Source organism: Aphidius gifuensis, linkage group LG1 (assembly GCF_014905175.1).
Source record: "Aphidius gifuensis isolate YNYX2018 linkage group LG1, ASM1490517v1, whole genome shotgun sequence".
In the NCBI taxonomy this organism is placed as follows: Eukaryota; Metazoa; Arthropoda; class Insecta; order Hymenoptera; family Braconidae; genus Aphidius; species Aphidius gifuensis.
This window is the reverse complement of record NC_057788.1, coordinates 15,385,873-15,457,961: the sequence shown is the minus strand read 5'-3', so window position 1 is coordinate 15,457,961 and position 72,089 is coordinate 15,385,873. Positions and strand designations below refer to the sequence as shown.

General features: G+C 28.7%; 3 protein-coding genes across 3 annotated transcripts; 2 read left to right on the top strand and 1 right to left on the bottom strand.

The window, feature by feature from the left end:
• The first annotated feature begins 18,718 nt into the window (after positions 1-18,718).
• LOC122857633 (ciliogenesis-associated TTC17-interacting protein-like) lies at positions 18,719-24,418 on the top strand. The gene is made up of 6 exons (XM_044159934.1): positions 18,719-18,866; positions 21,670-21,777; positions 21,893-21,945; positions 23,228-23,291; positions 23,378-23,596; positions 24,414-24,418. Exons 1-6 carry the CDS (start codon positions 18,719-18,721, stop codon positions 24,416-24,418), a joined length of 597 nt encoding a protein of 198 aa, XP_044015869.1.
• A 9,896-nt stretch (positions 24,419-34,314) lies between these two features.
• LOC122849236 lies at positions 34,315-35,127 on the bottom strand. Its single transcript, XM_044147916.1, has 2 exons — positions 34,938-35,127; positions 34,315-34,836 (listed from the first exon to the last, which is right to left on the bottom strand). The coding sequence occupies exon 2, from the start codon at positions 34,825-34,827 to the stop codon at positions 34,486-34,488; it is 342 nt and encodes a 113-aa protein (XP_044003851.1). The 5' UTR covers positions 34,828-34,836; positions 34,938-35,127; the 3' UTR covers positions 34,315-34,485.
• An 18,762-nt stretch (positions 35,128-53,889) lies between these two features.
• On the top strand, positions 53,890-59,863 carry LOC122849263 (cardioacceleratory peptide receptor). Its single transcript, XM_044147941.1, has 6 exons — positions 53,890-54,380; positions 55,488-55,623; positions 58,798-58,995; positions 59,094-59,188; positions 59,296-59,548; positions 59,679-59,863. Exons 1-6 carry the CDS (start codon positions 54,132-54,134, stop codon positions 59,861-59,863), a joined length of 1,116 nt encoding a protein of 371 aa, XP_044003876.1. The 5' UTR covers positions 53,890-54,131.
• The last annotated feature ends 12,226 nt before the right edge of the window (positions 59,864-72,089 follow it).

Below are 72,089 nucleotides of genomic sequence, written 5' to 3'. Positions count from 1 at the left end.
TTTTTTCAAGTTCTACAATCTGCACTTTTTCCAATAAACATTCTAAATCACCATAAATTATAAACGGTACCGTTAATTGATGTTTATAACTTTTAAATTGTAAAATATTATTTTTTGCAGTCGGTAATCTCATTGCACTTTTACATTTTTCACTGCAAAGTTTTTCATGATTATCCCGTGATTTTTGAGATTGAAAGTGACATAAAAAGCGATCACAAATTTTTTTTTTCCCATTATGTTTAGAAATTTGTGAACTCACTAATCTCGATAAGTTTTTGATCCATGCAAAATGATATTGTGACAAATTTTTTCGTGAATTGACATCATTAACAACATCATCATCACCATCATCATCTTCTGCTTCTACTTCTCTTTCAACCATTAAAAGATGAATCGTTTCATGCTCAGATTCATTTTTGCTTATATAATATGGTACAACCCTTTCTTTTCTACGTTCTTTATTTTTTTTCTTATTATCATTATCACTTTTGTCATCATCATCATCATCATCATCATCATCATCATCATCATCATCATCATCATCATCATCATCATCATCATCATCATCATCATCATCATCATCATCATCATCATCATCATCTATACCATAAATATTAATTTTCAACTTATTTTGTTTTTCAAAAACTTTGATTTTTTCCCATGTTATCGAGAAAGTTATTCCACTAGAATTTATTTTATCAAGATGTTTCATATAATGACTCACACACTCACCATTTTTTGGCACTTTGTATAAACATGCTAAAACTGACCATACGAAACAAAAATTATCAGAAATTTCGACGTTTACAACTGAGTGAGTTTTCAGTATCCATGATGGCATTTCAACGAAAGATGAATTACCACCTTGCAGTGGTATGTAATCAATTAATTGGATTTCAAGATGAAGAATTTCAAGCAGTTTCCAACCAGATCCATTTAATTCAGCTTCCTCAACATCTTCTATAAAATGTTCAAAATTTTCTTTGGTTTAGATCTGATGATTGTAAAACCTCAAAACTGCCTTCACTGAAATATTTTGTTTCAACTTCTACACTATTATTCGATGGTTTTTCGATTTCATAGTTCAAAGCTAATACAGTATTGATTTTGAGTGCATTTTTATCTTGTAAAAGAAGAGCTAACTGACTAATTAACATTTCTTTAGCATCAGAAAGAAAGTCTTTCACATCTTTATGTTTTAATTATAATTAATTATAATGCTTGTCTTCATCCTGTTTCTGAATACATTTTCTAAATCTTGCCATTCAATGTATTTTTCAGTAGAAGCGTTTGATACATCAACTGTTGAAGATGCACCTGCACCTCGTACTTGCAAACTTTGTAATGTGAATAAATAAATTGTCAATATTCCCACTGTTGCCTGAGTGTATTTTTTCTGAGCACCTGAAAGACTTGCACATGATTTATTATAATTTGCAATATTTCTGCGTAATGAAATAATCGTAGAATCAATTTGATCGTGATTCGGAACCTCATGTAAACGTTCAACTATTTTTCGATAATCCTCTCGACGTTGTCTGCATTGAGCGTTTGAATCCATTTTATTTGAATTTATTTTATTTCAATATTTGTTTGGTTAACCTAAAAATCAAAAAAATATTAATGTAGAATAATTGCAAGCGAAAATCTATGGATAATTGACTTGAAAATTTCAAAAAAAAATTCAAAAATTGCAAAGATAATGATGAATTAGCAAAAAAAAAAAAAATTTTTTTTTGAGGTTATTTTTTTTAGAAAAAATATTAACCTTGTGTAGATTGATAGCTAGTGAAAATCTAAGGATAATTGACTTAAAACTTTTGAAAATTATTCAAAAATTGATAAAATAATAATGGATTACCAAAAAAAAATGTTTTTTTGAGGTTATTTTTTATAGAAAAATATTAACCTAGTGCAAAAAATATTTATGTAGATTGATAGCTAGTAAAAATCTAAAGATAGTTTATTGAGAAATTTTATAAAATATTTAAGGATTATAAAAATACTTATTGGTTATTGAATTGAGGTTAAGACTCACCTGATATTTTTATATGACTATATTGTCTTGGCAGCAGATCACAATGAAATGTGTTGAAAGAATGAGTTAGATGGACTGATATTTATTTAGATTTATCCCCACTTTTTGATGATCACTAGCGACATCATCACACTAGCGCTACTATTTCATTTTATTGACTACTAGCGACTTCATCACATTTTTTATTAACTACTAGCGACACATACAAAATGAATGAAACCAAAAAAAAGTTTAGAAAATATATAGCTAAGACAAAATAATACTAACCAATAAAAAAGCAATAAAAAATTTCATATGAAAAATATCAAAAAAAAAACAAAAAATATTTCAAATCAAATAAATCAAAAAAAACGAATCAATATAAAAATAATAATTACAAGAGATAAAAAAATCTAAGGATGAGGATGGGATTGATAAAAAACATCGAAAATAAAATATATATTTTAAACAATTCAATCAATTTATTTTAAATGAAAAATGAAATCTTTCGTCCACATTGGACTTCCACAAATCCTACCTCTTTTCGAAACTTCACGTGGAATGTAGCGTCAATTGTAGTAGTCGACATTCTTCAACCGCCGATTCATCTCCTCCGGTTCGAGAATAACCGTATCAGCATCATCATCGTCATCATCCTCGAGTTCCATGTCAAGCTGTTGTTGCTCTAAATTAAAAAAATTAAAAATTAATGAAAAATCTAAAAACTTTAATTTATAAAATTAAAAAAATTTATTTAGAACTAAAAATAAATTTATAAAAATTCAGAATGTATAAAAATCTAAAAACATTAATTTATAAAAATTAAAAAATTTATTAATTGTAAAAAAATTAAAAATTGATAAAAAAAAAAAATATATAAAAATCGAAAAATTAATTTCATAAAAATTTATAAAAAATTAAAAATTATAAAAATTTATAAAAAAAAATCAAAAATTAATCAATAAAAATTTATAAAAATCTAAAAATTAATTACAAGAATTAAAACTTCATAAAAATACCTTCAGGTAGCATGATTTCTTCAACATCATAAATATCTGTATGCGTATCCTTAACTAGATACAGCTCTTCTTCGTCAGACACCTGCATTTCTCCGGAGCCTCCAGGAAATGCTATACGAAAATCTAAAAAATAAATTTATAAAAGATAATAATAATAAATAAAAAAATTTATGATAATTAAAAAAATTTATAATACTCGAAAAATTTATAATAATAATTAAAAAATTTGCAAAAAAAATCAGAAAAATGAATTTATAAAAATAAAAATTTATAGAAAATCTAAAAAATTTATAAAAATTAAAATTTATAATAAATTAAAAATCGAGTGATAAAAAATTATAAAATTTATGAAAAATTAAAAAAAAATCTAAAAGCTTATAAAATTAAAAAATTTATAGAAAAAAACCTAAAATTTTATGAAATTTAAAATTTATAATAAATTATAAATTGAAAAATTTATTTATAAAAATTTATAAAAGCTATAAAATTGATTAATAAAAAATTAAAAGTTTATAAAAAAAAATTATAAATAATACCTTCAGGTACCACGATGTCTTCTACTTAATAAAGATCATCATGAGTGTCTCTGACCAAGTACAACTCCTGTTTAGCAGACTCCTGTACTCCTCTGGAACCTCCAGGAGTTGAGATGATTGCAGTGGCGGTTCCCTCTGAAAAAAAAAATAAAAACAAGAATTAATAAATTGATAAAAAAAAGTTAACAAAATTTTATGAAAAGAAAAAAAGATTACCGGGATATGATGGCCCCAGGACTGCTTGCTCACCTTCAGAAGTCGATACGGCTGCAGTAACGGTTTCCTCTGAAAAAAATAAAAACAAAAAATTAATAAATAAATTAATAAAAAATAAAATAATAAAATATAGAAAAAAGTAATCAAAATAAATAAGAAAAAATTACCTTGGTTAGTAGGAAGAAGGTCGGTGGCTTCTCCGGATGACTCTTGGTCCAGCTTATCTTGCTCTAACCTGGACATGGCAGCTGTCTCATCATCACCTGTATCTGTAAAAAAAAAAAAAAATGAATAAAATAATTGAAAATAAAAATATAAAAATAAAAAATATAAAAAAATTACCTTCGTTAGCGGCAACAGGGACGGTGGCTTCTCTGGATGACCACTGCTCCAGCTCCACTTGCTCTAACCTGGACATGGCATGGTATCGGACCCACAAATCCCGTTCTAGGAGTCTTCTCCAAAGACCTACACGCTGAAAATATAAAAATAAAAATAATATAATAATTATTCAAAGAAATACAATAAATTAGAATGAAATACAATAAAATTAATAATCAAAACAAAAAAAAGGATTGATGAGAACACGTGCTTGCGTGATGCAATTAGAAAATCGTGGGAAATTCGGAAAACATAGAGCGCTGACAAAACGAAACTGCAGCGCCCCACTGAAGATATCATATGATAAAAACGGGAAAAACATTACCTACTTTTTGTGGGAATTTTGAAAATATTATTATGAAAGTTATTAAATTATTAAATTATTATTATTATTGTTATTGATGAAAAATAATAATAATAAAAAAACATTATTTAAAAGTTAGTTAAATTTATGAACAATAAAATAAATGAAAAATAATAACAATAGATACCTTTGCGAAATGTAATATGCCATCTTGCAAAAAAACCAATATGACGTTGTATGAAAAATGGGACCCCGGGAACTTCAAAAATTTAAAAATTTAAAATGGCGTCTTACGAAAAACCAATATGGCGTCTTATAAAAAATCGGACCCCCCATGGCGATTTGACCTAATTAATCAGTTGGAGGACCCCCTGTGGCGATTTGACTTAATTAATTAATCGACCTAATTAATTAATTCAAGGACCCCCTGCTGCGATTTGACCCACTTGATTAATTCGCGGATCCCCTGGGGTGAGGCCTCGCCTGATCTCTTGCTGATGCATTAATGGCCGTTGCTTGTTTGCCAATCATTGGCCAATCTTTGGCTGATACGTTAATGGCCGTTGCTTGGATGCCATCATTGGCCAAGCTTTTGAATCCTTAAATGGCCAACACATGGTTGCCATCACTGGCCAAGCTTTGGCTGACTCTCGGGCGGCCAAGAGTTGGTCTTTTGTTGATTTGATTTAAATCAGAAATTTATTTATAAGTTTTCCTATAGCCGCCGTAATGCTTCAGAATATCGCACAAGAAGACCCGAGTTCAAGTCCAGGTAAAATCAAATCTTGATAGTGTTTAATGATAATTTCTTCAATTGATTATTAATAGTTTGTTTAATAAAAGCTCGATTGTTAAATAAATAAATTTTTTTATAAATAAACGTTTTTTTTTTTTTTTTTAATGGAATTAATAAATGGGCCATACTTGGTTTACTCTTGGGGAACATCATTGGGCCAGTCATGGCAGCCGATATTGAATTACCGTAACGCTCCAGGCTTGGCGCATTAATGGCCCATTAATGGCAAGCCAATAATGGCTGATGGTTGGTCTACTCTTGGCTTACCCTTGGTATATCAATGGGCCATCAATGGGCCATTAATGGGGAATTTATTGGCCCAATATTCGGAAAATTGAATTGGCCATTCATTGGCGTATACATTGGCTCTCGTTTGGCCAATCATGGGCCATTTATAGGGCCAATCTTGGCAAACATTATTGGACCATTAATGGCAGCTGATATTAAATTACCGTAACGCTCCAGGCTTGGCCCATTAAAGGCCCATGAATGTTTGCCGATTATTGGCCACAGTTCGCCAAGCATCGGTCGATGCTTGGCCATGTTGTGTTTTCCTACACGGGTATCAGCCAAGGCCAGCAACGAGGATTTCTCACCATCCTCCTCAAAATCACCGGGGGGAGCCATGTTGGTTATCTCGAAAGCTAACAACCGTGGGAGTCACGAGAACAAATACAGGAGCCTAACTCAGTCTTAGAAATAATAGAGGGGCGTGGTCCACTTAATCGGATTATGAAATACGCAACCAAACCTGAGGAAACTATCGTGAACCAAGTTACATACGCCTATATTACATTGTGACTATACTATAGTAAAATACCTACCAGTAGTATACATAGGAGAGTTCTGGACCAGCCCCCTGCTGTGCCCCCCCTACCCCCGAAGAACCCCCGACCCCCCACTGTGATTCGCCGGTGATTTCGCGGAATGCGCGAGGGCCCACCCCAGGGATCCGCGAATTAATTAATTAATTAGAGCACCGTCACCATGGGGGTCCCGATTTAATTTCGTAAGATTACATAATGGATTTTTATTATTATTATTTTTATTATCATTATATTATTATTATTATTATTATTATTATTTATTTATTTATTTTAATTATTTATTTATTTATTTATTTATTTTTTCATAGGAGGCCATCTTGAATTTTTTAATTTTTGAATTTTTAAATGCCCGCGGGATATGTCGGTAAAATAGTTCTTATTATAGAGAAAAAAAAATATTTTCCCCAACTGGGATTTGAACTCGGACCCTTGGCATGAGAGTTTACACGCTATCCTCTGAAACAAACATGAGATTATGCTATATCCTATCGGTAAAAGAATATTCCTTCATATATTATACAATGACGAACTAAATTGCCTTCGATAGCTCAGTTGGTAGAAGCAATGGACTGTAATTAGTTTGATTAAAATATGAGAGATATCCAGAGGTCGCTGGTTCGAATCCGGCTCGAAGGAATATTTTTTTTTTTTTTCTATTTTATATTGATATATAAAAAAATTGTTGATGAAATTAAAAAAAATTTGTCTTGATGATGGTTCGAACTGAGGACCAATCATTTTATAGGTTGGAACCTTAGCTCTTTTTTTTTTTTTTTTTTCTAAACAAATTTTATTTATTGATCAATACGTGTTACATTATATTATTACATTATAAATTCTTACAAAGACTGTTTTATTTTGTTACATATATACTTATATCTACTGTTCTTAATAAGAAATCGTAGGTTTTTTTGTTTTTATTTTATTTTTGCTTTTGTTATTTGTTGTGATTGAGTGTTGTACTTTTGTGTTGTTTTATTATAGCAGAATATATATTAAAAAAACTGCATTTATTGAGCCTATTTCAAAGTTATAATTATATAGTTAAAATTCGAAAACAAAAACACCTAAAACTAGTTTTATTAGTTAGTTAATAGTGTGATATTTTAAAGAGCCTGTTGGCAATTATGTTATTATTATAATTATATATTCAGTCTATTTGGTCATTTTGTAGCCACTCGTAGTACCTTTCGTCTTGTAGGAATTTATTATTTTTGTCTGACGTCGGTATTGTCGTGTCAAATACTAGTGTTGGGTCGTTGGATTGTAAGTTTGGTCTTCAGTTAATTGCTCGTGGGTTGTGTCCTCTTTTTGTGTGGTATATTATCGGTACGTTATTTTTGTCTTGTATGTAACCGTTTTTGTCCAAGTAAACAAATGTTTCATGGGGGATGTATCCAGTTGTGATTGCTGTCTCGTGGGACTCGTTTTTGTCTTCGTATAGTGAATATATAAATTTGTTAACTTTGTGTGTCATTGATCTTACTGTATGGTCTCTGATTAGCTTTAGTGTAAATACGTCGAATCGTGGGATGTCTGCTGTATTGAATAGTATTGAGTTGTTATAGTAGTTAGTATAGTCTGATTGTGGTGTTCTGAATAATCCTGTACACTGTCTGAGACACTTTCTCTCAAACACCCTGATTTTTTCCATTGCATGTCCCTCTATGTTGAACCAAATTGGGCATGCATAAGCAAGTATCGGTCTGATAAAAGCCATGTAGCAGATCACTTTGAACCTAGCGCTCAGGTGTCTATTTCTAAACAGGTCTGAGCACAGTCTGTAAGCCCTGGCAGCCTTAATCAGCTGGAGCTTGGCGTGTGTCTTGAAAGCCAGTGTTTCGTCCATGTACAGCCCAAGATATTTGACTGTGTGTACGTGTGGTATAATTTTGCCTGTGTTGTTTCTGTTTTCGTTTATTTGAAATTGTCGCCAGTTCTTTTTCGTGTCTGTAGTGCAGTCATCGTAACGTCCTCTAAATAAAATTGTGTTGCGTTTATCTATGTTTATTTTTAGTTTGAGTTGCTGTAAGTGGTCTTTGACTGTTATAAATGTTTGTTGTAGTTGTCTTTGTACTGTGTTAACTTTATCCCCAGACACATATACAACTATATCATCAGCGAATGCTATAGCCTTCACGTGTCCAGGATATTGTGTCTCGAATGGTTTTAGTAAGTTACTGATCATGATGTTAAAAAGTGTCGGTGAGTTGACCGTCCCTTGTTGTAGTCCGTCTTTTACTGTATATGTGTTGTTTGATACTTGTGTTGAATTTGCTACTATGAATTGTTTGTCAGTTGTCATGTCATAAATTAATTTAATAAGGTGGCTGGGGAATCCCTTCTGTCTCAGGAGAAGGAACAGGGCTGGGCGCCAGACCGTGTCGAATGCCTTCTCCAGGTCAATCAGGCAGGCCCCCACCACCCTCCTTTGATTGATTTTGTCGCATATGTTGGATATGAATTTGGCTGCCGCATGGATTGTAGAGTGTTCCCTGCGGAAGCCAAACTGTTGGTCAGGTATTATTTTGTTTTTTTTACAAATGTAGTTTATTGATTTTTTAATTGTACGTTCGTAGATTTTACTGATGTTGTTTAGTAGAGTAATCGGTCTGTAACTGGCTGGTCGGGTGAGGTCTTTGTCTTTTTTGGGTATTGCTATGATCTTGGCTAATTTCCAGTCTTGGGGGAAGTAAGTGTGATTGAGGCAGTTGTTAAAAAGTATTGTGTATTGAAAAATGGTCTGTCTTGGTAGATTTTTCAGTATTATGTATGGAATTTTGTCAAGTCCAGTCGACTTTTTGTTTGGTAGTTGTTGGATATATTGCCCGTTAAGGGATTTATATCTGGTAATGAAGTATAGGATACGTAATTTAAATAATTAACACAATAATAATTTTTATATTTTTTATCGTTTAATTTTAATTTTCATTATTTAAAATTATTATTTAAATTTATAATATTATTTAGTTTATTTATTCAATCAGTTTAAACTTATTTATTAACTTGTGAATTTATTTAAGTTGATTTTTTGTAAGAGCAAGTGACAAGAGAGAGTTCCGTAGGCTACGGGATTGCGAATGCAACTGCTTAGAAAAAAGGTCCAGGACGCTAACCAGCTTCTGGGCCTTAGTAATGAAAAATCTAGAAAATTCTAGAAGGCCAAACGACGCTTGTATAACCAAGCGTCGCTTGAACCCGACAAAACTTCCAAAATGTTTTTACAGATAATTTATTTAGTTCCTCGAAAGACTGGGTGGTCTTCGAGGTCAGCGGCCTAATCCTCATTGTCCTCAAACTGCAACATTTTTCTAATGGCAAACGTTGTCAGTTTGAGGGATTAGTCGGCATCGGCTCGTGCCGTCAGAGGATTAGACCCGCTGGCTCAATGTGTTGTATGTTTTACTTTTTATTTTATTCTACATTTTCGTTTATTTTTTCTCAAATGAAATTTATCCTATTCTTTCTCTCTCTCTTCTCGCTTACCTCTCTTTCCGACGGAACAGTAGTTTTGTAAATAGTTTGTAAACTTTCGTTATATTTGTAAAGTATTTGTAATCGTCTATGTCTTTTGGGAACAGAGCTGTGTTGTTGTTATTAAAAGATGTTACTGTTTTCTTTTCTGTTCTGTCTCGTCTGATGCCTGTTGTTAGTTTATCGTAATTGTGATTGATAATATTTGAATAGTTGTTTGAGTTATTTGTCATATTTTGATTTTGTATATTTACTGACGCAAAGTGTGCTCCCAGGATGTCCAGTTTGTCAACAGGGTTGGCAATGATAAAGTTTTGGTCATCATCTAGACCTTTGTTATCTAGTGGAATTTTAGCCTCGTCAAGTAGTGTTGATCTGTCTGGTGGTATAACAAGTGGCTTACTTTCTGGGTTTTCTTTTTTTCTAAATATTTTATTTATGCTTGGTAGCATTATCGATGGGTCGTTGTGTGGTATTTTACTTATTTTTTTTTCCCAGTAATTTGAGATTGATTGGTTATATTTCATTTGTAATTTAATTGTTAATTTTTTTAAAATTGATTTGAAGTAGGCCAGTCTGGTTGACTCCCTTCTAGCCCCTCTCTGTTTGTATATTTTGTTTATTTCTGTAAGCACGAGGCTTTTTGCTTTTTGAATTTTTTTAATTTCATGAGTAGTGTAGTCCTCAAGTCTGTTTTTTGTTTTGTATTTGGGGACTACACACTCGATTGCATGTAATATCTCTGTTTCTAATTTTTTAAGCCCTTGGTCAATTTCTAAAATCGATAAATTCCTGTTGGCAGGCAACCTGGATGTAGATTTTTCAGATATATGTTTTTGAAACTTATCCCAGTCAGTTTTCCCATAGTTGAATTTCAACTGTGGGTCCACCTGGTCGATTGTGTAAGGTTTATTAAGTTTAATCGTCGTCGCCAAGGCATTATGTTCACTATTATAAACTATTGACTTTAAATAACCGTCTCCCTCGAGGTCAGTGTATGACAGCCTTTCGTCAATCATACATACATCCAGGAAGGATTGCTCGCGCGGAAATGATGGTAGACTCGAACTATTAAAATTAATTTTATATTCAATTGAATTATTTAGCAACCATTGGTTCACGGCAAGGCCACGATGATTGTTATTTATATTTTTCCAGTTTGTGTGTTTTGCATTTAAATCGCCTGCCAGTATGTAATATATCGATTCTGAATCTAGTTTAAGGTCTATGAATAATTGTTCGAACTCATTTATAAATTCTTTCTTATTATTACCTACACTATAAATTGAAATTAAGTATAATTTGTTGTTATTATTGTCTAAGTTTATGCTTATAATTGTTGCCTTAATAAGTTTAAATTTAAAGAGGCATGTTGGATAAAGTCTATTGTATTTAAATTTGTCTCTCAACAAAATGGCTGTGCCGCCACCACCCCTGGCACCTGGCCTATCAGTTCTAAACATATTGTATCCTTCAAAAAATACTTTACATCTGTTAGCTAGTTTAGTCTCGCCTATCATTACTACATCTGGATGATGAGTGTTTAGTAGATCTAGCATTGATCCTCTCCTTTCGTTGGTAACCATGGAGTTTACGTTGACTGCTATAATTGAGAGGTTGTCTAATTTGAAGTTGGTGGCGTTACAGTCCATTTCTTTGAGAGAGGTCTGAGTTTGCATACAGCTGTACGTATATGTTTTTGATGTTGTTTGTGTTTGTGTTAATGTTGTTATTAATTGTTGTGAATTTTTCAGTTATCATTTTGTTGATGTCGTTTTTAAAATTGTTTATCAAGTTTGTTATTTCAATTATGATGGGGGTGGGTTAGATTTGTGGTGTGTGGATATTGTTATTGATTGGGTTTTGGTGATTGAATGGTTGTGGGTTATTGAATGATTGTGGGTTAGATGGGCTATTTTTATGGAAGGCCTGGCTGTAGGATAGGTTGGGTTCAACTAATCTTTCAATTCTTTGTATTTTAAGATTTTTTTGTGTGTTTTTGGTTATGTTATTGATGTGATTTTGTTGTTTTAATTTGTTACGAATTTCAATCTGTTTTGGACAACCTCTGTAGGATGCAGGGTGTCCCTTCTCTCCACAAATGACACATTTGGGAAGGATAGTGTCAGGTGTGTTTTGAGACTCCTCAATTTCTTAAAGAGCCGTCTCACAGTTGATTGTTTTGTGCCCTCTTTTTTTGCACTTATCACATTTGGGGAGGATCAGACATTTATTTGGGTCATGATCCTCTCCGCATTTGACACATCTTTTAGTAAGATTACAGTTAATCGCCATGTGTCCGAATCTCTGACATCTCTTGCACTGGGGAGTCTCAGTGGATCTTATTTTTTCCCAGTGTACTATTTGATGCGAGAGTCTGTCGATTTTCTTAAGGTTGTTGTAGTCGCTGTTAGGTGTCAGGTATGCTGTGTAAATGTTGAGGTTTGTGTTGTTTTTCTTTGAAATGTTGGTACTAAATTTGGTTATTTTTGTGAATTCTAGGTTATTTAAATGTTTAGCCTGTTTGTTCAGCTCGTCCAGAACCTCTTGTGGCTCAAAGTTGCCTGCAAGACCCTTCAGAAGAGTAGTTTTTGGTTTTAGTTCAGTTGGAGTGTGGGTGAAGAATTGAATGTTGTTTTGTTTTAGTGTATTGTTTATGTTGTTATAGTCATTTATATTTTCGGTATAGACTGTGTGGTTTTTACCTTGAGTTTTGGTAGCAAATTTACCTTGAAGATCTTTGTTGGTTTCCAGGTTGTCGTGAATTAGTTTGATTGTCTCTTTGGCCTCAGAGTTATGGATTAAAATTGGTGGTGGTTTTTTTGCTTTGGTGTTGCCCTCTGTTGTTGGTTCCGTTATGTCAGAGTCTTTGGGTACAATAGGGATATTGTATCTGGCTCTGTTTCTTTTTCTGAAGTTGGTGATTGGTGGAAATTCAGAGTTGATGTCGTTGTCACAGGGTGTTATTATCGGTTGGCTTGCATCGTTGGTATCCATTTGCTGGATATCGTTTTGTGAGATTATGTTGTTTGTAGTGGCACATTTGCAAGTGACATTATTATTATTTTTTTTGCTGGTCCAAGATTATTATCCGTTTCATATTTTCAACCGTGTCTTGTAAGTTTTGGACTTGTTTTTTTAGTGTTGCCACTTCTGTTATGGAATTTGCCCATGCTTGGCTCGTAACAATAAGTTCTTCAGATTTTTTAACTAGTTCTGATTTGATGTCTGCTATTTCTTGTTGCAGTTTTTCATTAGTTGTTTTGAGTAGTTGTAATCTTTTTTGGTTGTTGTTGTTGTAGTTGTTAGCCAATTCGTTGTTGTTTTTTTTATATTCAGGTGAATTGTCGTCTGAAGTAATGTCCAGAGTTCTTTTGTTGTTGTTATTTATTATTTGATCATCTTCTATGGAGATCTTTATGTTGTTAACAATTGGTTTGTCGCCAAATATTATTTCATTATTTAGTGTGTTGGTGTTTGGGCTAGGTTGCCCTTTATTTGGACTCCCCAACAGGTTGACTGTTGAGGTTATGTACTTTTTTTTTATATTAATTATTTCTTTATGATAACTTTGGATAAATTGACTGCACAGTTGCACTAATAAGATAGATACTTTCCATGAACTGTATGGTTGCTAAAGTATCTATCTTTATATTGTTGTTTTATTTTTATTATTAAACTTTTGTGTAATGATTTAGCTAGTCGATCATGTGAATTGTTTGCTTGCAGTCAGCTCGCATGCCACAGCGCGACTGGAACCTTAGCTCTTGCATCATCAAGACAAATTACAGAAAGTATCGTAAGTAGTTTCATTATTCCATCAACTATTTGATGTTTGTAAAATAAGTTGTAGAGGGGGTAAAAAAAATGGTAGGGGTAAATAGGAAGTGGAAGGGATAGAGAAAAAAGGGGAGTGGTTATTCAGAGGTATAAAAGAAATTTCATCAGTTCAGAACTGGTCACTATTCAGTTGAGTTGAGTTGAGTTGAATAGATATATATTGAAATAAAATGTCAGCATTCATTGATTTCCAAGGATTTCAAGAATCTTAAGGTTTTTTGTTGTAAAAGAGTTGGTTATCCAACCTATAAATTCAAGATCTTCACCAACTATAAAAATATTCAAACCACCTTGTGAAAAACCACATCTAACAGAAGAATATAAAAATACTGTGAATAATTGTGAAAAAAATTATCATGGGATATCTTGGGAAGCTGGTCATGATCAATATAATAACGTATCAACAATAATCATTGAAGAATTAGTTGGAAAGTTTAATTATTTATTTGTCAAAGGTGAAGATAGAAAAAAATGGTTAACATTTATTTTACGTTTTAATCCAATGACAATTTTTAATTTGGAAGACTTGGGATGTCCAGATATAAAAATATTAGAGATGGAACATCCAGCAATACGACATATGAATTCACATCCTTTATGCAGTTCTTACAAATGTGCATATGAAAATGCACAGAGATACAAATACTGGTATATTAAAAAATTTTCAACAAGAGCCAACATGAAAAAATCCATTTTACATTTTTGTGCAGTTGAAAATATAACTGACTTGACACAAAAAGATATTGCTGCACTTCCAGTGATGGCTATTATAAAATTTGCATCACATCAAATTGATGAAATTTGGGAAAAATTATCAGTAGAACAACGTTCAAATCCAACAATTTCAAAATTAAAACGATGTAAAAAACATCCAATACAAAATAATTGTGAAGATGATGTTGGAATATCTTATTATGTACTAGAAAAAGATTGTTTGAAATGTAAAGAAGGAACTGACAATGGAGAATTGAATTTTATTAATGAATAAATGATGCAAAACCGAATTTTTAAAAGTTGTTAATTTTTTTTTTAGAATTATCCTTCCTTCCTTTAAATATAAGATATGAAAAAATAAAGATTTAGTTTGTATAATAAAATAATAGAAACAAGTTTCAACAAGTTTTAACATGTTTGAACAGAAAAAGAAAAAAAAAAAAATTCTGTCTAGATTTCATTGTTATAAAAATTGATGACTCATCTGTCGACAATGGATTAAAAGATTAAATTTTAGAAAATATACTGAAACATGTTCAAACAGGAATTATTAGCTTTTCTCGAAAAAATATTTTTTTACATCTATTGTTATAAATTCCATGAAGAAGATTATAGGATTAAAAGATTAAAAGATTAGAATAATAGAAAGTAAAAACTATTTTCTAAGAAGAAAAATTTTTAGTCGGGATAAGCATCACCTGATTTTCCTTCTCCCACAAAATTTAAACCAATCACGACGTTCCCCCACTCCTAAAAAAATTTATAGTAGGGATAAGCAAAACCTGATTTTTCTTCTCCTACAAAATATTGACCAATCAAAACGTTCCCCCACTCTGAGTGAAGAGATGAAAGTGAACTTTTCCGTTGGTAGGGGACCTGAGTTTTAGTATATATTCTCGTGCACATAGACTAAACATCACTCATCGTTCAGTCCATCAGCTGTAGTGCGCCCAGTCTTAGAAACCAACAAGAAAGTTCTATCATATATTTATAAATTTTTATTAACTTATTGATATTATCATTGTTTTTTAATTATTTTTTTAACTAAAAAATAACTTTTCCATTTACAGATATTAAAAATGGGTTTTGCAAAAGCAAAAAAACTTCAAAAAGCTAACGAACGCAAATCATTGAAAGATTTTAAGAGAAAAGTAGTTTATAAAATTACTAAAGTAGCGAGATTTCCAACATCAAAGTATGGTCCAGCAGTTGAAATCAACAATGAAAATTATGCATATCTACCAAAAAGATTTGCTACACATTTTAATCAAGATGATCAAGAATTTAAGGAGCTAGAAAATGCTGTCAAGAAAGGAACACTAACCATGGTTCTTGATGGTGAAAATAACCAAGATGTTATATTAGATGATAGTACATATGATCTACGTGATTTCGATGATGATGAGGAAATGTGAATAAATAAATAAATAAATACACTAAATCAAATTATTTTCGTTTGTTTTTTATTTAATTAAAACCATAGGTTACAATTAATTTATGTTAACTTATGTACTATTCCACTTATTGGTCTATATTCAATTATTTTATCATGTAAAATTAAGCAATATGCTGTCGTTCCTTGAGGAAAATTTTCTTTTGATTCAAATTCCAAGCGTACATCTACAGCACCAGTCTTTAAAAACTCATTTTGTTTACTACAATCAATAACAATTAATGGAGATTTTTTAATAAAATTATCTTTTGTTACTAAATCTATTTTTGAGCCATAGTAAGACTCTGCAAAATTAGCATACATATCATATAATAAAGCAAATTAATTTTTTTCAATATCAAGATTCAAATTCCCATATGGAAAAATATGAGAATTAAGATAAAGTTTAACATTTGTTATTTTACAATGATCAAAATGTGTTACATCTTTTTGCCAATCATTTTTTCTATTTGATTGAAAACCAAGAATAACATAACGTGGCTTTTCCAGTTGAGTTGCAGTTTTCACTGTCCATATATGATGAGTTGTTTGCGGCAGCAATGGATACTCATATAAGTCCTACGATCTAAATCCAATAGAAATGACAGGATCTTTTTGTATATATTTCATTATATCAATTTTATTTTTGTTTGATAACATTATATATGGTACAAGCCATTCAATTTTTGTAAGTTTTAAATCAAATCCCGGCATATCACGAACTCTATCATTATCTCGTACGATCGCATTCAAATTTCAACGTGATCGTATCATAATGAGTTCATGTTTCGGATTTGACAATTATTTTTTGATAATCTTCAGCAAAGCCAAAAATCATATTTAATAGAACGCATATATCAAAATATCCATCATCATTTATCAATTTCATACCATTTTGATTTATTCACCCTGCATTTTCATAATTCATTCTTGAACTTATTGATAATAATTTTTCATTGTAGATGTTATACCAACATTCTTTGATTTATCAATTAAAACTTCATTTAATTCATAACGCATTTCATCAAACAAAAAACACATAGCATTATTTACTTACGTTAAAGAAAAAATATGGGCAAGTGGATCTTCTGCATTTGCAGCAGCATGTTAGTGCGTTAATTTTCCACTCATACGTATATAGCTTTTTGATGGTAGAACAAACAAATCTTGATTCTGTATTGATATTCTTATTTCATCACTATTATCGAAGCTGGTTGATCCAAATGACTGATGAGCATGTAGCTCATAGTTGGATATTTCATTGTGAAATTGAACTGGCGCGTTTATATCGAAAATATTTTCATCACTCATTTTGACGTGTAAAACAATCAAGACAAGTTATATTTATCCAATTAAAGTTCCAAAATTTTTTTTTACTCTTAGACCTAGACTCTGTAGGTAATTTATATTCTGAGATGTCAACTTCTTGACTGCTCAATTCAAACTGACTGGAGGTGTCCATGATGTGCTGCTTTTATACGATGCCCCACGTTTTATAGCGCGTGAATTGAAGCGAATTCCCATTCCTATGATTTTACGTGTAACGTAATGGTTATTGTTTCACCACGGAAATTTACTAATTTTCCGTTTTGATCAACATTTTTTAATTGTAAATGATCAATGGTTTTAACAGTAATTGGTAAATAAATTGGATTAGCTGGTACTTCAATTATTTTATAACCAGGTTGTAAAGCAGGAAAAAAGTTATATATTGTATGAACTTTTTGTTGATTCACGTAAGCTCCTGTTGTAATGTTGCACTCGATTCTCAATGTATTCACTTTTAAAATATTAATCGGGTAGTTTGATTCATATTTTGTATCAGCCCTCAATAGTCTAGGTGTAAATCCTAGTAAACGTGCTGGTGATTGTGGTTTTACAAAATCAATATCTCTTTCACTTGTTATATATGAATGTAAAGTATTTTTATTATATGTAATTTTGATTCCATATTCTTCTAAGTAAGCAGCTAAATCATCTATTTCATAACTTCCAGTTGGTATTTCAATTTTATCAAAACCGTTAAAATATGAAATTATATTATTTTCAAGATCAATATTTGGCAATGAATTAATTGATAAAAATGAAATTAGTGCTAATGAATAATTTTTTTGACTTGATAATTGTATTGGTGGAAAGTAATCAGTTTCTAAGACTGGAGATTTACCGGTGAGAGTTAAAGTGAACGTTTCGTTCATCGTCAAGGTCGATAAATAACTGATTAGAAATTTTCTTTTCTTCCGTTTTTATAGTTTTCCTGTGAGACAATAACGTAATTGTTCTTTACTTGTCTTTACTGCATTGATAGCTTTGACAACACCAGATGCTCCACCAACTAACCCACCTAATGCTGATATAGCTGAGAAAATCGGGATTAAAAGCGGTAGAGCACCACCGATATGTTTAGCAACTGGTAAAACTCTAGGTACTGTAATAGCTTTCTTGCCACCATTTTTTTTAATAGCTGCTCTCGCACCGTTTATTGCTGATTTAATTGCAACTGATAAATTATTAGATCCCTTCATTGCTTGTTTTGCTGCTTGTACGATTTTTGAAAATGATATTTTCTTTTTTGTTATTTTCTTTTTTTTTAACTGCACGTTTTTTTTTATTCTTTATTAATTTTCCGCCAGTCTTTTTTTTTATTTTTCTATTTTTCAACGAAGATAATGGTTTTTTTTTTCTCGTACATTTCTTTTTTTTTTTCCATTAACACAACCCATACCAAATTTTGATTTTACTTTCATTGCTCCTGTAACGAATGTAGCTGCTGCTCTCTCACTTAAACTTGCGTCTTTAGAAAAAATACGTTTAGCTGCTTCACGAGCTAAAATATCATCAGCTGCGTTTCTTGCCTTGATGTCGTTGCGATTTTTCGAATATGCAATATCGTGATTTTTACAGACTGCGTCCAAAGGATCAATTCCCGGATCTCCTCTTGCTAAACGTTTTTCTAACTTGGTACCTGGTCCACAATATGAATAACCAGGCAGATGGAGTTCGAATGGTAACTTGTTAATTATTTTATTGAGTATTCCTTTTCCACAACGTTTTTTGTTCTTTTTCTTTTTTGATGTGTGCTCAATCATAGCTTATAACAGACTGATTTTCTTTGGTATAAAACGGTTGAATTTATATGATTTGAGCTCAGTGCTCATCACAATGGAATACCAGAAACAAGCTCTAAAATTACCAGTTATAAACTTTGATATAATTACATCGAAAAGTGGTAATGGTTTAAAAGAAAAACGACATGGTGATTTACTACCAAATACAATAAGATGTGCGATAACTGGAGGAAGTAATTGTGGTAAAACGAACGCTTTAATGAAATTATTTGTTGATCCAAATGGTTTACGATTTGCAAAAATTTATATTTATAGTAAATCATTATACCAACCAAAATATCAATATTTAGAAAAGTTACTAGAACCACTTGAAGAAATAAATTATTATAAATTTTCAGACAACGATCAAGTTGTACCAGTTGACAAAGCAAAACCAAATTCTTTGTTTATATTTGACGACGTTGCAACTGAAAAGCAGGACCATATGAAAGCATTTTTTTGTATGGGAAGACATAAAGCTGTTGATTCATTTTATTTATGTCAATCATACGCGCGAATACCTAAACACTTGATACGTGATAATATTAATTTTTTGATTATCTTTCCACAAGATGATACGAATTTGAAGCATATACATCACGATCATGTTAACATTGATATGGAGTATAGTAAATTCCGGCAGATGTGTGTGGATTGTTGGAAAGAAAAATATTGCTTTCTGTGTATCGATAAAGATAGAGATATAGATAAAGGAAGATATAGAAAAAATTTTGACTGCTTCATAACTATAAATAACAAAACGATTTGTTAAATTTTATTAGTTAATTGTAAAATCGCAAAGGATCAACATGCCTCTTTGTGAGCAAGAACTAGTTGATGAAACAAAATTTTTAAGTGAAATTGAAAAAGTACAAAACGTTATTCGGAAAAAATATCAATTGATAAAATTAGGAAAAGAAAATATATCAGATGCTGCAAATGAATATCTTAAACCTGTTGTCACATCGCTCAACAAATTAGCTGCACAACTGCCAACAACAACGGTTATCAAAAAATCATTAATTGATGATGATAAATCATTTCCGGATGAAAAAAATACGAATGATAAAAAAAATAATTCAACACATGAGGACATTTTTAGTACTTCTGATATTGAAGAATCAGTTCATGAACAAGAAGGTGAATATGATACTGCTGATGAAAGCGAGGAAACATTTGTGGAAGAATCAAATAGAGATTTAATAGATGATTACTTAGGAAAAATCAATAGTATACAGTGGGATAAAGATTATGGTGTAAAATAAGTAAAATCAGTAGTATACATAGGAGAGTTCTGGACCAGCCCCCTGCTGTGCCCCCCCTTCCCCCCGCGAAACCCGCGACCCCCCACTGTGATTCGCGGGTGATTTCGCGGAATGCGCGAGGGCCCATCCCAGGGGTCCGTGAATTAATTAATTAATTAGAGCACCGTCATCATGGGGGGTCCCGATTTAATTTAATTTCATAAGATTGCATAATGGATTTCTATTGTTATTATTATTTTTATTATTATTATATTATTTATTTACTTTTATTATTATTATATTATTTATTTATTTTATTTATTTATTTATTTATTTTTTTTTTCATGGGAGGCCATCTTGAATTTTTAAATTTTTTAATGCCCGCGGAATATGCTGGTAAAATAGTTTTCAATTTTTTCAATTTTTAAATTTTAAATGTCCGCGGACTATGTCGGTAAGATAGTTTTTTATTCTCTGCAAGAAGGCGCTGCATTCTTGCAGCATATTCCATCTTGAACTCTATTTTATTCTATGGCTACCGATTTTCCAACGTTTTCCCTAAACGATTTTCTTTAAGTTCGGTCCTGCGTGTGATGCGGTTATTTAATAAAGATTTTAAAGAAAAAAGTAAAATGAGTAGAAGAAATAATAAAAGGGTAAGTCATTCATTTTTTATTTTATCAATTAATTTATTTTCTATTCTATTGTTTTTCTGTTTCTATTTATTTATTGGTGTGGTTTTTTTTTTTTTTTATAATATTTTATCTTTTCTGAACATGTGCTTGAGAATTGCATCATCAAGCACGTGTTCTAACCTTTCTTTTTTGTTTCTCTTATTAATTTTATATTTTATTGTATTTTCTTTTAATTTATTTTATTTTATTTATTCTTTTTATTTAATAAATTTGCAGTCTTTTTATTATATTTTTATTTCTGAACACGCGTGCAATTTTTTTTTTTACACACGTGTTTTGCAAAGAAAAAAATATAATAAAAAAGACTGCAAATTTATTAAATAAAAAGAATAAATAAAATAAAATAAATTAAAAGAAAATATAATAAAAAATATAAAATTAATGTGAAAAAACAAAAAGAATGTTTAGAATGCATGCATGAGAAAATTGCATTATCAAGCACGTGTTCTAACCTTTCTTTTTTTGTTTCTCTTATTAATTTTATATTTTATTGTATTTTCTTTTAATTTATTTTATTTTATTTATTCTTTTTATTTAATAAATTTGCAGTCTTTTTATTATATTTTTTTCTTTTCTGAACAAGCGTGCAATTTTTTTTTTTTTTTTACACACGTGTTTTGCAAAGAAAAAAATATAATAAAAAAGACTGCAAATTCATTAAATAAAAAGAATAAATAAAATAAAATAAATTAAAAGAAAATACAATAAAAAATATAAAATTAATGTGAAAAACAAAAAGAATGGTTAGAATGCATGCATGAGAAAATTGCATCACTCAAGCACGTGTTCTCTTTAATTTTTTAGTTTTTCTTATTAATTTAATTGTATTTTCTATTAATTTATTTTATTTATTCTTTTTATTAAATAAATTTGCGGTTTTTCTATTATATTTTTTCTTTTCTGAACACGCGTGCAATTTTACGCACGTGTTTTGCAAAGAAAAAATATATTAGAAAAACAGCTAATTAATTATATAAAAAGAATAAAATTAAATAAAATGAATTAAAAGGAAATACATTAGAAAATGTAAAAATTTTTTTTTTTATTTCATTTATTTATATTTTCAGAGAACATGTTTGTGGAAGAGGCTCTTGAAGCTGCGTTTCAGAGGGAGGATTTTAACGCTCGAGAGGTTGCAGAAGGAGTACGAGGAGCAACCAATGGAAGTCATCATCGTTCCCATTTCTATTCCTAGAGGTAATTTTTTTATTTTTCTATTTTTTAATTATTTTCATTTATTTCACTAATATTAGTTTCTAATCCATATTTTTCTTTTTTTTTTTGTTGCAGATGAAGAGGATACAGGATACGATGCTGACGATGAGGTAGCCAGCGAAGATCAGGTAATTGATTAGTTTTTTCTTGTACATTTATCATTTTTTTTTTTTATGTTTATTCATTTCTTTTTTTTTTCAGGAGGAAATTCAACCTGATGAGGAGGTATAGACGCAGGAAAATATCAATTAATATTTGTAAAAAAAACAAAAAAACAAAAAAACAATAACAATTCCTCTTCCTTCAATCCCTCTATTTTGTTGTTTTTTGTCTTTGTAATTTGCTTTTTTCTTCAGTAGAGTCATTGAAATTTGTTTTTTTAGTCATTGTAATTTGCTTTTTTTATTTTATTTTATTTTTTTTTTTTTTTTCAGTAGAGTTATTAAAATTTGCTTTTTTTCTTAGAGTCATTGTAATTTGCTTTTGTTTAGAGTCATTGTCATTTGCTTTTTTATTTTTCTTCAGTAGAGTCTTTGAAATTTGCTTTTTTTTATTTTTTTTTCAGTAGAGTCATTAAAATTTGCTTTTTTTCTTAGAGTCTTTGAAATTTGCTTTTTTTTTCAGTAGAGTCATTAAAATTTGTTTTTTTTAGTCATTGAAATTTGTTTTTTAGAGTCATTGAAATTTGCTTTTTTGTTTTTTTCAGTAGAGTCATTAAAATTTGCTTTTTTTTCTTAGAGTCTTTGAAATTTGCTTTTTTTTATTTTTTTTTTCAGTAGAGTCATTAAAATTTGCTTTTTTTTCTTAGAGTCTTTAAAATTTGCTTTTTTTCAGTAAAGTCTTTGAAATTTCTTTTTTGGGTCTTATTAATTTGCTTTTTTAGAGTCATTGAAATTTGTTTTTTTTTAGTCATTGAAGTTTGTTTTTTTTTTTCGAGTCATTGTAATTTGCTTTTTTATTTTTTTTTTTCAGTAGAGTCATTGTAATTTGCTTTTGTTTAGAGTCATTGGAGTTTGCTTCTTTTATTTTTTCAGTAGAGTCATTAAAATTTGCTTGTTTTCTTAGAGTCTTTGAAATTTGCTTTTTTTTTTTTTTTCAGTAGAGTCTTTAAAATTTGTTTTTGGGTCTTTGTAATTTGCTTTTTTTTTTTTATGGTAACTAAATTTATTCGTATTGCTTTCATACTTAGTACAAATAGTTTCTTTTATTTTATGGTAACTAAAGTTATACGTATTGCTTTCATACTTAGTACAAAAAAATTTTTTCTTTTATGATTAGTAGATTTATACGTATTGCTTTGATAATTAGTACAAAAAAAATTCTTTTTAACTCATATACTTAGTATGAAAAGTAGTTTTTTAAATTTTCAATTAGTTTTTATATTTTGTTTCTTTTTGATCATTTTTACAGCATCTTTCAATGGACATACCTTTTATTGACTTGATCAGCGATAATGATGATGATGTAATACATTGTAAGTATTTTCTTAATTATTTTTTGATTTTCAATTATTTTTCCAATTAAATATTTTAATTCATTGTTGTTTTTTTTTCTTTACAGTGATCAGAGACACGCGTGATCAAGAATATGAAGATGATGATGATGATGATGACGATCAGGATGCTTCAATGGATATTCCAGTCATTGACTTGGTTAGTGATGATGATGATGATGAAGATGACGATGATGATGATGATGCAGACACCGTCATTTTGGAACCAGAGGAGCTGGTTCGGAGGGTCGAGGATGCAGATTTCTACAATTGCTCCTATACGCCAAGTGAGAGGTCCAGAAGGGGACGAATTTGTCGTGACCCAATGTGGTCACAAGATTATTTGTTTTATTAAATAATGATTAAATGAATAAATAAATAATTTTCAATTTTTTTTCAAGTATATTGTTTTTTTTTTTAATTAATCCTATGGTTTTTTATTTTTTCATATGAAATATTTTCCTGTTTCTAAATTTTTTTTATTTTTGTGAGTGTTGATAGAAGTTATTGAAAATGTCGCTAGTTGTATATGAAAAAAAGGTGGTGTTAGTGTGATGGTGTCGCTAGTGGTCAACAAAAAAGTAGGGATAAAGCTATATAAATGATGGCACATCCAACTCATTCTTCTAACAAATTCACTGTGGTCTGCTGTCAAAACGATATATAGTTATATAAAAATATCAGGTGAGTCTTAACCACAATTTATTAATCAATGAGTATTTCAATAATCCTAAGATATTTTATGAAATTTCTTAATAAACTATCCTTAGATTTTCACTAGCTATTATTCTACAACGATATCTTTTGCACTAGGTTGTTATTTTTCAATATAAAAAATAACCTCAAAATTTTTTTTTTCTGTTGTAATCCATCATTATCTTGTCAATTTCTGAATATTTTCCAAATGTTTCAAGTCAATTATTCTTAGATTTTCACTAGCTATCATTTTACATGAATATTTTTCTATAAAAGAATAACCTCAAAATCTTTTTATAATCCATCATTATCTTTGCAATTTTAAATATTTTTTAAAATTTTTTTAAGTTAATTGTCTATAGATTTTTACATACAATCATTCTATATTAATATTTTTCGTTTTTTAAGGTTAACCAAACGAATATTATTGTGGTCTGCTGTCAAAACGAAATATATATATATAAAGTTATATAAAAAATACCAGGTGAGTCTTAACCACAATTTAATAATCAATGAGTATTTGAATAATCCTAAGATATTTTATAAAATTTTTTTTAATAAACTATCCTTAGATTTTCACTAACTATCATTTTACATGAATATTTTTCTATAAAAAAATAACCTTAAAATCTTTTTATAATCCATCATTGTCTTTGCAATTTTTACATATTTTTTGAAATTTTTTAAGTCAATTATCAATAGTTGATTACATGCAATCATTCTACATTATTATTTTTTTGATTTTTAGGATAATCAACAAATATTAAAATAAAATGGATTTAAACGCACAATGCAAACAACTTCGAGAGAATTATCGAAAAATAGTTGAACGTTTACATCAAGTTCCAGATCACTATGAAATCAATTCTACAATTGTTTCATTACGCAAAGATATTTCAAATTATAATAAATCATGTGCAAGTCTGTCAGGTGCTCATAAAAAATGCACTCAGGCAACAGTGGGAATACTAACAACATTTTTATTCAGATTACAAAGTTTGCAAGTACAAGGTGCAGGTGCATCTTCAACAGTTGATGTATCAAACGATACTACTGAAAATTACATTGAATGGCAAGATTTAGAAAATGTTTTCAGAAACAGGATGAAGACTAGCATTATAATTAATTTAAAACATAAGAATGTAAAAGACTTTCTTTCTGATGCTAAAGAAATGTTAATTAGTCAAATAGCACTTATTTTACAAGATAAAAATGCACTCAAAGTCAATACTGTATTAGCTCTGAATTATGAAATTGAAAAACCAGCTGATAATAGTGTGGAAGTTGAAACAAAATATTTCAATGAAGGTAGTTTTGAGGTTTTACAATCATCAGATCTCAGTCAATTATTTCAAGAAAAATTTGAACATTTTTTAGAAGATGTTGAGGAAGCTGAACTAAATGGATCTGGTTGGAAACTGCATGAAATCCTCCATCTTGAAATCCAAATAAATGAATACATACCACTGCAAGGTGGTAATTCATCTTTCGTTGAAATGCCATCATGGATAATTAAAACTCATTCAGTTGTGAATGTTAAAAATTCAGACAATTTATGTTTTATTTGGTCAGTTTTAGCATGTTTATACAAGGTGTCTAACCATGCTGACCGTGTGAGTCAATATAAAAAACATATTGATGAGTTAAATTATAACGAAATCACTTTCCCCATAACATGGGAAAAAATCAAAATTTTTGAAAAAAAAAAAAGTTGAAAATTAATATTTATGGAATAGAGAATGATGATGATGATGATGATAATGAAAGTGATGATGATGATGATGATGATGAGGAAAAAAAAAATAAAAAACGTAGAAAAGAAAGGATTGTTCCATATTATATTAGCAAGAATGAATCTAATTTGAATACGATTCATCTTATAATGATCAAAAGAGATGAAGAAGCAAAAAATGATGATGATGATGATGATTATGATGATAATGATGATGATGATGAGTTAGATTCGCAAAAAAATTTATCACAATATCATTTCGCTTGGATTAAAAATTTATCGAGATTAGTAAGTGCACAAATTTCTAAACATAATGGAAAGAAAATAATTTGTGATCGATGCTTATGTCATTTTCAATCACAAAAATCTTGTGATAATCATGAAAAATTATGTAGTGAAAAATGTAAAAGTGCAATGAGATTACCGACTGCTAAAAATAATATTTTAAAATTTTTAAGCTATAAACATCAATTAACAGTACCATTTATAATTTATGGTGATTTAGAATGTTTATTGGAAAAAGTGCAGAGTGAAGAACTTGAAAAAAATCAAATTTATCAAAAACATGTTCCAAGTAGTGCAGCATATTATTTAAAGTGTAGTTATGATGACTCACTTTCCAAGTTCAATCTTCATAGAGGTAAAAATTCAATTGAATGGTTCATTACAGAGCTTGAACAAATTGCTCATCAAGTCAATAAAATAATAGATGATATTAAACCAATGTCTCTCACACGAGATGAAGAATTACAATTTTTAAATGCTAAAAAATGTCATATTTGTGATAAAAATTTCACGAAAAATGACGTAAGAGTAAGAGATCATTCTCATTGGACCTCAGAATACCGAGGTGCCGCCCATCAAATATGCAATATTAATTATCAAGAATCATGTATTATCCCAGTAGTATTTCATAACCTCACAGGCTATGATGCACATTTTATCATCAAAAAATTAAAAAACCAGTTTGCAGGTAAAATTGATATACTTGGAATCAATAAAGAAAGATATATTTCATTTACAAAACGTGTTAAGGGTACAAGAATAAAATTTAGATTTATCGATTCATACAGATTTATGGCAAGTTCCATAGATTCATTATCGAATAATCTAGATGATGATAAAAAATTAATAACAAAAAGTCTCTGTAAAAATGATGATGAATTCAATTTAATTACAAAGAAGGGAGTATTTCCATATGATTATCTTGATAAATGGGAAAAATTTGATGATACAACACTGCCATCGAAAGATCAATTTTATTCAAAATTGAATGAAGAAAATATTTCAGATGAAGCATATGCACATGCTCTAAAAGTTTGGCAAAAGTTCAATATAAAAACACTTGGGGAATATTCTGATTTATATTTACAAACTGATGTTGCCCTTTTAGCTGATGTTTTTGAAAGCTTCAGAGCTGATTGTTTAAATACATATAAGTTAGATCCAGCACATTATTATACACTACCTGGACTCAGTTTTAGTGCAATGTTGAGATATACTCAGATTAAACTAGAATTGTTGACAGATCCTGAAATGATGTTGTTCATTGAGCAAGGTATAAGAGGTGGTTTATCACAAGTCTCAAATCGATATGGAAAAGCAAATAATCGATATATGGGCAGTGAATATAATCCAGAGGAAGAAAAGTCATTTTTAATGTACTTTGATTTAAATAATATGTATGGAGCAGCAATGAGAGAATATCTTCCAACTTGTAAATTTGAATGGATTAATAATTTTGATATTTCAATAATAAATTCAACTGCTGATAACTCAAAATATGGATACATTCTTGAAGTTGATTTAGATTATCCTGCAAGTTTGCATCATCATCATAAAGATTTTCCGTTAGCACCAGTACGTGAAAAACCACCTCTAGAAACCAGTAAAACTCCGAAATTATTGGCAACTCTAAATAATAAAAAAAATTATGTTATCCATTACCGGAATTTAAAACAATATTGTTCTTTGGGGATGATTATTACTAAAGTCCATCGTGTTTTAAAATTTGAACAAAGTGCATGGCTTCAATCTTATATTGATCTTAATACAGAGTTACGAAAGAAAGCACGTAGTGCATTTGAAAAAGATCTTAGAAAATTATTCATTAATGCAATTTATGGTAAAACTCTAGAGTCTGTAAGAACTCGTAAATCCATAAAACTTGTAGAAAAATATGGTGGTAGAGGTCGAGCAAGATTTTATATCTCAAAGCCAAACTTTCACAGTCATTTAATCATTGACGATCTTGTAATAATTGAGATGAAACCAACAAGTATACTTTTCAATAAACCAATTTATCTTGGATTTTCTATTTTGGAAATGTCAAAAACATATATGTATGATTTCCATTATAATTTCATAAAACCAAAATATGAAGATAAAGTCAAGTATTTATATGGTGATACTGATTCTGCTGTTTACCACATATTTAGTCATAATCCATACGATTTAATACGTAATAATCCTGATAAATTTGATACATCTGATTATCCAGAAAATAATCAATATGGAATTCAATTAAAAAATAAAAAAGTTATTGGTATTATGAAAGATGAGAATAATGGAAAAATAATGAAAGAATTCATTGGTTTACGAAGTAAATTATACTCTTATGTTATAGCGGATGAAAATAATTCATTAAAAAAACGTGTTCATATGAGAGCAAAGGGCGTCAAAAGATCAACTGTAAGACAAATAACTTTCGATGATTATAAAAATTGTTTAATTAATCATGTTATTTTAAAAAAGCAACAAAATATTATAAGATCACATAAACATGAAGTAACAACAAGAACAATTGAAAAAATTGCTCTCAGTTGGCAAGATGATAAACGACAGTTAACTAATGGTGAAACTGACACTCTGCCTTGGGGTTACATACCTGTTGAACGAATGTGTTTGAGTAAAAGTATATTTAAAAGAAAATATGAATGATGTAAATAAAAGTTGTATAAATGTATATAATAAAAATTATTGTTAGAAAATAAATACACGTTGCTTTTTTTTATTTATTAGTTTATTGATTATCTATCCATTGATTATGACTATTGTCAAATCCAAGATATTTTACATACATCTGATTCCCTCGTCTTTTCAAAACTTTATTTAATCAAATAAATGTCAGAATGTCAAACTTTTTGTAGCTCTTCAGTATAAAAGCTTCCTTGTATTGGATTTCCTTGATAGTCTTTAAGCTTATACGTTACAGGTGATGTTTTATTAATTTTAGTAATTGTGAATATTTCGTTTGTCCAATTTGGTTTATATCCTTCATCAAAGACATGCTTATATTTACTTATTCTTACATGTTGTTTTAATTTAAATTTGATTTTAACATGACAATGATTTAAACTTTTAAATACAGTTTGTTTTAATATTTTAATATTTTTACCAACAACTTCAACTGGTTTCATTTTAATTGTGCGATGTTTTGTATTATTATATTTTTTAATTAATTCTGGCAGCAATTTCAACCATTTATAATTTCCTTGCATGCTAAATTCAAAAAACATTTTGTTTTTTAGTGTTCTATTGAATCGTTCAACTATTGATGCTTTTAAATGAGTAAATGTTGAATACATATGAACATTTTATTTTTTTAACATTGTTTTGAATGTTGAATTATAAAATTCTTTTCCTTGATCCACATGAAGATTTTTGCATATTCGTCCTTTTTTGAATATTGATTCCATTGCTGCTGATACCTCTTTTCCAGTTTTATTTTTGAGTCCAACAGCCCAGCTGAATTTTTTAAATTTGTAAAAAATTTTTTCTTGCTGGAGCGTGTAACTCACGCACAACGTCTCTTTTATAATCAGTCATAGTTCACTGACGGATGTATACAGACTGATTTTTTTATATTAATATATTAATATATTAATCCACATTCTCTCAACTCTTCAATAATTGACATGATCTCATTATCATGATTCGGATTACCAGCTGTTCTTGATGCTACTAATAATCGTAATCGATCAACAAGTTCATTCGGATCGTCCCAATAGATATAATTGACTCTAGTTGGATTATTTTTTCTAAGAGTCATAACCGTTGGTAATAATCCAGTACCATAATGCTCATTATTATCATTCTTATGAGGTGCAATAAAATCAATGTATTTCCGAGATGCTGAATTTTTTATTGGCATATTAGATCTATGATATTGATGATGTGCATTTGTATTATTAATAATTTCATTATAATTTTTTTCATCAATATCAGTAATAGTTCTTCTGTCTGGTGATTTCATAAATAATAATTCCATTAATCCAGGTGTTATTTTGTATGGTGTATCAAAAATATTTAATTCATCATCGTTAAAGAGAATTTTCGCATTTCCAATTTTGTAGTCAGATTTTACTTTTTTTACACCATAATCTTTATCCCACTGTATACTATTGATTTTTCCTAAGTAATCATCTATTAAATCTTTATTTGATTCTTCTACAAATGTTTCCTCGCCTTCATCAGCAGTATCATATTCAGCTTCTTGTTCATAAACTGATTCTTCAATATCAGAAGTACTAAAATTGTCCTCATGTGTTGAATTATTTTTTTTTTTATCATTCGTATTTTTTTCATCTGGAAATGATTTATCATCATCAATTAATTTTTTGCTAACCGTTGTTGTTGGCAGTTGTGCAGCTAATTTGTTGAGCGGTGTGACAACAGGTTTAAGATATTCATTTGCAGCATCTGATATATTTTCTTTCCCTAATTTTATCAATTGATATTTTTTTCGAATAACGTCTTGTACTTTTTCAATTTCACACAAAAATTTTGTTTCATCAACTAGTTCTTGCTCACAAAGAGGCATGTTGATCCTTTGCGATTTTACAATTAACTAATAAAATTTAACAAATCGTTTTGTTATTTATAGTTATAAAGCAGTCAAAATTTTTTCTATATCTTCCTTTATCTATATCTCTATCTTTATCGATACACAGAAAGCAATATTTTTCTTTCCAACAATCCACACACATCTGCCGGAATTTACTATACTCCATATCAATGTTAACATGATCGTGATGTATATGCTTTAAATTCGTATCATCTTGTGGAAAGATAATCAAAAAATTAATATTATCACGTATCAAGTGTTTAGGTATTCGCGCATATGATTGACATAAATAAAATGAATCAACAGCTTTATGTCTTCCCATACAAAAAAATGCTTTAATATGGTCCTGCTTTTCAGTTGCAACGTCGTCAAATATAAACAAAGAATTTGGTTTTGCTTCGTCAACTGGTACAACTTGATCGTTGTCTGAAAATTTATAATAATTTATTTCTTCAAGTGGTTCTAGTAACTTTTCTAAATATTGATATTTTGGTTGGTATAATGATTTACTATAAATATAAATATTTGCAAATCGTAAACCATTTGGATCAACAAATAATTTCATTAAAGCGTTCGTTTTACCACAATTACTTCCTCCAATTATCGCACATCTTATTGTATTTGGTAGTAAATCACCATGTCGTTTTTCTTTTAAACCATTACCACTTTTCGATGTAATTATATCAAAGTTTATAACTGGTAATTTTAGAGCTTGTTTCTGGTATTCCATCGTGATGAGCACTGAGCTCAAATCATATAAATTCAACCGTTTTATACCAAAGCAAATCAGTCTGTTATAAGCTATGATTGAGCATACATCAAAAAAGAAAAAGAACAAAAAACGTTGTGGAAAAGGAATACTAAATAAAATAATTAACAAGTTACCATTCGAACTCCATCTGCCTGGTTATTCATATTGTGGACCAGGTACCAAGTTAGAAAAACGTTTAGCAAGAGGAGATCCGGGAATTAATCCTTTGGACGCAGCCTGTAAAAATCACGATATTGCATATTCGAAAAATCGCAACGACATCAAGGCAAGAAACGCAGCTGATGATATTTTAGCTCGTGAAGCAGCTAAACGTATTTTTTCTAAAGACGCAAGTTTAAGTGAGAGAGCAGCAGCTACATTCGTTACAGGAGCAATGAAAGTAAAATCAAAATTTGGTATGGGTTGTGTTAATGAAAAAAAGGAAAAGAAATGTACGAGAAAAAAAAAAAACCATTATCTTCGTTGAAAAATAGAAAAATAAAAAAAAAGACTGGAGGAAAATTAATAAAAAATAAAAAACGTGCAGTTAAAAAAAAGAAAATAACAAAAAAGAAAATATCATTTTCAAAAATCGTACAAGCAGCAAAACAAGCAATGAAGGGATCAAATAATTCATCAGTTGCAATTAAATCAGCAATAAACGGTGCGAGAGCAGCTATTAAAAAAAATGGTGGCAAGAAAGCTATTACAGTACCTAGAGTTTTACCAGTTGCTAAACATATCGGTGGTGCTCTACCGCTTTTAATCCCGATTTTCTCAGCTATATCAGCATTAGGTGGGTTAGTTGGTGGAGCATCTGGTGTTGTCAAAGCTATCAATGCAGTAAAGACAAGTAAAGAACAATTAAATGAAAATAAGCGACACAATAAAATGATGGAATCAATTGCAATAGGAAAAGGACTTTATTTAACACCACATAAAAGCGGTATGGGACTTTATCTCTCTCCAAAAAACTTCAACTGATGCTACCACAAAGAGCTTTAACTGACGGTGATTTATTAAAATTTGCTAAACAATCAAAAATTGCTAATTTCCGTGGAGTTTTTATGCGAAATGATATGCCAAAAGATGGACCTTGGAAACAAGAGTGTGGAATCATTAATTTAGATGATAAAAGGAATCCTGGAACACATTGGGTAGCATATAAAAAACTCAATAATAATTCAGCAATATACTTTGATAGTTTTGGCAACTTACAGCCACCGAAAGATCTTGTCAGTTATCTTAATGTTGGTAGCATCAATTATAATCATAAACGTTATCAAGATTGGAATACGTATAATTGTGGACATTTATGTCTCGCATTTCTCACAGGAAAACTATAAAAGCGGAAGAAAAGAAAATTTCCAATCAGTTATTTATCAACCTTGACAATGAACGATACGTTTACTTTAACTCTCACCGGTAAATCTTCAGTCTTAGAAACTGATTACTTTCCACCCATACAATTATCAAGTGAAAAAAATTATTCATCAGCACTTATTTCATTTTTATCATTTAATTCATTACCAAATATCGATCATGAAAATAATATGATTACATATTTGAACAGTTATGATACAATTGAAATACCAACTGGAAGTTATGAAATAGATGATCTAGCTGCTTACTTAGAAAAATATAATATCAAAATTACATATAATAAAAATACTCTACATTCATATATTACAAGTGAAAGAGACATTGATTTTGTAAAACCAAAATCACCAGCACGTTACTAGGATTTACACCGAGAATATTGAGTTCTAAAACAAAATATGAATCAAACTACCCGATTAATATTTTAAAAGTGAATACATTGAGAATCGAGTGCAACATTACAACAGGAGCTTACGTGAATCAACAAAAGTTCATACAATATATAACTTTTCCTGCTGTACCACCTGGTTATAAAATAATTGAAGTACCAGCTAATCCAATCTATTTACCAATTACTGTTAAAACCATTGATCATTTACAATTAAAATTGTTGATCAAAACGGAAAATTAGTGAATTTCCGTGGTGAAACAATAACCATTACGTTACACGTAAAATCATAGGAATGGGAATTTGCTTCAATTCACGCGCTATAAAACACGTGGGGCATCGTATAAAAAGCAGCATCATGGACACCTCCAGTCAGTCTGAATCGAGCAGTCAAAAAGTTGACATCTCAGAATATAAATTACCTGCAGAGTCTAGGTCTAAAAGTAAAAAAATTTTGGAACTTTAATTGGATAAATATAACTTGTCTTAATTGTTTTACGTCAAAATGAGTGATGAAAATATTTTCGATATAAACGCGCCAGTTCAATTTAACAATGAAATATCAACTATGAGCTACATGCTCATCAGTCATTTGGATCAACGAGCTTCGATAATAGTGATGAAATAAGAATATCAATACAGAATCAAGATTTGTTTGTTCTACCATCAAAAGCTACATACGTATGAGTTCCTAATATGCCAGAATTTGATTTAAAACTTACAAAAATTGAATGGCTTGTACCGTATATAATGTTATCAAACAAAAATAAAATTGATATAATGAAATATATACAAAAAGATCCTGTCATTTCTATTGGATTTAGATCGTGGGACTTATATGAGTATCCATTGCTGCCACAAACAACTCATCATATATGGACAGTGAAAACTGCAACTCAACTGGAAAAGCCACGTTATGTTATTCTTGGTTTTCAATCAAATAGAAAAATGATTGGCAAAAGATGTGTAACACATTTTGATCATTGTAAAATAACAAATGTTAAACTTTATCTTAATTCTCATATTTTTCCATATGGGAATTTGAATCTTGATATTGAAAAAAATCAATTTGCTTTATTATATGATATGTATGCTAATTTTGCAGAGTCTTACTATGGCTCAAAAATAGATTGATTGTAGTAAACAAAATGAGTTTTTGAAAACTGGTGCTGTAGATGTACGCTTGGAATTTGAATCAAAAGAAAATTTTCCTCAAGGAACGACAGCATATTGCTTAATTTTACATGATAAAATAATTGAATATAGACCAATAAGTGGAATAGTACATAAGTTAACATAAATTAATTGTAACCTATGGTTTTAATTAAATAAAAACAAACGAAAATAATTTGATTTAGTGTATTTATTTATTTATTTATTTATTCACATTTCCTCATCATCATCGAAATCACGTAGATCATATGTACTATCATCTAATATTACATCTTGGTTATTTTCACCATCAAGAACCATGGTTAGTGTTCCTTTCTTGACAGCATTTTCTAGCTCCTTAAATTCTTGATCATCTTGATTGAAATGTGTAGCAAATCTTTTTGGTAGATATGCATAATTTTCATTGTTGATTTCAACTGTTAGTGCTGGACCATACTTTGATGTTGGAAATCTCGCTACTTTAGTAATTTTATAAACTACTTTTCTCTTAAAATCTTTTAATGATTTGCGTTCGTTAGCTTTTTGAAGTTTTTTTGCTTTTGCAAAACCCATTTTTAATATCTGTAAATGGAAAAGTTTTTTTTTTAGTTAAAAAAATAATTAAAAAACAATGATAATATCAATAAGTTAATAAAAATTTATAAATATATGATAAAACTTACTTGTTGGTTTCTAAGACTGGGCGCACTACAGCTGATGGACTGAACGATGAGTGATGCTTAGTCTCTGTGCACGAGAATATATACTAAATCTCAGGTCCCCCACCAACGAAAAAGTTCCCTTTCCTCTTTTCACTAAGAGTGGGGGAACGTTTTGATTGGTTAATATTTTGTGGGAGAAGGGAAAAACAGGTTATGCTTATCCCTACTATAAATTTTTTAAGAGTGGGGGAACGTTGTGATTGGTTTAAATTTTGTGGGAGAAGGAAAATCAGGTGATGCTTATCCCGAATAAAAATTTTTCTTCTTAGAAAATAGTTTTTACTTTCTATTGTTCTAATCTTTTAATCTTTTAGTCCTATAATCTTCTTCATGGAATTTATAACAATAGATGTAAAAAAATATTTTTTTGAGAAAAAGCTAATAATTCCTGTTTGAACATGTTTCAGTATATTTTCTAAAATTTAATCTTTTAATCCATCATCGTCAGATGATTCATCAATTTTTATAACAATGAAATCTAGATAGAATTTTTTTCTTTTTCTGTTCAAACATGTTAAAACTTGTTGAAACTTGTTTCTATTATTTTATTATACAAACTAAATCTTTATTTTTTCATATCTTATATTTAAAGGAAGGAAGGATAATTCTAAAAAAATTAACAACTTTTAAAAATTCGGTTTTGCATCATTTATTCATTAATAAAATTCAATTCTCCATTGTCAGTTCCTTCTTTACATTTTAAACAATCTTTTTCTAGTACATAATAAGATATTCCAACATCATCTTCACAATTATTTTGTATTGGATGTTTTTTACATCGTTTTAATTTTGAAATTGTTGGATTTGAACGTTGTTCTACTGATAATTTTTCCCAAATTTCATCAATTTGATGTGATGCAAATTTTATAATAGCCATCACTGGAAGTGCAGCAATATCTTTTTGTGTCAAGTCAGTTATATTTTCAACTGCACAAAAATGTAAAATGGATTTTTTCATGTTGGCTCTTGTTGAAAATTTTTTAATATACCAGTATTTGTATCTCTGTGCATTTTCATATGCACATTTGTAAGAACTGCATAAAGGATGTGAATTCATATGTCGTATTGCTGGATGTTCCATCTCTAATATTTTTATATCTGGACATCCCAAGTCTTCCAAATTAAAAATTGTCATTGGATTAAAACGTAAAATAAATGTTAACCATTTTTTTCTATCTTCACCTTTGACAAATAAATAATTAAACTTTCCAACTAATTCTTCAATGATTATTGTTGATACGTTATTATATTGATCATGACCAGCTTCCCAAGATATCCCATGATAATTTTTTTCACAATTATTCACAGTATTTTTATATTCTTCTGTTAGATGTGATTTTTCACAAGGTGGTTTGAATATTTTTATAGTTGGTGAAGATCTTGAATTTATAGGTTGGATAACCAACTCTTTTACAACAAATAAACCTTGAGGTTCTTGAAATCCTTGGAAATCAATGAATGCTGACATTTTGTTTCAATATATATCTATTCAACTCAACTCAACTCAACTGAATAGTGACCAGTTCTGAACTGATGAAATTTCTTTTATACCTCTGAATAACCACTCCCCTCTTTTTTCTATCCCTTCCACTTCCTATTTACCCCTACCATTTTTTTACCCCCTCTACAACTTATTTTACAAACATCAAATAGTTGATGAAATAATGAAACTACTTACGATACTTTCTGTAATTTGTCTTGATGATGCAAGAGCTAAGGTTCCAACCTATAAAATGATTGGTCCTCAGTTCGAACCATCATCAAGACAAATTTAATTCATCAACATTGTTTTTATATATCAATATAAAATAGAAAAAAAAAAAATATTCCTTCGAGCCGGATTCGAACCAGCGACCTCTGGATATCTCTTATATTTTAATCAAACTAATTACAGTCCATTGCTTCTACCAACTGAGCTATCGAAGGCAATTTAGTTCTTCATTGTATAATATATGAAGGAATATTCTTTTACCGATAGGATATAGCATAATCTCATGTTTGTTTCAGAGGATAGCGTGTAAACTCTCATGCCAAGGGTCCGAGTTCAAATCCCGGTTGGGGAAAATATTTTTTTTTCTCTATAATAAGAACTATTTTACCGACATATCCCGCAGGCATTAAAAAATTCAAGATGGCCTCCTATGAAAAAAAAAATAATAATTCAAAACTATTTTACCAACATATTCCGCGGGCATTTAAAAATTTAAAAATTCAAGATGGCCTCCCATGAAAAAAAAAAATAAATAAATAAATAAATAAAATAAATAAATAAATAATATAATAATAATAAAAATAAATAAATAATATAATAATAATAAAAATAATAATAATAATAGAAATCCATTATGCAATCTTACGAAATTAAATCGGGACCCCCCATGATGACGGTGCACTAATTAATTAATTAATTCGCGGACCCCTGGGATGGGCCCTCGCGCATTCCGCGAAATCACCCGCGAATCACAGTGGGGGGTCGCGGGTTTCGCGGGGGGGGACGGGGCACAGCAGGGGGCTGGTCCAGAACTCTCCTATGTATACTACTAAAATCTGACTACAAAATTGGAAATGCGAAAATTTTCTTTAACGATGATGAATTAAATATTTTTGATACACCATACAAAATAACACCTGGATTAATGGAATTATTATTTATGAAATCACTAGACAGAAGAACTATTACTGATATTGATGAAAAAATTATAAATAAAAAATTATTAATAATACAAATGCACATCATCAATATCATAGATCTAATATGCCAATAAAAAATTCAGCATCTCGAAAATACATTGATTTTATTGCACCTCATAAGAATGATAATAATGAGCATTATGGTACTGGATTATTACCAACGGTTATGACTCTTAGAAAAAATAATCCAACTAGAGTCAATTATATTTATTGGGATAATCCGAATGAACTTGTTGATCGATTACGATTATTAGTAGCATCAAGAGCAGCTGGTAATCCGAATCACGATAATGAGATAATGTCAATTATTAAAGAGTTGAGAGAAAGTGGATTAATATATTAATATAAAGAAATCAGTCTGTATACATCCGTCAGTGAACTATGACTGATTATAAAAGAGACGTTGTACGTGAGTTACATGCTCCAGCAAGAAAAAATTTTGTACGACGTAAAGTTGACATTCGTGATAAGGATGAAACATGGCAAGCTGATCTTGTAGAAATGATTGAACATTCAAAGGTTAATTCTGGTTACAATTATATTTTAACAGTCATTGATATTTTCTCGAAATTCAGCTGGGCTGTTGGACTCAAAAATAAAACTGGAAAAGAGGTATCAGCAGCAATGGAATTAATATTTAAAAAAAGGTCGAAAATGCAAAAATCTTCATGTGGATCAAGGAACAGAATTTTATAATTCAACATTTAAAACAATGTTAAAAAAATATAATGTTCATATGTATTCAACATTTACTCATTTAAAAGCCTCAATAGTTGAACGATTCAATAGAACACTAAAAAACAAAATGTTTTTTGAATTTAGCATGCAAGGAAATTATAAATGGTTGAAATTGCTGCCTGAATTAATTAAAAAATATAATAATACCAAACATCGCACAATTAAAATGAAACCTGTTGAAGTTGTTGGTAAAAATATTAAAATATTAAAACAAACTGTATTTAAAAGTTTGAATCATTGTCATGTTAAAATGACATTTAAATTAAATCAATATGTAAGAATAAGTAAATATGAGCATGTCTTTGATAAAGGATATAAACCAAATCGGACAAATGAAATATTCACAATTACTAAAATTAATAAAACATCACCTGTAACGTATAAGCTCAAAGACTATCAAGAGAATCCAATACAAGGAAGCTTTTATACTGAAGAGCTACAAAAAGTTCGACATTCCGACATTTATTTAATTGAAAAAGTTCTAAAAAGACGTGGGAATAAGATGTATGTAAAATATCTTGGATTTGACAATAGTCATAATCAATGGATAGATAATCAATAAACTAATCAATAAAAAACAATCAATGTGTATTTATTTTCTAACAATTATTTTTTATTTACATCATTCATATTTTCTTTTAAATATACTTTTGCTCAAACACATTCGTTCAACAGGTATGTAACCCCAAGGCAGAGTGTCAGTTTCACCATTAGTTAACTGTCTTTTATCATCTTCCCAACTTAGAGCTATTTTTTCTATTGTTCTCGTTGTTACTTCATGTTTATGTGATCTTATAATATTTTGTTGCTTTTTTAAAATAACATGATTAATTAAACAATTTTTATAACCATCAAAAGTTATTTGCCTTACAGTTGATCTTTTTACACCCTTTGCTCTCATATGAACACGTTTTTTCATTGAATCATTTTCATCCGCTATAACATATGAGTATAATTTACTTCGTAAACCAATGAATTCTTTCATTATTTTTCCGTTATTCTCATCTTTCATAATACCAATAACTTTTTTATTTTTTAATTGAATTCCATATTGATTATTTTCAGGATAATCAGATGTATCAAATTTATCTGGATTATTACGTATCAAATCATATGGATGACTAAATATGTGGTAAACAGCAGAATCAGTATCACCATATAAATACTTAACTTTATCTTCATATTTTGGTTTTATGAAATTATAATGGAAATCATACATATATGTTTTTGACATTTCCAAAATAGAAAATCCAAGATAAATTGGTTTATTGAAAAGTATACTTGTTGGTTTCATCTCAATTATTACAAGATCATCAATGATTGAATGACTGTGACTATAAAATCTTGCTCCACCTCTACCACCATATTTTTCTACAAGTTTTATTGATTTACGAGTTCTTACAGACTCTAGAGTTTTACCATGAATTGCATTGATGAATAATTTTCTAAGATCTTTTTCAAATGCGCTACGGGCTTTCTTTCGTAACTCTGTATTAAGATCAATATAAGATTGAAGTCATGCATTTTGTTCAAATTTTAAAACACGATGGACTTTAGTAATAATCATCCCCAAAGAACAATATTGTTTTAAATTCCGGTAATGGATAACATAATTTTTTTTATTATTTAGAGTTGCCAATAATTTCGGAGTTTTACTGGTTTCTAGAGGTGGTTTTTCACGTACTGGTGCTAACGGAAAATCTTTATGATGATGATGCAAACTTGCAGGATAATCTAAATCAACTTCAAGAATGTATCCATATTTCGAGTTATCAGCAGTCGAATTTAATATTGAAATATCAAAATTATTAATCCATTCAAATTTACAAGTTGGAAGATATTCTCTCATTGCTGCTCCATGCATATTATTTAAATCAAAGTACATTAAAAATGACTCTCCTTCCTCTGGATTATATTCACTGCCCATATATCGATTATTTGCTTTTCCATATCGATTTGAGACTTGTGATAAACCACCTCTCATACCTTGCTCAATGAACAACATCATTTCAGGATCTGTCAACAATTCTAGTTCAATCTGAGTATATCTCAACATTGCACTAAAACTAAGTCCAGGTAGTGTATAATAATGTGCTGGATCTAACTTATATGTATTTAAACAATCAGCTCTGAAGCTTTCAAAAACATCAGCTAAAAGGGCAACATCAGTTTGTAAATATAAATCAGAATTTTCCCCAAGTGTTTTTATATTGAACTTTTGCCAAACATTCAGAGCATGTGCATATGCTTCATCTGAAATATTTTCTTCATTCAATTTTGAATAAAATTGATCTTTCGATGGAAGTGTTGTATCATCAAATTTTTCCAATTTGTCAAGATAATCATATGGAAATACTCCCTTCTTTGTAATTAAATTGAATTCATCATCATTTTTACAGAGACTTTTTGTTATTAATTTTTTATCATCATCTAGATTATTCGATAATGAATCTATGGAACTTGCCATAAATCTGTATGAATCGATAAATCTAAATCTTATTCTTGTACCCTTAACACGTTTCGTGAATGAAATATATCTCTCTTTATTGATTCCAAGTATATCAATTTTACCTGCGAACTGGTTTTTTAATTTTTTGATGATAAAATGTGCATCATAGCCTGTGAGGTTATGAAATACTACTGGGATAATACATGATTCTTGATAATTAATATTGCATATTTGATGGGCGGCACCTCGGTATTCTGAGGTCCAATGAGAATGATCTCTTACTCTTACGTCATTTTTCGTGAAATTTTTATCACAAATATGACATTTTTTAGCATTTAAAAATTGTAATTCTTCATCTCGTGTGAGAGACATTGGTTTAATATCATCTATTATTTTATTGACTTGATGAGCAATTTGTTCAAGCTCTGTAATGAACCATTCAATTGAATTTTTACCTCTATGAAGATTGAACTTGGAAAGTGAGTCATCATAACTACACTTTAAATAATATGCTGCACTACTTGGAACATGTTTTTGATAAATTTGATTTTTTTCAAGTTCTTCACTCTGCACTTTTTCCAATAAACATTCTAAATCACCATAAATTATAAATGGTACCGTTAATTGATGTTTATAGCTTAAAAATTTTAAAATATTATTTTTAACAGTCGGTAATCTCATTGCACTTTTACATTTTTCACTACATAATTTTTCATGATTATCACAAGATTTTTGTGATTGAAAATGACATAAGCATCGATCACAAATTATTTTCTTTCCATTATGTTTAGAAATTAACGCACTTACTCATCTCGATAAATTTTTAATCCAAGCAAAATGATATTGTGATAAATTTTTTTGCGAATCTAACTCATCATCATCATCATCATCATCATCATCATTTTTTGCTTCTTCATCTCTTTTGATCATTATAAGATAAATTGTATTCAAATTAGATTCATTCTTGCTAATATAATATGGAGCAATCCTTTCTTTTCTACGTTTTTTATTTTTTTTTTCCTCATCATCATCATCATCATCATCACTTTCATTATCATCATCATCATTTTCTATTCCATAAATATTAATTTTCAACTTATTTTTTTTTTCAAAAATTTCGATTTTTTCCCATGTTATGGGGAAAGTGATTTCGCTACAATTTAACTCATCAATATGTTTTTTATATTGACTCACACGGTCAGCATGGTTAGACACCTTGTATAAACATGCTAAAACTGACCAAATAAAACATAAATTGTCTGAATTTTTAACATTCACAACTGAATGAGTTTTAATTATCCATGATGGCATTTCAACGAAAGATGAATTACCACCTTGCAGTGGTATGTATTCATTTATTTGGATTTCAAGATGGAGGATTTCATGCAGTTTCCAACCAGATCCATTTAATTTAGCTTCCTCAACATCTTATAAAAAATGTTCAAAATTTTCTTGAAATAATTGACTGAGATCTGATGATTGTAAAACCTCAAAACTACCTTCACTGAAATATTTTGTTTCAACTTCCACACTATTATCAGCTGATTTTTCAATTTCATAATTCAGAGATAATACAGTATTGACTTTGAGTGCATTTTTATCTTGTAAAATAAGAGCTATCTGACTAATTAACATTTCTTTAGCATCAGAAAGAAAGTCTTTTACATTCTTATGTTTTAAATTAATTATAATGCTAGTCTTCATCCTGTTTCTGAATACATTTTCTAAATCTTGCCATTCAATGTAATTTTTAGTAGTATCGTTTGATACATCAACTGTTGAAGATGCACCTGCACCTCGTACTCGCAAACTTTGTAATCTGAATAAAAATGTTGTTAGTATTCCCACTGTTGCCTGAGTGCATTTTTTATGAGCACCTGAGAGACTTGCACATGATTTATTATAATTTGAAATATCTCTGCGTAATGAAACAATTGTAGAATTGATTTCATAGTGATCTGGAACTTGGTGTAAACGTTCAACTATTTTTCAATAATTCTCTCGAAGTTGTTTGCATTGTGCGTTTAAATCCATTTTATTTTAATATTTGTCGATTAACCTAAAAATCAAAAAAATATAAATGTAGAATGATTGCAAGTAAACAACTATTGATAATTGACTTAAAAAATTTCAAAAAATATGTAAAAATTGCAAAGATAATGATGGATTATAAAAAGATTTTAAGGTCATTTTTTTATAGAAAAATATTCATGTAAAATGATAGCTAGTGAAAATCTAAGGATAGTTTATTAAAAAATTTTATAAAATATCTTAGGATTATTTAAATACTCATTGATTATTAAATTGTGGTTAAGACTCACCTGATATTTTTTATATAACTATATATCGTTTTGACAGCAGACCACATATTTGAATTTGATTTGTATAAAAACGAAAAATATTAATGTAGAATAATTGCATGTAAAAATCTATAGACAATTAACTTAAAAAAATTTTAAAAAATATTCAAAATTGAAAAGATAATGATGGATTCTAAAAAGATTTTGAGGTTATTCTTTTATAGAAAAATATTCATGTAAAATGATAGTTAGTGAAAATCTAAGAATAATTGACTTGGAACTTTTGGAAAAATATTCAGAAATTGACAAGATAATGATGGATTACAACAAAAAAAAAATTTGAGGTTATTTTTTATATTGAAAAAAACAACAACCTAGTGCAAAAGATATCTTAGTAGAATGATAGCTCGTGAAAATCTAACGATAGTTTATTAAGAAATTTTATAAAATATCTTAGGATTATTGAAATACTCATTGATTATTAAATCATGGTTAAGACTCACCTGATATTTTTATATGACTATATATCGTTTTGACAGCAGACAACAGTGAATTTGTTAGAAGAATGAGTTGGATGTACTATCAGATATATAGCTTTATCCCTACTTTTTTTGTTGACCACTAGCGACACCATCACACTAACACCACCTTTTTTTCATATACTACTAGCGACATTTTCAATAACTTCTATCAACACTCACAAAAATAAAAAAAATTTAGAAACAGGAAAATATTTCATATGAAAAAATAAAAAACCATAGGATTAATTAAAAAAAAAAAAAAAAAAACAACATACTTGGAAAAAAAAATTGGAAATTATTTATTTATTTATTTAATCATTATTTAATAAAACAAATAATCTTGTGACCACATTGGGTCACGACAAATTCGTCCCCTTCTTGACGTGTGTCTCTGGTTACTGAAAAAAAAAAAAAAAAAAAAAAAACAACAATGAATTAAAATATTTAATTGAAAAAATATTGGAAAATAAAAAATAATTAAAAAATACTTACAATGTATTACATCATCATCATCATCATCATCATCATCATCATCATCATCACTGACCAAGTCGATAAATGGTATTTCCATTGAAACATCCTGTAAAAATGAACAAAAAGAAATAAAATATATAAAAACTAACACAGGGAAATTGAAAATTTATAAAACTAGCGCATGTACTTCTTTTTATACTAAGTATATGAGATAAAATGATTTTTTTTGTACTAAATATATAAGCAATACGTTTAAATCTACTTATCATAAAAGAAAAATTTTTTTGTACTAAGTATAAAAGCAATACGTATAAATTTAGTTACCATAAAATGTCAAAAAAACTCTTTGTACTAAGTATAAAAGCAAAACGTATAAATAAAAAAATAAATAATAAATTAAAAGGAAATACAATGACACTACTGAACAAATTGCAAAAAAAAAAGGAAAAACAATGACTCTACTGAATAAAATGCAAAAAAACTCTAAAAAAGGAAATGCAAAGAAAATTTTACTAAGTATAAAAGCAATACGTCTAAATAAAAAATAAATAATGAATTAAAAGGAAATGGAATGACTCTACTGAACAAAATACAAAAAACTCTAAAAAAGGAAATGCAATAACTCTACTGAATAAAAATACAAAAAACTCTAAAAAGGGAATGTAAAGAAAACTGTACGAAAAAAAAACTTTTTGTACTCAGTATAAAAGCAATACGTATAAATAAAAAATAAATAATAGATTAAAAGGAAATGCAATAACTCTACTAGATAAAAATACAAAAAAAAAATTCTAAAAAGAAAATGCAAAGAAAACTGTGCTAAAAAAAAAAAACTTTTTGTACTAAGTATAAAAGCAATTCGTATAAATAAAAAATAAATATCAAATTAAAAGGAAATGCAATGACTCTACTGAACAAAATACAAAAAAACTCTAAAAAAAAGGAAATGCAATAACTCTACTGAATAAAAATACAAAAAAACTCTAAAAAGGAAATGCAAAGAAAACTGTACTAAAAACTTTTTGGATTAAGTAAAAAAGCAATATGTATAAATAAAATAATAAATTAAAAAGAAATGCAATGACTCTACAGAACAAAATACAAAAAAACTCTAAAAAAAAAGGAAATGCAATAACTCTACTGAACAAAATACAAAAAAACTCTAAAAAAAAAAGGAAATGCAATAACTCTACTGAATAAAAAAACAAAAAAAACTCTAAAAAGGAAATGCAAAGAAAACTGTATTAAAAAACTTTTTGGACTAAGTAAAAAAGCAATATGTATAAATAAAAAGATAAATAATAAATTAAAAAGAAATGCAATGACTCTACAGAACAAAATACAAAAAAAACTCTAAAAAAGGAAATGCAATGACTCTACTGAATTTAATTCCATTTTTATTTTATTTTTTAATTTTAATTAATAAATTAATGGATTTTTCTTTTTTTTTTTTTTGGGAATACCTCCTGATTTTGCACCTCCTGATTGTCATCCTGAAAAAGAAAAAAAATGAAATAAAAATTGAAAAATAAAATGATAAATGAATTAGAAAAAATAAGAAAAAAATTACCTCATCTTCCATTGCTCTCTCATCATCAGCATCATACCCAACGTCTCCTTCATCTGCAACAAAAAAAAAAAAAAAAAAAAAAATATATTAAAATTAGTAAATGAAATTCATAAAATAATTGAAAATAAAAAAATTATAAAAATTACCTGGGGAAATAGGGAGAGGCACTCTGACTACTTCAATTTACTCCTCATACTCTCTCTCCAACCTGATCAACATGAGGATCCTCTCTCTAATACGATGCTTCAGGAGCCTCTTCCATAGACATGCTCTCTGAAATTATGAATAAAATAAATTAAGAGATGAATTTTATATGAAAAAAAATTCAAAAAATTTTGGAGCTATACAAGAAATTTTTGATTCCATCCTAGCCACCCCCTATAAGAGAGTGAAGTTTCCCGTTTAAAATACATCAGGTTTTCTTACTGAGACGTAAGAATCAATCTAAAAGCCTCAATTATGCATGGAAAAAATCTTTTATTATATGAAATCATCGAAAATGAAGCCTGCTTTAAAATAAAAAAAAAAAAAATTTATATGAGTCATTCCATAATTTTTTTATTACGCTAAAGTTTTTTTTTTTTGTTCGATTTCGCTAGTATTCAACGTTTTCAATATAATATGAGTGTTATGACATTATACTTTATATATTTGATAGAAAAAAATTTAAAATAAAAAAATCTATGGGTCATTACACGAAATTCCGTTCAACTCTAAACTATTTCTAATATTATTAAATACGAGTCGGCCGTGTTCGGCTTTGCCGAACTTGTTTGCTTATCTATTTTTAATTCTTCAAAAAATTAAAACAAAAGAAATAGGTATGTAGAAAAAATTTAATTCCTACATCCTAATAAACTTCATTCTGTGTTATTATTGAATTGTATTCATCAAACAGGCTAACAGCTCGTTTAGCAGCAGCATTGACGGCTCTCAACTTCGTCACTGTTTTCAAACCTCTTTTGTAATTGATATCACTATGACTATAGAGATGGATTAACTTCTAAAAATCTTTCATCAATATGAAAACGAAGAAAAAATGAATTAATTTATAATCTAAATTAACTCCATAGCCGTTTGATACAATAATTTTAATTTAATATAGGAAATATTGCTGTAAAGTTAATCTAGGCTTTGGATTATTTGGTTACACCCTTTCCTCAGCTATTTTTGCCATGATTAATTGATGAAAAAGCTATCAGCAAATGTTCCTAAGGGGAGGATGTAACCAAATAAATTACATCGTAGTCTAGATTGATTTCACAGCAATTTTTTCTATATTAAATTAAAATTATTGTGTCGAATGGCTGTAGAGTTAATTTAGATTATAAATTAACTTATTTGGTTACATCTCTTTCTCAGCAACGTTTGCAAATATTTTTTTAATTAATTAATTATGGCAAATGTATCTAAGGAAAAATAAAGCCGCAAATAAATTCATTAACAGTCTAGATTAATTTTGTAATTTTAATATTAATCTCTGAAATTTTAGGCCTCAGTGACAGCCTATTCTTCAACACAGTAAAAAGGCAAAGCTTACACTTCTTATTCAACTCTATGGTTTATACACATGCAATCGAATTTGAAAATTCAATATTTGTAGTCTTTTATAACTTATAATTTGTAAAACATGAAACGTGTGTAAAAAAATGACCCGTTTTATAAATTTACGTGTAATCACCCATAAATTTTTTTATTTAAATTTTTTTTTCATCAAATATATAAAGTATAATGTCATAACATTCAAATAAGAATCACCCTAATGTTTTATACTCCGTTTTCCACGCTATTGATTTGATATTCAAGTTATTTTTTACTTTACAATGTAAATTTCCAGAAAAAGCTGATCATATATGGAATTTTATTTAAAAACGAATTTATGAAATAGATTTACCAATAGGTAGTAAAAACAGTAGACAAATATTAGACTTGTTAGGCCAAGTTGATCATGCTTTAACACTTTCTAATGAACATAATCCACCAAATTTATATTAAAATTAGACTCATCTAGTAATGATTGTTTTATGTATTTTATCCATTTTTTGGACTGCTGTTGACTATTGAATTTATTTGTTGATTATTAAATTTTGTTTCAGCTCATGAAAAAAATTTAAGGTCATGTTGAAAGGTAATTGATGTACAATTTTCTTGAAGTTGTAGTCGTGAAAAAATTTAGTTATTTATTTTAAATCAATGTTTACGTAATCAAAATAATTATATTAATTATTAATGAGATATTTTTATTACGGAGGTGGGATAGGCGCGAAGCGCCCCACCATAGTATTGCTTTCTGTACACTTTTTAAGAAGACCACTCATAGTTTCTATAATAATTAAGATAGACTGTTCATATCAGGCTCAAATGAAAGATTTTAGCAAAAGCCACAGCCTCTGATAAAAATAAAATTGTTGAGGTGAATAACGAAACTATAAATTACGAATTAAGAAATTTTTTAAAAAATATTCAAAGGGAAATATTAGGAAAACTAAGCAAAAATCATGGATGCGAAAATTTGACAGAATAAAGTACGAAACGAAATTGATATTTTTAAAGGTCGTTTTTATTTTTGTTTGTTGAATTCATTCATTTATTCAACGGAAACCAATATTCGTTTTTTTTTAGAAATTACAGAACTTTTTTAAAAACCATCTTACATGTTTTTTTTTAGTTTTAATGGATTATACATGCAAAAATCTACAACCAAGGCTATACTCGGAATTTTTTCAACAAGTAGTTTACTTATAATCATCAATTGTTTATAAAAAAAACCGAGTAAGTGCTTTATAAAATGAAATAAACCACAAAAGAGTTATTTCTCGACCATTTTTATCTAGGTAACTTGTAGAAAATGTTTCAATGCATTTTTTGACGGTAGTACGAGCTCTTTTTATTGATTAGTTAATTAATTAATAAAGATTTAAACAATTGCGATGGTGGTTATTTACAATTGTATTCAAACGCGTTTGTTAAACAATTTCCTTTAAATTATAATTTTAAAAAAATCAGATTTGTTATCAACTTACACTCCCTGTTATTTTTATCATGCCGATTATGAAAATAATAATCCTTTAGGTAGTCATCGTGGTGTATTTTAGTATGGGGCTGTCTACGTGTCATTACCATGCTTACCACCACGGTACCAAGCGAAACTTGAAAATATATTTTTATTTGTACTTTTTAATACTGTCAACAGAAAATATTTTGAAAATAAAATTATTTTTTCAAAGATAAAAGAGGAACTTGAATTTCTAGAAAGTTCTGGTATCACTCATTAATCACGCGTCTGGTCCGATAACTATTTTTTTTCAATTATCATTGATTCTTGGTGATAATTTAGGCATGCGTTATATGCTTGGTCATACAGAAAGTTTTAAACAACATTAAATTTTTTGTTTTTGTCATATTGATAAAGATGAAATAAATTTAGTTTTTTCAGAAAAAGATTGTCTTTTAAGAACGGAGAATAGTTATGGATTAGACTTATTAAAAAATGATCCAAAGTCAACAGGGATTAAAAAGAAAAATATGCTATTCGGGGTTAATGGTTTTCATCCAATAACGAATGCCTCTGTTGAATATGTTCACGATCTGTTAGAAGGTGTATTTCGATATGAGATGGCATTAATTCTGAACCATTATATATTTGAAGAAAAAATAATTACACTAGATGATCTTCATACTTCAATTTAAGGGTTTTATTATGGACCTTTAAAAAATGAACCTTCAGAAATATTATTAACGCATTAAAAAAGAAAAAACAGATGTCTGCTTCAGAAATGTTGACTTTTATCTGTCATTTTAGTTTGATTATCGGTCATTACATAAATAAAAATGATAAAGTTTGGGAAATATTTTTATTGTTAGCAGATTTAATTAATATTTGTACAAGCCCCTATCTTGATTGTGACGCACATTTAACATTGAGTGAAATAATAACCAATTATTTAACACTTTGTAATAATTTTTTTCCTGATCATATGAAGCCAAAAAATCACTTCTCAGTGCATTATCCCAGAGGATTGTCCCAAAACTGGATCTTTGTCAAGAATATCTACGCTAAGATTCAAGGCAAAACATCGTGATGGTACAAGAACCTCAGCTGTGGCTATTAGTAGATTAAATGTAGGTAAGACAATTGCAGTCAAGCATCAACTACAATTAAGTTATCGATTTTCATTGAATGAATCCAGTAGAATGTTAATTTATAATAAAAACTTACTTAAAAAATGTCTCATAGATGAAATTAACACTTGCTCCGAAATTTAAGAATATTTGCTTCCGTTAAGTGACCCAATCACTGGTACCATCAGTTAGAGAATTAACATGGAATGGTATGCTGATCAAAGAACAATGTTTTGTTATGACTGCGACTGAAGAAGGACCAGAATTTTTTGAAGTTAATCATATTATATTATTCTCGAAGACAATAGTAACTTTATATTAATCGTTAAATTTTCACCACATGTATTTTCTGATTTACACACTTAGGCTTATAAATTATTGAGTTATCGTTATCATTGGATAAGTCTGACTCAAAATAATTTATATAGTTGTAATATTAGCTATATTGTGCGTGCTTCTGGAGGGGATATATTTATAGTGAAAAACTGGTGGTAAAACTTAATTTCAATATAAGAATGTTAAAATAAGAATAAGAACAAATGTATTGTGCTAGAAACTGAAAAATGTAAAACTTAATTTATGAAAATAATAAAGAAAAGCTTGCTATAAAAATTGTATTAATTAATGATTAATTAATAATTAATTCATTTTTTTTTTAATTTAGAGAGTTCATTAATTTTTATTTAGGTAGAAGACAAATTTTGTTTATTCCGTAAGAATTTTCATTAAAAGTTGAATAATTTTAATTTAACTGTACAATGAATTTTATTAAAAAATCAAGAAAATTCCTTTAATTCACAAGAATTTTTTATTTGAAATCAAATAAATTTTATTTTTACTGTACAACCATTTTCATTCGAAAAAAGAACAAATATTGTTCACTTTGTAAAAATTTTTGTTTCAGAAAGAACAAACTTTGTATATTTAATAAGAATTTTCATTTAAAATTATATAGATTGTAATGGGCACCAAATAAATTCTGTTGTACAGAACCGTAATTTTTGTCTCCCCGGGAACTACAAAAATTGTGGGTCGATAAAACAAATTTTGATAATGACCACTTCATATTTTATTGGTCTTACATCTTGCTACTTTTTTGAGGTTCTGATCAACAATTTTTAAGTAGTTTTTTAACCATTTTTGCAGGATATTTCTCTCCGTGTATCTGAAAAATTAAGATACCCATGGCTCTAGCCGAAGTATTTAAAATTTTCAATTTTCAACGGGTCACGCGGGCCACACGCCTTAATATATATACATATATATATAAATATCGTAGAGTCTAAAGATGAAGCGTCGTCGATTAAAACATTGCCGGAATTGATTGGTCAATATTTGGAATTAGGCCATGTCCAAAAATGGGCATATTAAATCTAATAAGGCCCTAAAATTGAAACTAAATATGACGATTGCTTTTGGCCAAAAACATGAAGAAAATGAGCATCTCTCGAGCCAATTCAATTTAGGACTTTACGTTTTATCACGAAATAACAGAAGGTCACAGAAAAGCAAAAACATAAATGTCCTACGGAACACTAAAAAACTAATAAAGTGATCAAAAAAGTTTATGTATGATATTGAAAGGTCTTCTTGTAAGCTTCAAAATAAGCTCTTATTCAGTAGTTATCTTAAAAACTGAAAAAGTTATCACAGTTTTGATAATTTGAAGACAGTGATCACATGTTAATTGCATGGGGATTGTTGTTTATTGATAAGACGCTTTAAAAAAAATCAAAAAAAAAAATTCTTCGTAGAAATTCTCACTAAAACAACAATTGAATGGAGTGGGAGTCGAATAAAAAAAAATTAATAATTAGTATTTTGAATGGGTCTAATATATAGGGGAAAGCGGGGCAAAACGGAACACTTAAGGAAAAAATATAAATCGATGTATAACAATAGTATTTTCCGATTAGTTTTTCTCACTTATTAATAAAAAAAACATAAATAATTTTTAAAAATTAAAAAAAAAATTATTATTATAAATTTTCTTTATTGTTGTTTAATAAAATGTGATATTAATCACAAAAAATAATTTTTTTTTATTTCTCTTCATGTATAATTACGAACAATTGCTTTTAAAGCAATTTATCACCATTTTTCTCGACGAACAAAAAAAAACATATAAAAAATAATTTTCTTTGTTCTTAAAAAAAATGCTCAAAAAATTTTCAAAAAATTTTTTTTTTTATTGCATCTATTTTCTTCCGGCTTTTTTAATCGAAGAGTGACGAAAAAATGAAAAAAAATATGAGTCAAAATATTTTTTTGGGTGTTCCATTAATGCCCCGCCGTTCCCATTTGCCTCTCCATAACTAAAATATTATATTTATTTTTATTTTTTAGACTCAAAGATGTCTGATTATCAAATGAAAATAACTTTATTATTTAATAATGTTGCAATGAGGTAATAATATGAAAAATAAGATAACGATAAAAAAAGTGGTAGTTTGAAATATTATATATACAACGAGGAATCATTATATCAATTTTTTTATCAAATTGTTAAAGAAGTCTCACTCCCCTGTGCGTACGGCTAACAAAGACTTTTTTTTCACTAACATCGACTTTTTTTATTCATTATTTAATAACGCATAACAAAGTTATTAAATTAAATGAAATTAATATTATTCTAGTACCTATTGATTATTCAAAATAAATACTTTAAACTTTGAAGAATGTAAAAATCGTAGAAATTATAAAAGTATTGTAGGAGTATAATCACACAAAAAAGCATGCGCGAAATTATGCAAAACTAGTACGGTGAATTAAAAACTTTTACTTGTATTGTTTATAGTCCATGCCGTGGTTAGTACGTATACATGAACTCATGAAATTGAAAAATAACAACGATCAACATTGCCTCGCTATTTCTCGAGTTTTTTACATTCAGTTGCATTTCATGCACCGTACTCGCAAGTACAGCAATGTTTTCCTGTTCTTGACCTAACTAAAGACATGGTATAGAGCTACAATAACTTTTAGTCTTTGAATTAACAATCACAGCATGAGAAAAGTTATTTTTATCATCAACTTAAATCAAGCAGTCTGTACTATGATAAGTATAATACTAACTACTCATTCATATATACATAATTTTTGAAAAAGTGCCATTAAAGGAAAAAGTATATGACATTTATTTTTCGGTAATAAAAAAGAGACAGTGAAGAAAATGATATCGATACGAGACAAAAACTTATCATGAATTAAAATTTATTCATGATTGGATAAATGAATTGACTTATGCTATCACTTTTTTTTAGTCACCCAACTAAAATAAAATCTACATTTTATTTGTCTTCCAAAGATACATATTTTTTTCATTGATACACTTTGATCAAGATATTATTCCATTATTAAATGTGACGATTCTTGTGGATGAATAATAAAAATTTCTCATGAAGATCTTGATTGAAGAAGATAGTATGGAATAAAAAAAAAAACCTTAAAAATCTCAAGACCATATTTTGTATGGTAACTAAGGGATGTGAAAAAGTCGCTTAAAGAAGTGTTCTACGTAAAAAATTTTTTTTCTCACAGCATCATCATTTATCATTATCATAAAATAAAAAGTTTTTCCTTCATGAAACTGTTGCTCATCGTTTTTTATATAACTCGAAAGTAAAAAAACCGTCTGCAATATCCATATATATTCAATTCATTGTATAAGTTTTTCAAGAATCTCCAATTTTTTTTTTTTGTATCATTCTTACTTTTAGTTTTTTTTTTTTTAACAAGAAAAAAAAACAAACAAACGCTATTCATTCCACGTATATTCCAATTATTCTGTTAACAATTCGATGCTGTTTTTATCTTTTATATTTTAACCATGCTATTACATTCGAACAATTATTATTTATTTACTTCAATAGTATCTGAGGTACTGCATTATCATAATTGAGTGATTTTGTGTAAGGGTACTTAAAGCAAAGGTAAGGCGGAAATCCTGTCATATAAATATTTACTCATAGACTTTGAATATAACTTCTACATATTTATTATTTATTATTGACTCAGCGAGACAATCGTTAGCTTTCATTAAGTTTTATTCTTCAATTGAAAGTTCCGAATACGTTCTGATTGTAGTGGAACTGTATATTTGATCAATAAATTGTAATATTAAAAGGAAGTTTAAGAAATTGATGTATATATCAAATGGGAACCCATCAAAACATATATTAAGAATAATGATGTGAATATTTTTGACTCACAAAAATAAAAATTAAGTTGGGCAAGTTGAGATATGAAAATTAGAGTGGATAATCTAATGGTCGCTCCTAAGCCAAACCAATGATTAACAGTAATCACTGGTTACACGTTACACAACTTCAAATAACGATAAATAAAAAAAAAAATATGTCACTGATGTGCAGTGTTCAAATTGTTGAAACATCTAATTGGAATGGGAGCATGGTTGAAAATTCGGCATCTAAGTATTTGACAACTGAAAATATGAATAACATCTTTATTACCAAATCTAATACATCATTGATGGATACTGATGCAACGGCTGAACTTGATCAATTTTATTTTTACGAGGTAATTAGTTTTATTTAATGAAGAAAAACTATTGTTAATGAAAATCCAATATTTTAGTTTTTTTTTTGTATACATTTTTTTAGTTTAAATATAAACATCATCAGAATTATCTAAAACAGGTGTGTATCATCAAGTGAAATGAAAACCATATGCTTGAACCAGACATTTCCGGGATAACATTTTTGGGCTTTTATGGGTTTTCTCTATAGATCCAGAGTATTTTACGGCATTCCAGTGCCTTTATGAATCTTTCATTTTCAATGCATTCAACATTTTGGTATAGTCCAAATCTAAATTATTTTTATCTTAACTTTCTAGAAAATATCAATCGTGAATCTCGTGACTTATAAAGTGATAACAAAAAAATCCTTCAATGTGGTACATTTATTTCTTTACTTAAATATCGTATATAAAGCCAAGTTGAACGCTTGAAATACAAAAATGAATGACGTATGGCAATAATAGTCAACAGTCTTAACACTTATCATTTGGAACTCAATTTGATGATAGAAATAAGAATAAAGAATGGGGGAAAATTTCTCACTTTTATAGTTATATTATAAATAATTTCATTAGACAAAATTGCCGTTTGATAAAAAACTTTGAGTAAAAAAAAGGAAAAAACTTTTTATATTAATTATTTTTTCATTTTTCTGTCTATAGTATTCATATCCGATACTGTTTTTGTTTATAATTATAAGACACGGTTCTATCTTATAGATATGATATAACCGGTATAAGTAAGCCGGGTTACTCGTTATCGACGCCTATGTCTGTCAAGGTAATGATATAAGTTTGAAAATTCTCTCATATTATACTTTTACCATTAGTATATATAGCTACCATTATGAAATAATTTGCAACAAAATAAAAAAGTTCAATATACACATTTGAAAGTCATTGCTTATGACGTTGTTGTCGATGCTGAGACCTGTTCAATTCGCTAAGCTACTATGTATGTTTCTTGTGTGTTAGTTTGAAAAAAATAAAAACTAAATAAAATTTTATCTTTAATTTAATTTTTTTTTTTTTCTCGAAATATTTTATGGTGAAAGATGTCTTAAAATTACTTTTTCTTCACGACATGTATGTTTTTTATATTTACAGACTGAGCAGTTCACGGTACTATGGATTTTGTTCATTGTCATTGTCGTTGGGAACACAGCAGTACTCACAGGTCTGCAATTAGGAAAACGTAGAAAATCAAGAATGGATTTTTTCATCAAGCAATTGGCACTTGCTGGTTCGTGTATATTCGTAAAAAAAATTTCAAGTAAATTTTGTCTTTTGCTAAAATTTAACGAAAATACAACATTAAGAAAATTTTTCTCTTAACTGATACAAGTATTCTTTATAGCAAAATGATTCGATAGTAATACAAATCAATTTGTATCATAATAAAAAATCTTTGTTTATCTTACTTTTATGACTGATACAAATGAACAGCTTTTTTTTGACGATATAGAGACTGTATGATTGAAAATACTTTCGAAAGTGATTTATAATATACTTGATGCAAATCTTTCATTGCTTACAAAAAGTAACTTGATACTCATTCCAATATATACCATATTTCAATGAAATGATAATTTGGTTATTGACAACACTGATAGGATTGGATCAAACTATAATCACTTGTTATTATAAACAATTGAATAATTTCCAGAAAACAATATTAAATTTCGATATAACGGGCTAAGTTAGAATTTGGGACATCGATAAATAATGGTTGAGTACAAGACTTCAGTCACGTGATCCGTCATTATTTCAAGGTGCTTAGGATGCTAGGATTGTCAATCATTTTTTAAATTGAGCTAAATTCAAATTACGTAAATCATATTTACTGTTATTAAAATTGGAGTCTTCTGTTTAAAAAAATATTTTTTTCAAGTCGTAAATAAAAAAAAAAGCGGACTGGGTAAAATCCTGAGTTTTTGATTTTTTATACATTGATCGAAATTCGGGACCGTGTTTTTAATTAGTTTTTTCTATTTTTTCACAGGAACAAACGAATATCTGTGAGAAAATTATTTGATTTTAGTATCTTGACAACGGACATACAGTTTTTGTTTTATATGATATAAATCATGAAATTAAGGTTAATAATACGTAAATAATGTCTATATGTATTTATAACAAGGCCTACTTTTTCAAACAATTTTATATTTATAGTTAACTTATGTAGAGCTATTTTGAAGAAAATCGTAAACATTTGACTTTTTTTTTAAGAATTGAAATTATTCCAATAAAATTAAGAATTTGTAGAACAAGAGTGAATTTGTTGAATATCAAATCCACAATTTTGAACAAGTTTTTTTTATTTGTTAAAAAAAAAAAAAAAATCTAACACGTGACAATCTATTCTGTATACTGTAGACACACATTGATTTGCTAACCAATCAGTTGTGTAAAGCCGTATGTGTACGGGAATACGAAAGAAAGTAAAAGAAGAGATAGGCATGTTTAATAAAGGGAAAAGAAGGCGACAATGTGGCATTTTTAAGTTTGAGTTTATGTTGTAGTAACATATCATATCGGGCATTAAGAGAATATGTATTTTTCCGATTGTATTTTTATATTAAGATCGAAAGTATTTTCAGTTAAAAGTTTTAATTGATATTGAAGGAGTTGCTCAATAAATAAAAAATTATGACATCACCATGCAACCTGTCTTTAATTACCTGGAATTGTCTCGTCTAAGTGAGTGTATTCACGCTGGGAAAAAATATGTTGAGATCCTACTAGGTTTCTCAATAAATGAATAATTGTGAATCAATATTGTTTGTAAATGAAAAAAAAATTTTAGTAACGGATTCGTTCTATTGAAAATTGAAAATTTTCAAAACTCCGGCGAAAGCCCGTGTGGTTCCTCTTGATTATTCCAAATTCATTTTAGTTTTTTTTTTTATTAATAATTTTAAATTATATGATTAAATATTTTTTGTTTTTTTCGCGGTGTTTTTCACCTGTCAAATTATGTACATAAATCAAAATACAGATGAAAAAAATTTGAGGTTATACCACTTGTAATTAATAATTTTATTAGATTCGTTCAAAAAAGAAATCAATACAAATATAAAAAAAATAAATCGTTCAATTTACTTTTTTTTTAACTAAACAAATCTTTTTTAGAACCATTTTGTTTATTACTTTTATTTATAAAAATTTGTCCATGGTAGTTTTTTTTTTTCTTTTTAATAACATGGTAATATAAATAACTATTTTATCGATCAAGCAAATTGTAACCACAGCAAAGAAAGTTTTACGCATGCGCTTTAAACTCTTTTTTGAAGAAAAAATGTTTAAAATAAAAATCGGTAATTGTTTATATTTCGGATAACTTTTGAACAAATTAACATAAAAAAGTTTTATTAAGCTCAAAAAATTTGATATTAAATTCCTGAGAGCCACCCTGTCTTGATAAAAATCGCTAAAATCACTCCTTCGTTACTATTTTTCGACTGTAACATAAAGGCTGATAGTGATTGTTATAAACAATTGCTGATATCTAATTAACGAATGATCAGAGCAAATTTTATCAAGAGAGGCTGGCTCTCGGTATCGAAAAGACAATTAATTTGAGCTATAAACAAAGCTTGTAAGTTAAAATTTTTAAGAGTTATGCAAAACATAAAAAAACAGCAATTTTGTTTTTTTGTTTATTAACAATCTTCCAACGACATTAAAAACAATTTTCAACTTAATTATTATAAATTCCGTCATTCTTAATATCCTGGCAAAAAATCGCATCCATGATTTGTTCTTAGTTTTCTTATTATTTGACTTTGAAAATTACACGGTGATCGTTTTTTGTTAATAATAAATTAACTAACAATTAAAATTACTTTTAGTAAGTCCCTGGTTTTAGTATTTTCATAGACGAATAATTTGGTCCTAATACGATCCTTCTACCTTTATTACTTTACAAGATATGATCATTTTAAAAAAAACGTGTATGAATTTAATACTATAGGCTTCGCCTACGTAATATTAGAATTTATATTTTCATTTCTAGTGAAGGTATGTTATGACTACTCTTTTTTTATGTAGCATTTTGAGCTACTAGAGGTCAGGGCTAATATTAGTGACTTTCTATTACACTTTTCTAACAAAAGACGGAAATATATGGATAGTCCTTACTCCTGTGGGAAGGCGCTGTCAACCTCGACATCCATTAATTTGATATGGGTGTGGACCAAAATAATCCGTCAAAAATATACCGAATAGATAATATTTATAATTCTGGGTATACTATGACTGCCACATTGGAAAAAACGTATAAATAAAAATTCCAATTATTTCTAATCTCAAACGTGCTTTTGACGAATTTCAAAAACAACTCTGAAGAAAAACTTTTCAGAGTCTCTTGGCATGAATTAATATATTAATGAAAAATATCATTTTTTCGATGTTTTAGATTTGTTTGTGGGTTTTATCTCAGTTTTAACAGACATTGTTTGGCGAACTACTGTTGCCTGGGTTGCTGGTAATATTGCCTGTAAATTTGTTAAATTCAGTCAAGTACTTGTGACGTACAGCTCAACATATGTGCTAGTTGCATTGTCAATCGATCGATACGATGCAATAACAAAACCAATGAATTTCTCCGGAAGTTGTACGTATTTGAGAAAAAAATTTCATTTTATAAAATTATACACATAATTCAATAACCGTACTAATATAATTACTGTCTAATTGTATTGTATTAATTAGGGAAGCGTGCACGAGTACTTGTGGTTTCGGCATGGGGACTTTCTGGTATCTTGAGCATTCCAATTCTCTTTCTTTATGAAGAAAAAATTGTACAAGTAGGAATTGTATCAATTATATAAAAAAATTTCACGACAGTAGTTTTCGAGTGTAAATAACTGATAATTGTATTTCTCTTTTTTTTTTTGTTGAAACATATAAAAAGGGTAAGAAACAATGCTGGATTGATCTAGATTCACCTCTGAAATGGCGTATTTATATGACCCTTGTGAGCTTCACATTATTTTTGGTGCCAACTATTATCATCAGTGGTTGCTATATTATTATTGTTGCAACAATATGGTCTCAGAATAATGCACTACGTCAGGGTCCAATGAGAGACAGAAGAGCATCATCCAGAGGACTGATACCGAGAGCTAAAATTAAAACAGTCAAAATGACATTTGTTATTGTTTTTGGCAAGTATTCTAAAATCTTAAGTTTATCATAGCTTCATTAATAAAGTGCTTTTATTAACGAATTTATTATTTATTTTTGAACCCATATTAGCAATTGAGATAATTTTGTAATTTTTTTTTCTATTTTCAGTATTTATACTTTGCTGGAGTCCATACTTTACATTCGATTTACTGCAAGTTTATGGATACATACCAAAGACACAGACAAATATTGCTTTGGCAACATTCATCCAAAGTCTTGCACCTCTCAATTCAGCAGCGAATCCAATTATATATTGTCTTTTCAGTAAATCATTTTTCAAGACCGTACGGTAAGTTTCTTTCATATTTTATTAATGTCATTTGAATATCATTGATTTATAGCTAGAATAAGGAATTCAAAGTTATATTAAGCACTTGAAAAGACTGTGTTATCCTTGATGGAACTTTCGACTGCCCAGGTAGGAAGTGATGACGGGCAAGCCTGATAACCCGGCTCTCGCGCTTGTGTCAAGCTTGGCAACACAAGCTTGTGAACAGCCTGGAGTGTTCACGGTGTATTTTCTGGTGTTAGACGACACACAGAGAAGGATATGTTAACAGTTAACATATCCTGTTTAATGTTAACATATGCCATGTTGAAATGGGTGGTGGCTGATAAGTTTACATCAAAGATATATATATTAACATTGAACATACGTATCTTAATAGTTAATATGCGTATGTTAACTATTAAGATATCTATAATTGACACAATTTGAAGGTTAGGCTGATAGTTGAAGACATTTACGTATGTAAATATGAAAATTGAATGTAAAATTAAGAATGAATTTACAAAAAAACTAAATTTAAATAAATTTATGACAACACGATATTATATTATATTACAATTAGAATAGTATCACAATATAATGTCGAAAAAAAAAGATTACAAGAAGTAGACTGGCGCATCAAAATATTTGGCCGCGTAAAGATACGTATGTTAACAGTTAAGATATCTATGTTTATTGTTACCATATATATCTTAACATTAAACTTTTGTATGTTTCCTGTAAACATATTGGTATGTTAACTGTTAACTTATCCTTCTCTGAGTGTAGTGTATCAGGCTTGATTCAGGCTTGACACGGGCTTGTGTTCCCAGGCTTGACACAGTCTTGCAATAAAAATTATAAAAAAATATAAATAAACTATTATTAGTAGTGCAGCTATAGGCGTTCTGTGACAAGGGGCGGTCGAAAAAAGGTAGATCGGCGAGGGGACAGGGGACCGCAACTCGGTCGGTAAAACAGAGATGGTAAAGAAATTTTTTATTTGAATTCCCAGTTGTTGATAATGCAGAGACGGTAAGGAAATTTAAATATATCATTTGATGGTGTAAATTCCCAATTGTCATATGTTGGTAATACAGATTCGGAAAAATTTTGTCATTTTAACGTGTGATTTCTCATGTCCGATGCCGCACGTCTTATGACTTAGATTTTATGTCCCATATATTATTTGATGGTTTGAATTCCCAATCTCCATGTGTCGGTAATACAGACTTGACTGGAAAAAAACTAATTTTGTCATTTCGACGTGCAATTTCTCATGTCCCATGTCCTACGGCATAGCTCAAATCTCAAATCTCATCTCTCATGTCTCATGTCGCATGTCCTGTCTCATTAAATAAGAAAAAAACATTCCTTCGAGCTAGGTTCAAACCAACGATCAATGGATAACTTTTTAATTGTTTATAACAATATGCAATTACAGTCAAGTGCTCTCACGTTTCACGTCCCATACATAAATATTTTTAAAATACAATTTTGCATAAAAATTTGCTGACTTTCCATACGGGTTATTTTTCAAATTGACCTTTGTATATATGGGGCATTCCATGTCAACTGACAGGGTTTTTTCCCTCACCCTCTCAGATTTGAAAACGGATATTTTTTTTGGGTTAGTCCTCGACTCAGATGTACCTCTGATTTTTTTTTTATTTTTACCATCATTAACCACCGAGTCAGAATCAAAAAACACCTCCTTCACAAGAGTAAACTACGATTTCGCCATTTTTTAAAATTCTGATTTTTTTACTGTGAATAGTAGAGCACCAGATTAGCTCAATTTCAAAATTTCATCATGGGATAACAATGGGTTCATTATAAAAAATTTTTTTTTTCATGACAAAATCACTAAAATCAAGCAAGATCATATGCCCAAATAACAGGTTTTTTTTTTGTTTCTTATAGGAAATTTTCTCACGATTACGGGAAAAATACAAAAAAAATTCCCACGCATGCGCAAAGTTGTTAAAAATCAAGTTCAATTATCGAAAAAACGGCTATTTATCGGTTATATATCGTACAGCTTTGAAAATAACGATTTATTCTGAAATTTAATAATGGCGATCGATAAAACTCGTCAGAGAGAAAAAAATGTCCTAATAAAAATTTCGATATCTCGAATAGTTTTCGAATTATCGATATTTTTTCAAAAAATGTATACGATTTACTTAGCCGTTAGATTTTTAACTATAGCTGTAATTATAGCTAAAGAATCAATATTTATTTGAGATGTTAAATTTTTATTAGGACAGAATCGCCAAGTTTATGAAAAATAATGATTATTTTACGAAAATCGAGAAAGCAGCGATCGATGGATGCTTGGAACTCCTTTTTTTGGGCGGAAAATACAACAAATGTGAGTTTATTTTCTCATAAAACGAAAAAAATTAAAAAAAAGTTTGTGACCTCTTTTTCAAATGTAATTATTATTATCTAGACAAAGAAGATGATTATAATATAAAACTGTCAAACACCAAGACTAAGCGACTTTAAAAAAATTGTAAATTATTGAAAGATTTGACAAAAGATGTTTACTCTGCTGTGACAAAAATTCAAAGTTACTGTGCAAAAAAGTCTGGTGCAAGACTATCGGTCGAAATAAATAATAAATATACTGTTTTCTTACCGAAAAAAAATGCTGAATATTATTTTTATAATAAAAAAAAAAAGTTTTTAACATTACAATGTATTGGAGAAAATAATCAAGTTGTATTATTAGAAAATTGGCCTAAGCCTATACACACAATATTCAATAAATAAAATACATTTGAAAAATTCATTTTGTTATAATTTTTTATTAAAAAATTCTTATACCTATATACAATTAATAGTATTTACAATTAAATAGAATTATTTATAATTCTGATTTATTTTCCCATGTATCATGTTCGGAATCAAAACCTAACCATCTTACAAGAACTTTATTTTTACGTTTTTATTTAAAATTTTTCGACAAGATATATAGAGTGTCACATTTTAATTTATCAATGAATTTTTTTCCAAAAATATAGCTTAAATTGTAAAATGTTTTGAGTAAAAGTTGTTGGGTTTGGAGGGGGACGAAGAAAAAAAAAAAAAAAATTCGAAAAATCCAAAATGGTGGAGTTTCCGGTATAAACATAGTTTTTTTAAATGGATACTGCATTTTTTTTTTGCACCAAAACGTTTTCTACATCAAAACTAACACTTTTTATTTGAAAAATTTCTCGATAAAATCACGTTTTTTCCGGCCCGATTTTCTCTGTTTATGGATTTTCCTGAAAAAATATGGCCTTAAGTAAAAAATGTTATTTAAAAAAGGTGTAGCGCTCAAAAAGACAAATTTTTTTTTTTTGTTTTTGTCTTTTTGAGCGCTACACCTTTTCTAAATAACATTTTCCGGAAAAATCGATTTTTTTTCAAAACTTTGTTTATGCTTCTCACTCCGCCATTCTGATTTTTTTTCGGAAGTTTTTTTTTTTTTTTTTCTTCGTCCCCCTCCAAACCCTACAACTTTTACTTAAAACATTTTACAATTTAAGCTATATTTTTCGAAAAAAATCCATTGATAAATTAAAATGGGACACTCTTCATATCCAGATATAGCTTACTGGACTCAGTTCTTCTTGATAAAAACATCCTTTAATATTGTTATCTTGATAGTCAGCAAGCTTGTAAGTTATCGGTATTGATTTAATACTTTTGTGATTGTAAAAACTTTAGTTGTCCAATTGGGAGTGTAGCCTTTTTCGAAAATTTTTTTTTATATTTACTTATTCGCACTTTATCACCAATCTTAAATTTTTTTTTCAATTTTGATGTGACACAAAACATTGAATTTTGATTATGATATATTCCCCTCAATATATCCTTTTGATTGTTTTTAGTTACATTTTTATTGTTCTGTGCTTTGTATTACTATAATTTCTGATCAATTCAGGAAGTATAGTCAATCATTTACAACTGCCTTGGAAAGTCAATCTTTCTTTCAATTGTTTTTTTACGTTCAAAATCCTAAATATTGTAAAATGAGTCGTCAAAGTACAGTAAATTGCTTTCAATAATAATTGATAATTATCAAATTGTTAATTATAAGTAATTAATAATAAGGAATATTATACTACTATCTTTGACGACATTATCGAAGTCTTTAAGGTGAATGAGTTTATAAAATTTCACAAAATAGATATATATGTATATTATTCATTTATTGGCAGTAAAAATAAAATAAATCAAAATGAATTTCTACATGATAATAATTGAAACACTGATGTGAATTAGTTTCAGTAATTGTGTATGTATTCACCTAGTATTGAGCTCATGCAACTGGAATATTATTAAAAATCAACGTTTTCCAGTGTGATCAAAAACGAGTTTTTAAGTTATAAAAAATTTATAATTGTATTGAATGTGAGGAGTGTTATTACTTATGATCTGTCAGTTATTTTTACTACGTGAATTGACTCATTTTCAATTATTCCTTCGATTGTACTACATTTTCTTTTTCGATCCAGGAAATCAGGTATCAAAATAAGGCAGCACATAAGGATAAAAAACAACGTGTCAATTTGTTATTTAACTTAAATTTAAAATAATCGGTTCTGTTTTGTTTTCGAAAAATGGCATGTAGTTCAGTAATTTGCTTTTTTTGCGAAAAGTATTTTAAAAATAATGAAAAGCTTTTGAAACATACAAATATTATACATGACAATGAAGAAACTTTTCTATGTCAAGAAAAAACCTGCCACCGAGTTTATACACAAATTAGGACGTTTTAAAAATATCGTATTAATTTTCATTTTGAGAAAATTACTAGCTTAAGTGTTTTAAAAGAGACTGAAAATTTTGATATGGAAGATACGAATGATTTTTGTATGGAAATGAATAATAGTGAAGATACTGAAAAAATTATAGACGACAGAGAAAAAGCTGTTGGTGATGTCAATTATCATCAATCAAATTTAAAAGAAGGAATAACTCTTTTTGTTGCTAAATTATATGACAATGAATTATTGCCTTGAGTCAAGGTCACTGAACTTATCGATGATTTGAATTAATTGATAAAACTTGTAGTTAATGATTTACACACTCAAGTTAATTTAAGAAAGTAAACAAATTTTAATGCTTTAAATAATTATTAGTTGCATGATGATATTTTCACAAATTATGATTTTTTTTTTTTATTTATTTTAAATCTTGATACTTTAACTGTACCGGAATCTATCTCTCTAACTGGGTGATAGATATAAATTTGACAAAGAGAATGATATAATCATTTACAAGAATGTACCAGTTACTGCACAAGTTATTTCAATAAGTGAAACGCTTCAAAGATTTTTTGAAATACCAAAACTTTTTGCAAAAGCATTGAAACATTTAAATTAACTGAATAACATCACTGAAAATATTATTTCTAATTTTGTACAAGGTTCTTTGTGGAATTGAAATGAAATTATTCCAACATGTTGAGCATATATTGCAAAATTTTACAAATTCTATGTCAGTATTTACATGATCATTGTATATACGCTTTAAATTTCTTTCATCTTGACGAAAAAGTACAAAAAAATTGGCATTATCTCGCACCAAATGTTTGGGTATGTGAGCATCGGTCTGAGATAAATGAAAACTATTAACTGTTTGATGTCTACCCATGCAAAAAAATGCTCGAACATTATCTTGTTTTTCTGTAGATATATCATAGAAAATCATCAGTGAATTTAGTCTAGCTTCTTCAGGTTGAATAACTTTCTCATGTTCATTGAACGGAAAATAACCAATTCCTTCAACATTATTAATAATTTTTTCGAGAAATTTGTACTTTGGTTGATTAAGCGATTTGGAATACACATAAACATTTTCAAATCTCAATCAATTTGGGTGAATTATTGATGCAAAAAGAGCGTTTGTTTTGCCAGAATTTGAAGGTCTACAAAATACACCTCTCACACTATTTGGTAATAAACTTCCATGTCTTTTTTCACATGATTTTCTTTCGAGCAGTTTTTTGCACAATTTGATCAAAATTGATGACTGGCAACTTCAATGGTTGTTCTTGAAATTCCATGTTTTTTTTTTACAACTGAACGAGCTGCTAGCCTAATCTGTACTAACGTTAAAACATATAAATACTTGGGATTTATTGAATGAAGTTAGTTCTTCAAAGACAATGATTGAGCATCAACGTGCAAAAAAAAAAGATAAAAAAAAAAAAAGGAAGTGGTCTGTTGAACAGTATCATCAATAGCCTGCCATTTGAATTACACGTTCCACAGTATAATTATTGTGGTCCGGGTACAAAGCTCGATAAAAGATTAGCTCGTGGTGATCGCGGTGTTAATCCGTTGGATGAACATTGTCGTGAGCATGATATAAGCTACTCAAAAAATCCTGACAATCTCGAGGAACGACATAGAGCTGATAAAATACTCGCCGATAAAGCTTGGCAACGTTTATTTGCCAAAGATTCGTCACTTGGTGAAAGAGCCGTAGCTTGGGGTGTGACAACTGCAATGAATTTAAAAACGAAACTTGGTATGGGTTTCAATAGAATCAATAGGAATAAAAAAATTCATCATAAAATCAAGAAAATACAAACAACTAAAAAGAATGATAAAAAAGATAAAATCATTCCAAAACAAAAATATAAAAAGTATTGAACAAGCCTCAACAGGATTATAGATATATCAGAACAATCTATAAAACCTGGAATCACAGATCCAATAAAGACAGTTCTGGAAAGTGCACGTGTTGCTGTTAGAAAAGCCGGTGGAAAAGAAAAAATTCGTTTACCACGAATTTTACCTCTTTCATTGAATAAAAAAAAATAGCAGTGATGGTAGTCTATTACCATTTTTAATACCACTATTTGCTAGATTAAGTGCATCCGGTGCTATGACGGGTGGTGCAGCAATAATTTCAAAGACAATAAATGTTGTACATGCAGCAAAAAAATTACTACGAGAAAATCAACGTCATAATAAGAAAATGGAATTAATTGTATTGGGCAAAGGATTATTTTTATCTCCTTATATAAGAGGACTAGGTCTCTTTTTGTAGCCTCCTGGCTATAGGATTGTTGAAGTACCATTTCATGTCATTTATCTTCCAGTCACAGTGCAAGAAATACATCAATTGTAATTAAAAATTGTCGATCAAGATGGTGAAATTGTGAATTTCCGTGTAGAAACTATCACAATTCGACTACACATTTAAAGTGTCGAATAGGAAGAAAATAAAAAATATGGGCATCGTTCTTAAAAAAAGAAAAGAAATAAAGAATAAACATAATAATAAAATAATTAGGCAAAGCTATAAATGCGAGCCATTTTGCCAAAAAAAAAATCAGAGTATTTAGTTTTTTAAGAGTCTCGGTCTCAGTCCACGTCAACAACATCTTCGGAAATTAAAGTATCATTTTGTTGCTTTTTTGTATTATACCATAGATGAAATTTTGAGTATACAAGAACCGATCATTTTTGATGAATCGATTGCCCATTACTAAAAAAAACACTGGATTTTACTATGTTTTATAGTACTGGTGGATGTTTTGGGAAATTTAGCAACATTTATCATGTAAACAGTGAGTTTTACTACGTTTGAGAATTTTAATCAGACGTAGTAAGTATCATAAAACTTAATCGTAAAAATGGCCATGTTTAAAATAAAAAGTACTATGTTGTATAGTCAAAAATATATTTGATTAAAAAAATATTTTAAAAATTTGTCATTTTTTTTTCTGTTGTATTATTAACGCAGAAGCTTTTGTTTTATTTTGTTTTGTTTTTTTTTTTTTTTTTTCACACTCTGACCGGGGATCGAACCGGCGAAGTATGTATTGACGTGGTGTCGGATACGCTTTAGACCGCTCAGCTACGGGACTAAACTGGAATTAATGTAAAATTGACTCTTTTGTTTGATATTACGTCTTTCTGCATTTTTTACTATGTGAACATAGTAAAATTCGCTTCAAATATCGTAATTAATATGAAACACAAAATAAAAATTAAATCGGGAATCGTATTTTTTAAAATTGATGAGTAGTATAAATAATATTGTTCGAATTTAGGTACCGAATGATTATTTTAACGAGCGTCAATTGTCAATTCTAATATGCTAACATAATAAATATTAATTTACACATAGCAATTTGTATCTACAGTTTATTAAAAAAAAAAGATTTCGTTAGTACTTTCGACTATGTCTTCAGTAAAAAAAATCTTGTTCCATAGTTTGATTACAAATGATTTAATTCAATATGTGCCTTTATTAAAATATATAAAATAAATAATAAAAAGTATAAAAAAAATATTATATCTTATTAAAAATCCGAAAACATCCACCGGTACTATAGTAGCATAGTAAAACATAATATTTTTTTCTCTCCGTGTACGAATGGCAATAGCACACATGTTTGAAGAAATCCGCTATTAGATAAATGCAATTGAAATTGATCGGAGCAAAAATGTTGGTCTTACGACTCTTATGAAAGGATATATTTCCTTAAGGAGGTTATGCACAAATTCATTGCAGGTGTTGCGGGGCGCTTCTGACGTCACAGACAAAACTGAAATCCGACTACACTGTAAAAAAATAAAGTGAAAAGCGCCTGCGCCCCATATACAATATATGGGACTGCGGGTATGTGTGTGTGTTTGAACATGCCATACGTTGCCACATCTAATTTTTGTAAAGTTTATAATTAATTACTCATTAATTGACCGATCAACATATGAAAATTTTTCGCGCAATTAATGAAACTCGGTTTCTAGTATATGTGTGATTTTTTTCAAGACTTTTTCATCATTTTTTCTATCCGAAAAAAATGGTTGAAATCTCCATAAGAGCCAATGTTAAATATTATTTTCAATAATTAATTACAAAAAATTTAACCGATCAACATAAGAAAATAATTATACCGTTGTATTCAGAATGAAAAGATCTACTCGTGTACAAAATTTCAGAACATTCTCATTATATTTTTTAAAAAAAGAGTAATTTGTGCATAACCTCCTTAAGTCCAAATTAAAAATCATTATTGGAGAATGCCGGATGGTCAATGTCTGATGAAGAATCATTATTCGATTCAAATGGTTATTTTGATATATCAATACCACTGATCCTGCTGCTAGGATTTGCTGAAGATTATAAAAAAATAATTATAAATGCAAAACATGAACTTATTTTAATAAGAGCAAATAGTGATGTGAATGTCTGTCTACGAGAACAACCTGCGGAAGAAAAAAGTGGCGAAAAAATACAAATTAAACTTCAAAAGGTGAAATAGATTGTTCCATATATCAAAGTGTCTGATAAGCAGAAAATTCAACTTTAAAATCACATTGCGAAGGATCCATCCATAGCAATCTGTTTTCGTACATGGAAATTGTACGAGTATCCACTGTTACCTGCAACTAATTTGAAAAACAGCACGTACAAACAATTCCAGTGTTTAGAAAAACCAAGATACATAATTTTAGGCTTCCAAACAGGACGAAAAAACTCTGTGACAAACAATTCCAGTGTTTTCGATCATTGTCACTTGCCTGATGTTTAGCTGTTTTTAAATTCACAATCATATCCTTATGGAAATTTGAATATTGACTTTGCTCATAATCAATTCTCATTATTATATAATATGTTTGCATATTTTCGAGCTTCCTACTATTACACAGAAACACCACAACCATTATTTAAAAGACAAAAATTTTTAGAAGAAGCACTACTTATTGTCATAGATTGTTCAAAGCAAAATGAATTTTTAAAATCTGAACCAGTAGATATTCGACTTGAATTTGAATCAATAACACGATTTCCAGCTCAAACATCAGCTTATTGTTTGATTTTACTTGATCGAATTGTTGAATATAATCCAATTAGTGGTTCAGTACGCAAGCTTGTTGTATATATATTTAATATGCCTGTAAACTTACTAATCCTATATTTATAACAATATGTAAAAGAATGAAAAAAATCAAATAATGTACCTACATGAAAAAAAAAAATTGTTGTATATATTATTTTCTCCTTATATATTACTTAAAATCAAAAATTATTAATAAAATAAACGAACCAACAATGTATGTTAAAAATTTTTTTTCATCTTTTTATTTTTATTTTGACATAATGTACAATCTTTTATCATGGGTGATGTCCCATCAAATTCGTCTGATTTTTCTTCTTGATGATGATAATGTTCAATGCAGCGTTTATATTGAAGAAAATCTTTTTTTGTTTTAAATTTTTCTGGCAATTCGTCCCATACAACATTAATTGAGTTTGGTGTAAGCAGAAAAATATATCTCTCTAGTTAATTTGCAGAATCTTTTGTTGCCATTTTTTCCAGACTCTCAAGATTACAAAATAGCTGAATCGATTTTTTCAATGATGAAACCGATCCCCAGGTAGTTCGGAACCATGCTCTCAATTTTTGTACATTATCCAATGCACAAGTAAGAGTCCATAAATTGAGATGATAACTCAGATGGTGAACATAGTTTTTTTGACATACCTTAGTAGGTAGTTTGCCATGCGCTGGACAATCTGTATTAATCAAATCGATAATAGTTTTATCGTCTTTTAAAATATTGCTGAACCATTTTTTTTTCTCATGACCTTTTACATATATGTAAATTGATGACTCAAGGCTGTTATTTATAATTTTTCCATGTTCGTTATAATCAACATCTCCTGAGTTCCATAACAGCCCATGATAATTGTTCGTCAACCAATTATTTGTGTGTTTGCAAGCAGATGATAATGTACCCATAGCTCGAATAATTTATAACTATATGATTTGGCTCTTAAACCAGCATATTCAGTCATATTTTTACCATCATTTTCATCCTTCATCAGACCAATAACTTTTTTGTTGACTCTTGGCATATCATAAATATTATTTGGTGGATAATCTGATGTGTTAAATCTTTTTAAATTTTCCTTTATTTTTTCATAAATATCACAAACTTTGAAATTTAAAATGAGTGAATCAGTATCCATGTAAAGTGCTTTGACATCATTGTGATTGAATTTTTTTTTAGATCCAGATTTTTGAAAGATCTAGTATTGTAAATCCAGAATAAATTGGTTCATTAAAAATGATTTCAACTCTTGACATTTCAATAATTGCAATGTCATCTTTATAAACTGAGCAGCTGTGAAAACCGGTCTGCTATTAGTGATTTTGCTCCATAGCGACCTTCTCGTTTTGTCACTATTTTAACATCTTTTTCTTTTCTTACATTTTGCATTGTTTTACCATACACACTGTTGTTAACTAATTTGAAAAAATTTTTTGTGATTGCTTGCTGATGCATACCAGTATTAAAATCAATATATTTTTTCAGCCATGAGCTTTGTTTAAATTTCAATATACAATGGATTTTGTTCAACTTCATGCCTAGACCCAAATATAGTTTTAAATTTTATAATGTATGACATAATTTTTTTTTTCGCAAATAGAGTTGTCATTAATTTTAATTGCTTTGAATTTGGTTTTTTTTTTTTTACGTTTATTATTATCACAATATTCCGTGATAGTTTAAGTAACCTGAGTGCCAGTGTTGGATTGAATTTTGATCAAGTAATTAAGACAGAGATATTTAATTCTTTCTATCAAGAATGGTATTTTTGATTCTGAGAGTAATATATCTGTAGGTGTGTTTATTCTATATCTAAGAGCAAGACGAATTGCTGCATATTGAATGCTTTCAAGTTTGTTAATTAATGTTTTTTGATTTGGAAAATAAGTAAACAATTCATACTCTATATGAGGTCGAATAAATGCTTTATAAATTTTTATCAAGGTTTCGGGATCCGTGCCCCACCAAATTCCTTTAAGAAATTCGATTGAATTTAGTGCTTCAAAGCACTTTTTTTGTACTTCATTCATGTGATGCTTGAATGTCAATTTTTGAACAAATATAATGCCTAAAAATTTAGTTTTATTTGTTACCTTTATATGAGTACCATCAATATTAAGTGAAATTTTCTCTGGAATTTTTTACTTTTTATTAAAGTGTAAAAGGGTTGACTTTTGTGGGGATAAATCCAATTCTATAGCTCTCAGTTTACTGTACAAAATATTCAAAGCTTTATTCATTATTTTGACGCTTTTGGTGTTTAATTTATTTTTAGTAAATATTGTTATATCGTCTGCAAATTGTGTTATACTAATACTAGAAGGTATTGCTATTAATCTTACGTTTTTCCTATCTGGTTCATTTATAAAAAGAATATATTGTTTACACCATGAA

Bases quoted from the DNA above. Each gene is read 5' to 3' on its own strand.
- LOC122849263 (XM_044147941.1), top strand. From the start codon at position 54,132: ATGATTAACAGTAATCACTGGTTACACGTTACACAACTTCAAATAACG. The intron at 54,381-55,487 runs GTAATTAGTTTT...TTATATTTACAG, and splicing joins ATCAATTTTATTTTTACGAG to ACTGAGCAGTTCACGGTACT. The intron at 59,549-59,678 runs GCAAGTATTCTA...TTCTATTTTCAG, and splicing joins GACATTTGTTATTGTTTTTG to TATTTATACTTTGCTGGAGT.
- LOC122849236 (XM_044147916.1), bottom strand. From the start codon at position 34,827: ATGGGTTTTGCAAAAGCAAAAAAACTTCAAAAAGCTAACGAACGCAAA.
- LOC122857633 (XM_044159934.1), top strand. From the start codon at position 18,719: ATGGAATACCAGAAACAAGCTCTAAAATTACCAGTTATAAACTTTGAT. The intron at 18,867-21,669 runs GTAAAACGAACG...TTATATTTTCAG, and splicing joins AACTGGAGGAAGTAATTGTG to AGAACATGTTTGTGGAAGAG. The intron at 23,292-23,377 runs GTAAGTATTTTC...TTTTCTTTACAG, and splicing joins TGATGATGATGTAATACATT to TGATCAGAGACACGCGTGAT.